Source organism: Canis aureus, chromosome 25 (assembly GCF_053574225.1).
Source record: "Canis aureus isolate CA01 chromosome 25, VMU_Caureus_v.1.0, whole genome shotgun sequence".
NCBI classification, from domain to species: domain Eukaryota; kingdom Metazoa; phylum Chordata; class Mammalia; order Carnivora; family Canidae; genus Canis; species Canis aureus.
In genome coordinates this window covers 41,819,445-41,891,533 of record NC_135635.1, presented here as the reverse complement: position 1 = coordinate 41,891,533, position 72,089 = coordinate 41,819,445, and the positions used below count along the sequence as shown (strand labels likewise).

The window sequence follows — 72,089 nt, the reverse complement described above, 5'->3', positions numbered from 1 at the left end:
TTATATAGTTTAATAGTGTGAATAGCAGAGCCAGAATGTACTTTGGGATGAATCAGTTTAAAGCTGGTTTTGCAGATGGGGACACCAAAGCCCAGGGAGAATAAACAGTGTTCCCCACACGTTACATGAACTACACAGATCTTGTTTGCAAGTCTTTTCTAACACACTTCCTCCAGTTTGCTCATTTGTTCTTTTCATTTTCCTCCCTCCTTGGCTTTGTTCCCTAGCTAAGTGTTGGGGAACATTCTCAAAGAAATCCAGTAGAGCACCTTTGGTATTAAGCCACACAGGATTTGGAGTATCAGCAGTGGCCTTGCCACTCACTCTTCCTTTTCCCCAGGTGAAAAACCAAAACAAACCAAAGGACTACCACCAACCAAAAATCCCATCCAGAATATGGTTCATGCTTCTGGTCTCAAGGCAAAGGTCTAATGGAGCTCTCTGTATTACTCCTGGCCCTAAGTGAAACATAAGAAACCTCACTGCCCCATTCCTGCCTCTGTGGCCTCCCAATGCTCATTTCTGTTTCCACTGGCAATCTCCACATAGACATTTACCTGGCAAGTGTGCCTTCAAGTCTATGTGCCCTGCTCCTCTAAGTGTTTGAGCTCCGTCTGCTCAAACGTCCGTCAAAGAGGGGAATGTGGAGAAGGCCAGCCATGCCATGGTTCTCACCTGGCCTCCTCAGGCCAATGGGGGAAACATGCATTGGGGGAATTTTGGAAACTCTACCATCCTGGTTGTGTGGAATACTGAAGAAAAGATACTTTTCTCTTAAATCGGAGCGTGTGTGCATGTATTTACTATACTCTATAAAAAGGTCTGATTAGCATTTCTTTTTTAGTTGCTCCTTCTCCATCCCAGCTGCACCAATTGTGGTCAGTAAAACAGAATTGGGTGCAACAGTAATTCAGGAAAGCAGCTGAAAGGAAAGGGAATGAGTTTGCTTAGAGCTTGAAGAAACCACTCCAATTTAAAAGATAGAGAAGGGATGAAATGAGAAATTTGGAGGGAAGGAACAAAAAAATTCCAAAGACATAGGAACTGAAGCAAATGGGGGAAAAGGGAGAGAGAGAGAGAGAGAGAGATATCTCAAACTACTCACACTGAGAAACAGAGAACCCCTTTCTATAGAAAAATGCAAAAAAACAAATTTCTTTTTTCAAAACAACAAATGGGATAGAAAAGTCTGGATTTTTAAAAATGAAAACATAGAAGATGCCTAGGTGGCTCAGTCAGTTAAGTGTCCAGCTGTTGATCTCAGCCCAGATCTTGATCTCAGGGCCACACATTCAAGTCCTACATTGGGCTCCACACTGGACATGGAGCTTACTTTAAAAAAGAAGAAAGAAAGAAAAGAAAAGAAAAGAAAAGAAAAGAAAAGAAAAGAAAAGAAAAGAAAAGAAAAGAAAAGAAAAGAAAAGAAAAGAAGGAAGGAAGGAAGGAAGGAAAGAAGGAAGGAAGGAAGGAAGGAAGGAAGAAAGAAAGAAAGAAAGAAAGAAAGAAAGAAAGAAAGAAAGAAAGAAAGAAAGAAAAGGTAGAGATGGAAGTTGCTTATTTCCTTCCTTTGATCTTTCTTTTTTATTAGTGCTTCTTTTCATGTATTTTTTTCTAATAGAGGAAAATAAAATTGTCTGGTCTTCAGCCACAGAAGAGATAGGTGCAGAAGAGATGTGACCTCTTGCCTTTGAATGACTTATGCAGTGGAGTTAGAATTGATCTAACCACGGGCACTGAGGGGGGCACTTGACGGGATGAGCACTCGGTGTTATTCTGTATGTTGGCAAATTGAACACCAGTAAAAAATAAATTTATTATTAAAAAAATGAATTGATCTAACATCTTTTCTTGGGGACTGGATCTAGATTCTTCTGCTAAGTCTCCTCCTTGATCTTAAGCATACCTCCTCCTGCTAAGTCACCTTCTCCTTCCTTTTATCATCATTGGGATGTTGGGGGACTTCATGAGTTTATGTTAGACAAATATTTGGAACTCAACAGAGTAAAGGCACTAGAGAAAGTGTGACCAGCATTCATAATGATGATTCTTGGAATCCTTTATAAAGATTGCATGCAAATCACTGCTGTGACTGCTCACTTTTATAGGCTTATAACTTACCCCTCAAAATTACCTAATTGGGACTGAAATATCTCCAGCTGGCTCTCAGCCCCAAGGAGTTTATTCTTGGAAAGTGTGACCTCCTATTGTCTATTTTCAAGCTTGTAAGTAATGCAAGAGGATCTGTACTTTATTGGGAAGTATCAGTGCTGAAATCCACACTGAGTGGAAGCTACCAACAGTTAGGGAGGGACTTGGAGTGTCAGACAGGCCATTCCCTTCTCATTTTCATGAACCAAAGCAAATGAAGTGTTTGTGGGATCTCACAATGGTCCCAAGCCTTGTTTTCTTTTAGGGTCCAGGTCATCTAGCACAGCACATCAGTAGTGAAGAGTTTAAGACCTTGAGTCAACACAGACCTGTGTTTAAATCTCAGCTCCCCTACTTACTAGCCAAGCAAACTTGAGCATGCTTCTGACTTCTCTGAATTGCTTCATTTTAAACTTGGAGTTTGTTATTTGCTATGGAGAATTACTGAGATGATTGTTAAAAAGCATGTAAAGTATGTACCACATACTTTATATAATGTACTAGGAGTTGGGAAATCCAGTGTTGAGATACATAGGAGTTAAAAAACTGGCCCTGTCACTTCCTGGCTGTGTGAGCCAGGACAAGTTAATTAACCTATCAGTGCCTTGGTTTCCTCACCCATAATGTGTAACTAAAATATCTACCTCCATTAGGTAGACTAAATTAGATAATCTGTAAGAAAGAGTACGACACATATTGGGCAGATAACACATGGTGATGATAATTCTTGGGTTTATTTCCCAGACTCCAGTGTTATTCCTGCCATCAACTATGATTGTGACCTAATTAGGTTACCTAATTTTCAAAGACTCCCATTTCCCTATCTATAAAATAGAGGCAGAACTGGATCTCTATTGTTCAAAGTCACATGGTGATTATATAGACTTGGGCTTCAGAGCATGGGCTCCAAATTCAGACCTCATGATGGGCTTAAATTCTCGCTCGATCCCTTACACCATTCTGGTTTTGAGCAAATTCTTTCACCATTGAATGAATCTAGGTTTCCCCATCTACTAGATCGGGCTTAAGAAAAATGGAATTATTCTTGTGAGGATTAAATGAGATGGCCCATGCAAGGTGCTCAGCACAGTGGCAGGCATTTCCTGAGCCCCCACAACATTAGCCAGTACTATTATCGATATTGGTACTATTATTAATATAGCTAACTGAAAAAAACCTCACAGAAGAAATATGTAGAGAACTAGATTTTGAAGGTAAGGATGCAGAGTCTGATAATAGGAGGAGGAGTCATCCATGTGAATGTCTTGTGGAGGGATCCAACATTTGCAGATTTTGAAAGCTTTCCAGGTATTTCTGACTCAAAGCCAGGGCTGATATGAGAACAAGGCAGTCACAGGCAGGATTCATTAAGTGGGGACCAGGGTCAGGCATTGAGATGCCTAGCTTCTGCCTCTGCCTCTGCCCCTAACTAGCTGCCTGGCCCTGGCAATTTACTTCACCTCATTGGATTTCAATTCTTTCATTTGTAAAAGGAGGAAGGTTGATCTACCCTGAGTGATCTCTAACTCTCCTTCTAGCTCTGATGTTCAAGGATCTTAACTGGCTTTTCTTGACTGGATGAGCACCCATGTTCAGGCATCATTACTCATCCTTCCTTTCCGTTTTATCTCTTGGAAAATTTTCTCAAGCTGGCAGGCTCTTGAGTGAGCCCTCTGGGTCTTCTCACCACACCTCTATGAGGTCGCCACATGGATTAAACTAGTTTACTGCCCAGTCTGACTTGGTCTCTACCTGGCACCAAGGAAAGAGGCCAAATAGAAAGGCGGTGAGACTTTGGTGACAATCCAGAGACTCGCTCACTGCGTGACTTGGAAATTTGTAATTGTGTAACTTGTGGCTTTTGATAATAGGAATTGCTCACATTTCTTGAACATTTATGACTTGTCAAGCACTGCACTAAGAGCTTTAAGTCTATTATCTGGTTTAATCCTCACAATAGCACTGTGACGTCTGAATGATTATTCCCATTTTATAGCTGTAGATGGAGAATCTGAGGTTTAAGGAGATTAAGTAACTTGCCCAAGATCACACAACTGGTATGTGGTGCAGGCAGGGCCCACACCCCAGTCTGCTGAGCTCCAGTATCAGGGCTCTCCAGTATCATACCATATTACCTCTCAGAAAACCACATCACAGTGATTGATTGGTACCAAAGAGCAGATCACACAAGAGGGGTTCAGGCTTGTCTCATATATGAGGGCCTACATTTGTTATGTCAGTTCAAAAGGGGTTTCTAGAAGCCATTGACTACTTCACTTGCCTTTAGAGACCTTTCCCAAACTGCCCCCAGTGTATTTTTCCAGTCCTATCCTGGTCAGTCACCTACAGTGGAAACATTGCCTTGCAGTTTAAAGCACAGCCTGTGGTTTGGCATTGCATTGTCTAATATAGTATCCACTGGTCTCATGTGGCTATTAAGCACTTGAAATGTCCAAATTGAAGTGTGCTGTAAGTGCAGATCACACCAGATTTCAAAGACTTTTTAAAAAGATTTATTATTTTTTATTATTTATTTGAGAGAGAGAGAGGGCAAGCACGATTAGGGGAAGGATCAGAGGGAAAGAATCTCAAACAGACTCCCCGCTGAGTGGGGAGCCTGACTCAGGGCTCAATCCCATGACCCTGAGATCACAACCTGAGCCAAAATCAAGAGTCAGAGGGTTAACCAACTGAGCCATCCAGGGACCCCCAGATTTCAAAGATTTAGTGTGAAAAAAAATATTAATAATTTTTCTGTTGATTACATAATTGAAATAATCATATTTTGGAAATATGAGTTCAAGAAAACATTAATAAAATCAATTTCACCTCTTACTGCTTTCTATTTCTATTTTTTTAAAGATTTATTTACTTATTTTAGAGAGAGAAAGAAAGAGTGCAAGCAGGGGAAGGGCAGACAGAGAGAAAGAATCCACAAGCAGACTCCCCACTGATCATGGAGCCTGACATGATCTCAGTCCCAGGACCCTGAGATCATGACCTGAGGTGAAACCAAGAGTCACTACTCTACTGACTGGGCCACTCAGACACCCCACTGCTTTCTATTTCTAATGTGGCTACTCAGTCCTGCTACCTCCTATCTGTGTGATGTTGGGCAAGTTAATTAATCCCTGTGTGCTTCAGTTTCCCCATCTGTAAAATGGGGAGAATAATAGGACTGACTTTATAAGGTTGTTGTGAGCATTAATGACTTAAATTTCCCAAACAGTGCTTGGCTGATTTTTTTGTTACTTATTATTACTCACTGATGCCAGAGCGGTCCAGGCTCATTTCTTGCCACACTATGCTTTGTTTCTTTCTTGGAAGACTCTCCACTTTCTCTACACTCCTTTGGGTTCTGCATCCTCCAAAACAGCATGGCTTTTACAACTCCTGTGACTTTATTTCTTTTCTTTTCTTTTTTTTTGTTTTTTGTTTTCTCCAATTAAAAATTTATTATTGAAGTACAATTAACATACATTACTCAGTACCACAACAAGTGTACTCACCATCTGCTGTGACTTTCTTCATACTGTCATTGACTTTCTTGTCTTATTAGTTGTCACATTAGTGTGCATGCCTGAAGCATAGCTGGAAGTAGACTGTGAGTTCCTTAAAATAGAACCTGTGTCTTATTTATCTTTGTATTTTCCCTCCTGTCCAGTCGTCCATGGACCTAGCAGAGGTCCTGGTCAAATGGTGTTGCATAAATGCTTGTTAATTGAGTAATTAATTAATATACCTCCCTTGCCCCCTTACCAGGAATATGAAAGTTTTCCTCATTCTTTTATTATTTTTTTAATTTTTTAAATATTTTATTTACTTATTCATAGAGACACATACAGAGAGAGAGGCAGAGACACAGGCAGGGGGGAGAAGCAGGCTGCATGCAGAGAGCCCGATGTGGGACTCGATTCCAGGTCTCCAAGGATCATGCCCTGGACCGAACGTGGCACTAAACCGCTCAGCCACCCGGGCTGCCCTCCTCATTCTTTTAGACTCTTGAAAGGAAGTGGTCACTTTTCCTCTGGTCATTCTCAAGCCACCCTGATCTCCCCAGTATAGAATGGCTCCATCTCTTTCATTCCTATTGTTCTGCTGCCTCTCTCATGCTTTCAGAGTGGATGATGGTTGGATTTTTGTTGTTGTTGGTTTATTTGTTTGTTTTGTTTTTTTAGTACATGAATATTGAGATCAGCTATAATTCAAAGCCTTGAAAGAAGTGATCTGGTTCGTTAAATTCTAATTGCACTGATGGTAAGGCAAGATAGTTGCTTTAATTAAAGAAGGCCTCCCTCAGCTATGGTGGTCATGATGGTGGTAGGGAGCAGTGCTGTTGTTGCTGCTGAGAAGGAGAAGGATTTCTGTGGTGTGTTCAGAAGCACCAGTGCACACCCTCCGGCGGCCCAACCTTCACGTCTGCCAAGCATATAAAGTCTGTCATTACCCTTCTTTGGAACTTACCCAGAAGGGGAAACTTTCACCAGCTTTGGACTCTGCTCAAAGTTCAGGAAACATGTCTTCAGGGCAAATAAAATCCCCCAAAACAACTCACTTTGGAGGGGAAGGGTTTTGATTTCTTTTTAGCAAACTGGTTTTTAATAGGCCTTTGCAAAGACCCTTTCTAACACTGATATGGAAATTGCACCTCTAATGGTACTTTCTTTTGAATTAAACATGGTGTCTCTGAGTACTGATTTTGAAATACTGCTTGACATATAGGGGATGGCACCATAATGAGTTCTGAACCCTTAGTATGGATTCATGCTGAGATACTGGGGCTCCAGGATGCTGAAAGGAGAGGATATAAAGGATGCTGGGAAGCAACGTGAAGGGCACCATGGGAAAATTCTGACAACTCTGCCAGTTTCCCCAAAGACAGCCCTGAGAGCAAGATCCAGGTGAGCTCTGCAGTGTCTCATCAGTATTGTTGTGTTGCATGCCCAGATCTCCTTTCAGGAGGGAAGGATTTGTTTCTCTCATCTGCTAGGAATGTGGCTGGCTTATGGCACTCAGCTGGAATTGTCCTTGCTGAGGAGAGATGCCCCATCCATGGACATGCCTCTTCCCACAGGCAGCTGGTGTCCAATGATTGAGCATGCATAGATATAAATGCTTGGCCTCATGACTCAATCTGGGGCAATTTGAAAGGGCCATATCAGTTGTAAGAGATGGGTAGGCTGAGGCCTTGTGACTGCATTGTGGCCCTCTGCTCCTACCTGCTTCCTGCCCTTGTGCCATAGTGGTTGATACTCAAGAGCACTTTCCATGAAGTTTCCTTCACCCTAATCTTCATTTCAGAATCTGCTTCCTGGAAATCTGGCCTGCAACAGTGGTTCCCCCTTTTGGTAACCTGGCACGATTCTATATTGGCTTTTCTACAGTTCACTGCCAGACAGCTTTCAGGATCTGCTTCCCCTCTCTTCAACTGTTGCTCTTCATTCCCTGCATGGGCCACTCTGGCACAATTTCTGCAGCTTCACACTCTGTGAGTTCTGTTTGTGTCTGCTTGTACCTAGTGAGTGCCTCTCACTTCACTCTCAGGTTGGACCTTCCTCATTTTCTTACCAAATCTTCCCAACATGCTTAATTTCAGGAACATTCTTTTTAGGGGTAATAATTTTTTTTTAAAGATTTTATTTATTTGTTCATGAGAGACACAGAGAAAGGCAGAGACATAGGCAGAGGGAGAAGCAGGCTCCCCTTGGAGAGCCCAATGGGTGACTCAATCCCAGGACCCCGGGATCATGACCTGAGGCAGATGCTCAAGCACTGAGCCACCTAGATGCCTCCTTTTGGGGTAATAATTAGTGCTGCTTCTTAAGGCTGGCTTCCAGAACTTTCTTGAACTTAATGATCCTATACAGCCGGTCATCAGGGAAGAATGGCAGAAACTGGGGGTGTCAGTGGGGACTCTGAAGTTTGTCAATCCTCTTCTCACTCTATAGGAAGCCTCCTCAACATCCCTGATGGGTAGCTGCACTTTGGTTGACTTGTTAAACAGGAACACTCACAATGTCTTCCAGTCTCCCTAGTCCTAAACCAACCACAAGCCCAACACCTTAGTTATCTGGTATTAATTCTGTACAAAGCAGCCTAGAGAGGTTAAATCAACTGATGAGAGCACTCAGGAAGCCACATGGTAGGAACACATTTTAAGAAAAAGCCAAACATAATGGAGTTTACTTATTTAAGAACAAGCGGGTAAGCTGAAAAATGCACATGTGCATCACAGGTAGCCTTGCAAATGAGGAACGATCCTCCAAAGGCCAGCTACAGCATCTTTTGCTTAAATCATAGGAGACCAGCAGCATATATGCTTATTCTTTAGACTTTAAGAGTTTCTTCAGACTCCCTGGCCACCTCTCCTAGTGTCTTTCCTCCCAGACAGGTAGGAAATTCCTTTAGCTGTCCAATCAAAATCCTCTTGGTTCCTCCAACATCTGTCCTGAGTGAAGGGCAGGGAAGAGCTTGTCCTTCATTCCTCACAGACTTGCCTGAACTCGAACTGCCAGTCCTTCCTGGGAAAATGGCTTCTCTGGTGTGGTGCGTAAGTGTCCATAGCACCATTCCCCATGGCCAAGTGCCAAGTGACGAGAGTGTCGGGGCTTTTGAAATTGTCAGAGAAACTGATTTCCTTGTCAAGTCTTGTCCTGTACAGTTGGAGGGCCAAATTCTACTTTCGTGTTAGCTGCCACGCAGATCAAAGGCTGCTGACAAGGAGCTAAAGAGTTTGTGCCTGGTCTGCTTCAACCTTTCCTCAGTCCAGCATGGGGAATGCTCCTGGCTTTCGGCTTTCTTGAACTCTCTTATCGATCCTCCTTTGTGGACCAACAGATGAAGGGCCTGGGAAATAATTCCAAGGGCCATAACTCAGAGAGAGCATTCTTAAATTTGCAGCAGAAGGGAGGCCAGAGAAAAGGGAAGGCAAGGGCAGGGATGCACAGAGTCATCTGCTGCCTCAGAAAATGCAAGCATATTAAAAGTCCATGATTTGGAGGCTGAGCTTTATTAGTAATGTCAGAGTAGGAACAGCGTGAGAAAGGATCTCACTGAAGAAGAGCTAGTCTTTCCATTACTCGTTTTTGGGTATTGTATGAAGGTAAGTCACAAAAGGTGATAACTTCTGAAACTCCTTCCTTTATCATGTTCATAAGATCATGAGGTGAGTGAGTGATGGAAAAGTTCAGGATATTAATAACCCCAGATATAGCAGAAGTCAAAGTTGGTTCCAAGAGGGAAGGGGGTTGGGCATGAGTGGGGGAAAAAAAATGGATAAAAAGAGTCAATTGTATGGTGATGGATGGTAACTAGCTTTTGGTGGTGTCGAATTATAATGTTGTCCACCTGACACTTACATGTTATATACCAATTTTACCTCTATTTAAAAAAAATGCCTTAAAACAAAAGGATTTAAGTAAAAAAAAAGTCAAGGGTAAGTTGGGATGGGAGAGCATTGGAGCTTGTAAAAACCATCCAAGTGCCCCAGGAAGGAGCCACAGCAATAAACTGAGTGCGGAGCATGGAGAACGTGGTTTTGGAGTCAAGAGGATTTGTTGGCTTTTCATTTCTAGTGTTCTTTTTGGCCTTTTGGACAATGCTCAGTACTATTTATGGTTGCCCTCTCCTCTATATCTACTTTTCCTCTCTAATACTCCCAATTTTTCTGACCAGAAGAAACCCCCCACATGCACTCCTCTATCCACAGGCAATCTGCCCTCCTCAGCAGAACCAGACAATGTAGATTCTCAGCCTTTACTTTGGAACTACATTTAGGCACCACTGGAGACACAAAAGTCTCAAATGGAAACAGAAAACGTCTCTAGCAGAGACTGAGTACTGATGTATTAGCCCAGAAAGCTTCCTTTTAATGTGGCCAGACTGTTGACAGCTCCAAGATTCCAAGGCCAGAGTCCTTCACTTCTCTAGATGGCCAGTTCTTCCTGTTCATTCTCAACTAATTCCTCTTTATAGCACTTATAGTAGCGAGCAACCATGGTCAATTTGGTTCTTGAGCTAGAGCAAGAGGTTGGATAGTAAATTTGCAAAGAGGGTGCCCTCACATGATCTACTTGGTTTCTACCTTTTAGGTAGCAAGGAATGAGAATCCAAATAGCAAGGTATTATCAAAAAATTTATCTGAGGGGCACCCGGGTGTCTGCCTTCCGCTCAAATCATGATCCTAGGGTTCTGTGATTAAGCCCTCCATTGGGCTCCCTGCTCAAGGGAAGAGCCTGCTTCTCCCTCTCCCTTCTGCCTGCAGCATCCCCTGCTTGTTCTCTCTCTTTTTCTCTCTCTTAGAAATGAATGAATGAATTTTTTTAAAAAAATTTATCTGAAACTATTAAGTTCCCAAGTTTAGGTAGCAAGGTTTACTCATACTTTTATTTATTTCCATAAAAGTGTGTCTCTGTTTATAGTCGGTTTCCTGAGGACAAATACCTTGTTTTTCTTTATTTCTGCCTGGCACAAAATATATGTCTAAATACTTGATAAATAAATCAAATTCTATTAAAGGGGTAGAAAACACTGTTTAGACATTGGGGTTGATTAGATAAGCTTGAACTCTGAAGTATGAAAAGTACACACACACAAAAATATGACACAAAGTTCTCAATCCTGGCTGTTTGAATCATCCAGAGAAAACACACTGGTGTTCAGGCCCCACCCTAAACCAACTAAATCAAAATGGAGCTTTTGAAAGCTCCGAGATGATTCCAACAGGAATCCAAAGTTGAGAACTACTGATCTGCATAATTTACTGTCCTATTGGAAAGTCCCATGGTGTGCATGTCCCACCGGTGGTAAATTGAGCCTCTACCAGTTGACACATGTTTGAATCTTCCCACTCACAGACATTTGCTTATGTACATGGAGCCAGATAGGCAACACACAGGTTTGGTGAACCATGTGGGCCATTGAGAATGTCAATATAACTCGATTACTGTCTTCATTTCACAAGGATTTACTAAACCCAATAGAACGTTTATGAAGGGACCTAAGGCAAGATGCCTTGTTTCAGGAGAGAAACAAGCTAAGGCAGTACATGTGAATCTTTATGATGCAGTGCATAGCACTTACATGCCAAAGTGCATGGTAAGGTTAACAATGGTGGTAGGAATGCAGAGGAAGGGACGTGTTACACAAGGAGGTCGGTCTTGAGCTGGACTTCTGAGGATGAGTAGGATTTGAAGAGGTAGAAGGCAAGGAAGAGAACACTTCTCATTCCAGGTACTAGTAGCATAGAGCTTGATAGTGATGGATTTTTCTGACACCCCCAGCCTTTGAGGGGTATCTAGTTCTCAGATCTTCTTGGTGCCAGGTGAGCGTCTGACAGGGATGGCAACATCTCTCAGATTTCCTTCCCCTGGTCCTCTTATCAGCTCCCCCTACTCTCACTCTGGGTTTTTCCACATCTGGTTCAGAAACAGCCTTTTGACCCGCCCCAGTTCCCTTGATTAGTGATAGAGCTGGACTCCTAGGCCTTATGGTCTGCTTGGTTCTTCCCTCTCTTGTCTTTCCTCTCAGCATTTCTGAGAGTGTTAAGTGAAGGACATTCTCTATCATGTGTGGCTCCTAGACCTCTCTCTAGCTGGGATAGGTAACCCTGCTCTTCCCTGGATCAGTATACTCCAGATTCTAAAGTGTTGTTTCAGAGCAATGAAGAAGGTGGTAGTTGTCTGATCTTATAAGAGAGCCTGCCAACCTTCTTCACATCATGGAACAAATAAGAAAGATAATAATATTCACATAGTAAATGGAGTTACCTGCTGTCTGCTGTCTTGCAGAGGTGACCAGACCTGAGGCCTGAGGGGATCAATATCTACCCAGAACTGAGCTTCTTCATGCCATAGGGAAAGCTCTGCCCCCAAAGAACTGTGGTCGGCTTATGCTCCAACCTCTGCCAACCTTCAGACCAGTGGAACTGTTCTCATTATTTCCCCAAACTTGAAAAAAAAAAAAAAAGAGGGAGATTTGATTTTATTTTTTAAAGCTATTATTTATTTATTTGAGAGAGAGAGCATGAGCATGGGGCAGAGGGAGAAGCAGGCAGGTGGAGCTAGATCCTAGGACCCTGGAATCATGACCTGACCCAAAGGCAGAGGTTTAACCAACTGAACCTCCCAAGCTCCCTGAAAAAAAAAAAGAGCGAAATGTTAAAAAAGACTTTAAAGCTAAAGATGAGATGTTTTGGCTTTAAAAACTAGGTTCTGATTACTTGGTAGGACACAGAGAACTGGTTTGGACTTGAGCAAAAATGTATCTTTTGTCACAGTTCTTGGAAAAGATAAAAATCCTAAAGGTACTAACCAGTGTTGCTTCTCCCAGTTGAGGCAGGGCTCTCTTCTTGCCATTTGATATGTTTCTTGGTCATTTTCAGCTGGACTCTCATCAGCCGTGTGGAACTGTGATCTAGAAGCAGATTTCCAAACTTTAATGGGATCTTATCAGCTCCCAGTCCCAATGCTTCAAGCAGCAGCATTGGAGGCAAGGTCCCAATGCTGCTGCTTGAAGGTTCCATCAGAAGGGAAAACAATGTTCAGGGGTACGTAAGGAAGTCTACAGGGATTCAAGCAGGAATCTAGTATAAGTGCCCAAGATAAAATGGTAAAATGTCTCAACAGGTGGACAGAATGTACCAATAGGTGAGGGAGAAAGGCAGAAAACAAGTTTAGAAATTTGATGTCCAGACAGAAGGGTGGGTAATCGGCACTGTCAGACTCCTGAGTCTCTAAGGCTAAAAATTAGGAGGGGCTGGATACCAGAACTACCTCTTCTCTCCAACACTGCTGCTATGCTGGGCAGGACATGGTAGGTAGGGATTCCCAAGCCAAACTGGAGAATCAGATCACCAGGAAGTGTGGATGGACCAAGCCAGGGAGAGAAAGACAAGGCTAGAGTTGGAGAGGAGAAGAACTAATGCCAGTGAATGGCCAAAAGTAATATGTACCCTTCAAAGTCAGGGATTGTGTCCTGTTTATCTCTGTGTTCCTATACCTAACACAAGGCTGCCTAGCACAAGGTTGAATTATTATTCCTTTAAATGAATGAATGAACATAGGGCTGAACCAAAAGTCATAAAGATCAAATGGCTCAAGCTAGAGCCTAGGGCTGGAGGGGCTGAGGAATCAAATCAGGCTGGCTTACTGTCTTCAATGTCCATGAAGTTATCTGGAAACACACCAGGCTAGTGACAAGCAGAGCATTACAGTCTAGAAAGAGCCAAGGCATGGGGGCAAATGACAGCAACAACAATACCGCCTTACAGTTCTGTAGTGTGTTCAGGTTCACAAAGGGTACTCACATACCTTATTGGGTGCATCTGATCTGTGCAACAACCTCCTGAGGATATCTAAGAATGGTGTGCTCCCTGTCCTCAGACCACACTTTTCTTCCTTGAGTGCCAATCAGATGGAGTGGAAGCCAGTGCGCGGTTTACACATGCGGAGAGGGGAATCAGCCAACAGATGAAACCTTGGTTCCATTCAAAGTCAGCTGTTCAAGGAGCCCTGGTGGAAGACGGACCAGGAAGCCAGAATAAATATTAAACTGTCATGTTGAAACCCTGTGTTGGTGTGGCTGTTGCCATTGTGGTGGGCAGCTGTGAGAGCTAAATATTTACAATTTCTAATTGTTCCCACTAAACTGCCGGATGCCCTCATTCTACTGTAAGTTAGATATTTATTTGTTTGTTCCTTTGTTTATGCACTCGTTCTTTGATTTACTTACTTTCTTATTTCTAAAATGTATTCATTAGTGTGGAAAAGGGGTTGGGGGAGGGGAGAAGGCAAACAGAAGTTGAGTGAAGATTCTCTTCCATCTCAGAGAAAGGAAATAAAACCACAGATGGAAAGTAAAGGTAGAGAAAGTGCTGACTGACTTCTAGATCTTTTACTCACAGTTATATTTTTTTAAACCTTCTATATTTTGGAATCATTTTAGATTTACCAAAACATTGCAAAGATATTCGAGAGAGTTCCCGTATATCAACCACCCAGCTTCCCCTAATGTTAGCATCTTACTTACCTACCTATGACACATTTGTCAAAACTAAGAAACTAACGTTGGCACAACACTATTAACTAAACTCCACAGTTTAGGTAGTGTCACCAACTTCTGCACTACCGTCCTTTTTCTGTTTCAGGATCCAACCCGCGACCCCACATTACATTAATCATCTGATCTTCGTTTCCTTTAATCTGTGTCAGTTTCTTAGTCTTTTCTTATTTTTTTATGACCTTGACAGTTTTAAAGAGTGATATTTTGTAGAATGTCTCTCAATTTGTGTTTATCTGATATTTTCTCATGATTAGACTGAGGTTATGGCTTGGGGGAAGATACCATGAAAGTGAAGTACCCTTTCACTGCATCATACTGGGGGATATGTGCTATCAATATGACTTATTACTAGTGATATTAACCTTGATCAGAGATTAAGGGAGTGTCTTCCTAGGGAGTTAGTAATTTTTTTTCTGTAGGGTTATTGTTTTTCTCTTCCTATGTTTTCTTCTTTGGAAGCAAGTCACCCAGTCTAGCCAAAGCTCACAGGGAGAGGAATTAAGCTCTGCCTGAGACATGGATTCTACACATATTCTCTTCTAAGGAGATGTGTCCCTTCTCTCCCCTTATTTATTCCATGATTTACTTATATCAGTGTGCTAGTTTCTTGGGATTGCCTTCACAAATCACCATAAACAAGGAGGCTTTAACAAATAGAAATTTGTTCTTTCACAATGTGGAACAGAAGTCTGAAACCAAGGTGTCCGTGGTATTGATGGCTTCTGGAAGCTCTGGGGGAAAGCGGAATTCCATTATTCTCTCCTGGCTTCTGGTGGTTGCTGGCAATGCTTGGTGTTTCTTGGCTTGTAGTGGTATTGCTCCAGTCTCTGCTTCCATGTTCATATCATCTTCTTCTCTTTGTCATTTCCTCTTCTTATAAGGACAGCAGTCACTAGATTTAAGGCCCATGCTAAATTCAGAATCAATAGTGAAAGGGGAAAGGAGAGAAAATGAGTGGGAAATATCAGTGAGGGAGACAGAACATGAGAGACTCCTAACTCTGGGAAATGAACAAGGGGTAGTGGAAAGGGAGGTAGGCGGGGGGTTGGGGTGACTGGGTGATGGGCACTGAGGGAGGAACTTGACGGGATGAGCACTGGGTGATATGCCATATGTTGGCAAATCAAACTCCAATAAAAATAATAATAATAAAATAAAATAACAAAAAAAATCAGAATGATTTTTTAATAAAGTTCTATAACTAATTACATCCGCAAAGATCTTTCCAAATAAATTCATATTGCAAGATTCTGGCAGATGTGAATTTTGAGGGGACACAATTCAACCCAGTACAGTCAGTATGGACTCATGGATATTTACCTTATTCTTTATATTAGAATCTATTTTTTCACTTCTCTGTGTAATTATTTGTTTATTTCCTCAAATTGTTCTAGCTGTGGCCACTGAGAGCTCCTTTGGTTAGCATCAGTATCTTCTTGACATATCTGCATCTTTCTTTTTCTTTCCTTCTCTTTTTTCTCAATCTCTGTCTATCTCTGTCCCTTTCTCTCTGTGTGTGTTTTGGTGCTTCCTTACTTCCCGATACTAAAGGTTGCACCAGGCTCATCTCGTATTTTCCCTGTTCCAGGCATAAAATCACCCATTTTCCAAGAAAGCCCTGATTTCTTTTATTGGAGAATATTATTTAGAAATAAGAATCCAAGTGCTAGGTGTTTTTGGTGCTACCAGAGTGTCACTGCTTCTGGGCTCTCTCTGCATACAGTTAGGAAATGTATGCATGTGTGCTCGCCTGTGTATACACACATATCTATTTCTGTGCCTGTAGATCTATATACATATTAAAATAAATGAGTTCTTACTGATACCTGACTCATCAACTCTAATCAGCACCCTGTACCCTAGCCTTCTCTCCAGCCAGCTTGTAACTTCTGTCTTGAACAGTGAGAAATTTGACTCCCATTATCCATAATTTATACTTATTTTGTTCAACCCTAATATATACATAAAGTAGTTTCAGAATTGCTAACCACTACCTCTGTGAGAAACAAAATTTCCAACAAGAATATAGTGGTTGGTTTTTTTTTTTTTTTATAGTTCCTTTTGTCTCTAGCCTTTTAGTTTCCACTTAAAACACCATTTCCAAAGTTACTTAGGTCAGCTTCCTTTTCCCCTACTCCCCTTCAGTGAGGTTATGTCAATACATTCATAATACAGGTAGATTCGTTTTTCAAATTCTGCATTCCATTCTAGGATCCCCCAACAATATGCTTGGGTTTTTTTTTTTTTTATATAGACTTTGTTTTTTAGAGCAGTTTCAGGTTCACAGCAAAATCAAGTAGAAGATATGAGATTTCCCATAAACTCCCTTCCCCCTGTGTGCATAGCCTCCCCACTATCAACATCCCCTACCAGAGTTGTACAGTTGTTATAATTGATGAATCTACATTGATCCATTAAAACCACCCAAAGTCCAAAGTTTACATTTGGGTTCACTTTTGGTATTCTACATTCTATGGGTTAGGACAAATGCATAGACATTTATTCATTGTTATAGTATCATACAGAGTATTTTCACTGCCCTAAAATCCCTCCGTGTTCTATTCATCCCATCTTCCCCTTCCTTAGCACCTTGCAACCACTGATCTTTTTACTATTTCTGTAGTTTTGCCTTTTCCAGAACTCCATAGTTGGAATCATACAATACTTTGCCTTTTCAAATCGGCCAAGTTTCCTTCATGTCTTTTCATGGCTTGATAGTTCATTTCTTCTTAGTGCTTGAGTAATAGTCCATTGTCTAGATAGACCACCATTTCTTTATCCCTTTATCTACTGAAGGACATCTTGGTTGCTCTCAAGTTTTAGCAATTAGGAATAAAGCTGCTATAAACATTGTGTACAGTATTTTGTGTGGATATGAGTTTTCAAGTCCTTTGCGTAATGACAAATTGTGTGATTGCTGGATTGTATCATAGAAAAACTGTGTTTAAAAAACTATGTTTAATTTTTTAAGAAAATTTTTAAGCTGCCTTCCAAAGTGGCTATACCATTTTGCATTTTCACCAGCAATGAATGAGAGATTCCTATTGCTCAATCCTCTCATCAGAATTTGATGTTGCGGGGATCCCTGGGTGGCTCAGCGGTTTCGCACCTGCCTTTGGCCCAGGGCATGATCCTGGAGTCCTGGGATCGAGTCCCACGTCGGGCTCCTTGCATGGAGCCTGCTTCTCCCTCTGCCTGTGTCTCTGTCTGTCTCTCTCTCTCTCTTTCTATGTCTATCATAAATAAACAAAAATAAATCGTTAAAAAAATTAAAAAAAAAAAAGAATTTGATGTTGCCAGTGTTTGGGATTTGGGCCAGTGTTTAGGTATATAATGATATCTCGCTGTTTAGGTATATAATGATATCTCGCTGGGCCAGTGTTTAGGTATATAATGATATCTCGGATTTAGATTACTCTGATGACACATGATGTAGAACGGATTTTCATGTACTTATTTGTCATCTGAAAGCCCTCTTTAGTGGGGTATCTGTTAAATCTTTGGCCCATTTTTAAAATTTATTTATGGCCCATTTTTTTTCTTATTGTGGAGTTTTAAGGGTTTTTTCTTTAATATTTTAGATAATTGTCTTTTATCCTATGTGTCTTTGTAAATATTTTCTCCCAGTCTGTGGCTTGTCTTTTCATTCTCTCATCTCACAGAACAAAAACTTTTCATTTTAATGAAGTCTAGCTTATTAGTCGATTGTTTTGCAGATGATGCCTGTGATGGTGTATCTAAAAATAAATCACCAAACCCAAGGTAATCTAGATTCTCTCCTATTTAACCTTCTAGGAGTTTTATAGTTTTGCATTTTATATTTAGTTTTGTGATCCATTTTGAGTTAACTACTATGAAAAATGTAAGGTCTGGGTCTAGATTTGTTTTCGCATGTGGATGTCCCATTGCTCTAGCACCATTTGTTGAAAAGACTATCTTTTCTCCATTTAATTGCCTTTGCTCCTTTGTCAAATATTGGTTGACTATATTTATGTGGGTCTATTTCTGGGCTCTCTATTTTCTTTCATTGATCTATTTTCCTATTCGTTTGCTAATACCATACTGTCTTGATTACTGTAGCTTTATAATAAGTCTTGAAGTTGGGTAATGTTTGTCCTTCAACTCTATTTTTCTACTTCAATATTGTGTTTGCTATTCTGAATTTTAGCCTCTCCATATAGACTTTAGAATCAGTTTGTTGATGTCCACAAGGTAATTGCTGGGATTTTGATTGATATTGCATTGAATCAATAGGTCAAGTTGGGAAAAATTGACATTTTGGCAATATTGAATCTTCCTATTTCTGAACATGGAATATCTCCATTTAGCTCTTTGATTTCTTTTATCAAATCTTAGTAGTTTTCTTCACAGAGATCTTCTACATATTTTATTAGAATTATACCTAAGTATTGTAAATGGTATGCTGTTTTTAATTTCAAATTCCACTTTTCATTGCTGCTGTATAGGAAAGTGATGGACTTTTGTATATTAACCTGTAATCTATAATACTGTTCTAGTGGCTTATTAGTTCTAGGATTTTTTTGTAGATTATTTTCTACATTTTCTACATAGATGATCATGTTACCTGGAAACAAAGGTAGTTTTATTTCTTTCCTCCCAATCTGTATACCTTTTATTTCCTTTTCTTGTTTTATTGCATTGCCTAAGACTTCCAGTATGATGTTGAAAAGCAGTGGTGAGAGGGATGTCCTTGCCTTGTTCTCAGTCTTCGTGGGAAAACTTTGAGTTTCTCATCATTAAGTATGATGTTATTTGTAGTTTTTTTTGTAGATATTCTTTTAAAGTTAAGGAAGTTCCCCTCTACACCCAATTTACTGAGTTTTTTTTTTTCTTTATCATCAATGAGTGTTGAATTCTGTCAATGTGTTTTCTGTATTTACTGATATGATCAAGTTAATTTTCTTCCTTAGCCTGTTGATGTAATGGATTACATTACTGATTATCAAGTGTTAAACTGACCTTGCATACCTAAAGTAGATCCCACATGGTCATAGTGTACAAATCTTTTCATACATCCTTAGATTTGATTTGCCAATATTTTGTTGACAGCCTTTGCATCTGTGTTTATGAGAAATACTAGTCTTCAGTTTTCTTGTAATAGCTATGTCTGGATTTGGATTGGGGTAATGCTGGCCTCATAAAATTAGTTAGAAAGTACTCCCTCTGCATCTATCTTCTGAAGGAAATTTTTTTTTTTTCCTTCTGAAGGAAATTATGGACAATTGGTATAATTTCTTCCTTCAATGTTTGATAGAATTCACCAGTGACTCCATCTGGGCCATGTTTTCTATTTTGGAAAATTATTAGTTATTGATTCAATTTCTTTAATAGACATTAAGCTATTCATATTGTCCTTTACTTCTTATTGTGAGTTTTGGCAGAGTGAGTCTTTCAAGAAATTGGTCCATTTCATCTAGGTCATCAGGTTTGTGGGCATAATTTTTAATATTATTCCTTTATTATCCTTTTAATGAGACCTGTAGTGATGTCTCCTTTTCTACTTCTGATATTAATCATTTGAGTCTTCTCTATTTTTTTTTTTTTAGTTAGCCAGGCTGGAAGCTTATCAATTTTATTGATCTCAAAACACCAACTTTTGGTTTTGTTAGTTTTCTCTATTGATTTCTTGTTTTCAATTTCATCGATTTCTGCTTTAGTTTTTTTTTTTTTTTCTTCTGCTTACTTAGGATTTAATTCACTTGTCTTTTCCTAATTTCCTAAGGTGGAAGTTTAGATGATTGATTTTAGGTATCTCTCCTTTTCAAATATTTGTATTTAATCCTATAAATTTCCTTCTAAGCACTGTTTTTGTTGCATCCAAAAATTTCAGTATATTGTGTTTTCATTTTTATGTTGTTCAAAATATTTTTAACTTTCTCTTGAGATATCTCCTTTGATTCATGTTATCTAAAAATGTGTTGTTTAATCTCCATGTATTTGGAGATTCTCCACTTATCCTTCTATTGTTTCTTTCTAGTTCAATTCATTATGCTATGAGAGGAAATCTGTGTGGTTTCTATTCTTTTAAATTTATTGAGGTGTGTTTTATGGATAAGAATATGGTCTATCATGGTGAGTGTTCCATGTGAGCTTGAGAATGTGTATTCAGTTATTGTTGAATGAGATATTCTGTAGAGGTCCATTGTATCCAGTTGATTAACAGTGCTGTTGGATTCAACTATATTCTTACTGATTTTCTGTCCTCTAGATCTGCCCATTTCTGAGAGAGAGGTGCTCAAGTCTCCAACTCTGATAGTAAACTTATCTATTTCTCCTTACAATCTATGAGTTTTTTGGCTTCAGGTATTTTAATGCTCTATTGTTAGGTAATTTTAGGAATTGTTATGTATTCTTAGAAAATTGACCCCTTTCTCATTATGTAATTTTCCTCCCTATTGCTGATAACTTTCCTTGCTCTGAAATCTGCTCTGTCTGAAATTAATATAGCTACTCCTGCTTTCTTTTGGTTAGTGTTAGCAAGGTATATCTTTCTCCCTCTATTTACTTTTAATCTATATGCGTCTTTAAGATGGGTTTCTTGTAGACAATGTATATTTGAGTCTTGCTTTTTTATCCATCCTGACAATCTCTTTTAATTGGTGTGTTTTGCCCACTGACATTCAACATAATTATTGATATAGTAGGATTGTTATCTACCATAGTTATTACTGTTTTCTATTTGTTATCCTTGTTCTTTGTCCCTGTTTTTGTTTTCCACTCTTTTTCTGCTTGTGTGATTTAAATTGAGCATTTTATGTAATTCCATTTTATCTCTATTCTTAGCATATGCTTTGGCGCTGTTTATTTTTATTTTTTATTTAAATTTCAGTTAGTTAACATACAATGTAATATTAGTTTCAGGTGTACAATTTGGTGATTCAAGACTTACATACATCACCTGGTGCTCATCACCTATTTAACCCATCCCTATTTAACCCATCCCTCGACCCACCTCCCCTTTGGTTAACCATCATTTTGTTTTCTATGGTTAAGAGTCTATTTTTTGGTTTTCCTCTCTCTTTTTTCCCACTATGTTTTTTTGTTTTGTTTCTTAAATTATACATATTAGTAAAATCATATGGTTTGTCTTTCTCCAACTTATTTTCCTTAGCATAATACTTTCTAGCTCCAATCATCTCCTAGTATATGCTTTCTAAACTTTTTTTAGTGGTTGCCCTAGATTTTGCATATACATTTACAACTAATTCAAGCTTGTTTTTAGATAACACTATACCACTTCACAGGCAACGTGAGTATCTTATAACAACAAAATAATTCTAATTCCTAGATCTCTTTTCTGGTATATTTTCTATCATTCGTTTTACTTATACATAAGCATAGATATGCATAAGTATACATAAGCAAATACATTGTTACTATTATTTTGTTGTTATTATAATTTTATTTTTTAAGATTTTATTTATTTATTTGAGAGAGAGAGAGATAGCAAGAGAGAGCAGAGCAGGGTGAGAGGCAGAGGGAAAAAGGAAAAGCAGGCTCCCCACTGAGCAGAAAGCCCCACACAGGGATCAACCCAGGACCCAGGATCACTGGTGCCCCTGTTATTATAATTTTAAGTAAACTTTTATCTTAGATAAATTAAGAATAAGAAAAATACAATTTTTAATTTTATCTGCACTAATTCTTTCTCTAATGCTCTTCCTTTCTTTATGTAGATCTGAGTTTCTAACCTATATCATTTCCCTTCTCTCTGAAGAACTTCTAACATTTCTTACAAGGCAGATGAACTTACAAACATTTCTTCTACTAGTACCAAGTCCCCTCAATTCTTGTTTCTCTGAGGAAGTCTTTCTTTTTCTTTCAGTTTCCTTCAGGATAATTTTGCAAGGTACAGAATTGTAGGTTGTTGTTTTTTTCTCTCAACATTTTAAATATCTAATTCCACTCTCTACTTGCTTGCATTCTTTTTTATCTTTGATCCTCCATGGATCAGGTGTTTGTTGTTTATTTTTTTTCTGACTTCCTCCAGTGCTTCCTCCCCACCCCCTTATCTATAATTTTCTGTAGTTTGCATTTGATATGCCTGGGTTTAGTTACTTTGGCATTTATCCTGGTTGATGTCCTCTGAGCTTTCTGGATCTGTTGTTTGATTTCTGATATTACTTTGGGGGAATTCTCAGTCATTACTGTTTCAAATATTTCTTCTCTTTCTCTTTCTTCTCCTTCTGGTATTCCCCTTACACACATTCTACACCATTTGTAGCTGTCTCACAGGTCTTTGTTTTTTGGTTTTTGTTTTCAGTCTTTTTTTCTGTGCTTTTCAGCCTGGGAGATTTATATTTAAATATTTTTAAGCTCAGAGATTCTTTCCTTAGCCATGTCCAGTCTACCAATAAGCCCATGAAAGGTATTCTTATTTCTATTACAGGTTTTTTACTTCTAGCATTTATTTTTAGTTTTTTTTTTTAGAATTTCCATCTTTCTGCTTATATTGCCCATCTGTTCTTGCATGTTATCTCTTTTATACATCAGAATCCTTTGTATATTAATCACAATTATTTTAATTCTTGGTGTAATAATTCCAACATCCCTGCCATATCTGAGTCTAGTTGTGATGCTTGCTTTTTCTCTTCAAATTGTATTTTTTTTTTTTGCCCTTTAGTAATTACATTTTTGTCTTGATTGCCAGAATAATGTACTAGGTGAAAGGAATTACAGTAAATAGGCCTTTAGTAATGTGGTAGTTAGTTGTAAGGGCAGGGGAAATCCTATGATTAGGACTCCATGTTTTAGTGAACTCTTGCCTCTGGACCAAACTTCTTAAGAGTTTCTCCGGTCTCCCCCTGCCCCCCTTTAAAGGGGACAGGATGGCTAAAGTGGGCTGATGTCCAGGCATTTCTCTCCCCCACTGGAATCTCTGATAAAACTCCTGCAAATTCTGGTTAAATAGTTTTACCTGAGGGTAGACCTTGTTAAGAAGAGAATACTTTGGTATATTTCCAAATGGTTCCCTTTACCCTTCCCCTGCCAGAGCAATAAGGAGCTTTTTCTCCCTCAAAGCTGATAGAGTTCTTGAAGGTAAAACTCACAAAAATGTGACCCCAGTGATTGGGTTCCCTTGGGATTTTTATCTTTCAGATTTGTTCACATGAGTCTCCAGCAATTTATCGGTTACAGTTCAGGCTTCCTTCCTTAGGCACTGGTTCCCACAGAGGTTTCTACTTGTGGATTTCTACTAAATTATGATTCTCTGTACTTACCTTTATTTCCAGTTTGAGGTGTATCAATTTGCCCTGTGACCTCATTTCTCTAATGAATATAAGAAGAGTTATTGATTTTTCAATTTTTCTGGCTTTTTACTCTTGTTAGGACAGAATGGTGACTTCCAAACTTTTTTGCACTGGAACAGAAACTGTAAATCTTGATTTTTTAAAAATTTGTATACAGTAAAATTCACTCTTTATGGTGTATAGGTCTAGGGATTTTGACAAGTGCACAGTTAGCCACCATCTCTACATCATAGAAAACAGTTTGATCACCCAATACATTCTCTGAGCACAATCATATTTAGTCAATGACCTGCACTTATTATTTCTTAAAGATCCTACTCTAGGTAGGTGCCTGCACAGACAGCAGTTTCCTACCCACTACTTAGAACCTTAATTGCTATGAGGTACCCAATCTTTTTGCTATGAGGTACCCAATCTTTTCACTGTTTACAATACAGCACATGGGGTGGCACTTCAAGAGGACGCAGAAAAGAAATGGAGTTGTAGGAAGCTGAACATTTTATGACAAAATCAAGCTTTCTGAAAGCCATTTGTAACTCTAATGATTTATTGGTTTAATGTAGCAATAAACAATGAGTTACTGAAGTCTCATATACTCATCTGTGCTAGGCAATTTGAAAAAGTCAGGAAACACCCTAGGCTGAGAAAGGTGGGGTTAATAGGAGGCACTTCTGGTTGAAAGTGGTGGATTGAACACATCAATATTTATGTCCATTTCTCTCCTGACACTCACTTCCATAGTAGAGCAGAATAGCAAGATACACCATACAAGGACAACAAGAAGTTGTCCTTCTTCTTGTCTGAAGACAGACAAAAGTCTTCAACTAAAAGGGACTATCCCTAGACAGTCTAATGGCTAACTCCCTCCTTCTTTCAGTTTTTTTCTCAAATGTCACCTTTTCAATGTAGCCTACCCTGTTCACCCTATTTTATTTTTTTTAAGATTTTATTTATTTATTCATGATAGTCACACAGAGAGAGACAGAGAGGCAGAGACACAGGCAGAGGGAGAAGCAGGCTCCATGCAGGGAGCCTGACGTGGGATTCGATCCCGGGTCTCCAGGATCGCGCCCCGGGCCAAAGGCAGGCACCAAACCGCTGCGCCACCCAGGGATCCCTGTTCACCCTATTTCAAATTGACCTGACACCTCCCCATCCCATACACACATTTCTGATTACCTTTTCTTGCTCTAAAAATATCATACATAACATAACTATTTATTATGCCTACTTCTTGTTCACTGATATGGACCTAGAATAGTATTAATCACATCACAGATAATAAATTCTTTGTCAAATGAATAAATGATGATTGTAGTCAGTGGAAAGTTATTGGGTGGATACGCACTGACTTAACGGAGCAGAGAAATCCATAAATGCCTGTGGTAGAAGGACTAACAGGAAAACTGTCCAGCAAATCCCAGAATTTGGGAGCACCAGGTATCTCTGAAGGTCTGGCTATAAGCTGGAGGTTGTTAACAGATTGATTATATGAGGATCCTTTTCCCACGCAGACAGCCAGAAACATCTTTCTCACCCTTTTTCCCACTCTAGCAGAGGATCAGAGAAGATCCCCCTCTTGGGAAATTGACTGACCCAAGGTAAAGACTCACAGACATCAACATTTGAGGATCAATGAGCAATGTCCAAAAGTGAAAAAAATCAAGAAATAGCAGAATAACTGTTATGAATTGTATAGTACTGCCTGACTTTTAAAATCATGTACCTGGGTGGCTCCATGGTTGAGCATCTGCCTTTGGCTCAGGGTGTGATCCTGGAATCCCAGGATCAAGTCCACATTGGGCTCCCTCCATGGAGCCTGCTTCTCCTCCCTCTGCCTGTGTCTTTGCCTCTCTCTCTCTCTCTCTCTCTCTATATATATATATATATATATATATATATATATATATATATATATCGTGAATAAATAAATAAAATCTTTTTTAAAAAATCATGCACACATATTACCTTCACTGAAGTGAAATAGACTAAAAATAAGACAATCTAAAGACACTCATTTTGTTTGATATTATCAAACAATTAAATTGATTTCCCAGATAACTGAAGGTTTTCTCTGCAAGCCACTTTTTTTTTTTTTAAGATTTTATTTATTTATTCATGAGAGGCACAGAGACAGAGAGAGAGGCAGAGACACAGGTAGAGGGAGAAGCAAGCTCCATGCAGGGAGCCCCATGTGAGACTTGATCCTGGGTCTCCAGGATCACGCCCTGGACTGAAGGCGGCGCTAAACCGCTGAGCCATCCAGGCTGCCCTGCAAGCCATTTTTTTAAAACTTTTTATTATGTAAATATTTAAATGTACATAAAAGGAAAGAGAAGAGTGTAGAGAACCCCACGTATCCATGATCTAGTTTTGCGTTTATGTTTTTAATTCCAATATTGTTTCCTTTAAAATTCTTTATCTATTTATTTATCTTACTAGAGAATTTTATTTTTTTAAGATATCATTTATTCATGAGAGACACAGAAAGAGAGGCAGAGACATAAGAAGAGGGAGAAGCAGGCTCCCTGAAGGGAGCCCAATGCAGGACTTGATCCCAGGACCCTGGTACCATGACCTGAGCCAAAGGCCACTCAGGTACCCTTATTAGAGAATTTTAAAATAGATTCCAGACATCATACAATTTCTCCCAAAAATATTTTGTATATATTTTAACAAGTAAAAAAATTAGATCACTTGTCTTACAAAGTTTCTCTAACTTCATATTTGGTTGATTCTTTTCTTGTTCTGTTATTCTTTTTATTTGCTGTAAATTGTAGAGCTAGGGTCCCAAGCAGTTTTTTTTTTTTTTTTAAAGATTTTATTTATTTATTCATGAGAGACACAGAGAGAAAGAGAGAAGCAGAGACACAGGCAGAGGGAGAAGCAGGCTCCATGCAGGGAGCCTGACGTGAGACTCGATCACAGGTCTCCAGGATCACACCCTGGGCCGAAGGCGGCGCTAAACCGCTGAGCCACCCAGGCTGCCCCCCAAGTAGATTTGAATTTATATTGTGTCACATCTAAAGGAACACCTTATCTGGTTGTCCCTGTCTTAGTGATGTAAAACTGGATCGGTGGGGTCAGTGATTGTCAGTCTGACCCATCCATTATGATGTTTCTCATCAGCCACTCAGTGATTTCAACATCCAACGATATCATATTATTTCATTAGACATTGCAAATTGCCATTCCTTCTACATGTGTGAATTAGTATTCTTCTATAAAATAGAACTTTTTCTCAACCATTTCCATATTCTGGGCAAAGCAGTATAAGTGCTTAATGTTTTCCATCAGTATTTAGAATAATGCATTGGTGTCCTAGCATTTTTCAAAAACATTTAATAAGAGTTGCTTGATGCTTTGTTTTGAAAAATCATTACAGACTTAAATTTTTTAAATCTTAGCTCTTAAAGCACCATTTACATAAAGTATACTGCACCCATTTTGACAAATTATAACCTACAAAGTATATAACCTACAAAGTATAACCTACTATGGAACTCACTGCTACAGGGGATCTCTGGGTGGCTCAGTGGTTTGGCACCTGCCTTTGGCCCAGGGCGTGATCCTGGAGCCCCGGGATCGAGTCCCACGTCAGGCTCCCGGCATGGAGCCTGCTTCTCCCTCCCTCTCCCTCCCTCTGCCTCTCTCTCTCTCTCTAGGTCTATCATAAATAAATAAATCTTAAAAAAAATATTTTTAAAAAAGGAACTCACCGGTACAATCAAAATACAGAACATTCCTATTATCCCCAAAGTTTTTTCGTGCCTTTTTGCAGTTATTCATCCCTTCCATTTCTCTTGGGTCAATATCTAGGAGTAGAATTGCTGAGTTGTATGGAAGGCGAATATTTAACTTTATAAGAAATTGCCGGGGGGATCCCTGGGTAGCTCAGTGGTTTAGCACCTGCCTTTGGCCCAGGGCATGATCCTGGAGTCCCAGGATTGAGTCCCACGTCGGGCCTCTTGCATGGAGCCTTCTTCTCCCTCTGTCTGTGTCTCTGCCTCTCTCTCTCTGTGTGTCTCTCACGAACAAATAAATAAAATCTTTAAAGAAAAAAAAAAAGAAATTGCCAAGCTGTTTTGCGAAGTGTACTCTTGCATTCCTACCAGTAATGTATGAGAGTTCCAGTTGTTCTACATCTTTAGCAACCCTTGGTTTTGTCAGTCTTTTTAATTTTAGCCATTCTAGAAGGTGTGAAAATGATATCTCATTGAGGTTTTAATTTGTATTTCCTAATGACGAAGTTTGGAGCATCCTTCCATGGACTTATTGAACGTTTATGTATCTTCTTTTGTGAAGTGTCTGTTCAAATCTCTTGCTCATTTTTTATTGGGCTGTTTTTCTTATTACTATTGAGTTATATACTCTGGATAAAAGTCCTTTGTCTGATATATGGATTGCAAATATGTTCTCTTAACTCAAAAGTTTTTATATATTTGATGTGTTTCAGTCCACTGCAGTTATTATTCTTTTTAATGTTCAAACTTCCCTATCTTTAAGGCAAAGCTTTTTTTTAAAAAAGAACACGTTTGAGCCACTTTGTATGGGGATATGTTAGAAATGCATCCCAATAGTTTTAAACAAAGCCCATTGAGCCTACGGTTTAATTTTTTTTTGATAAGTCATGAGTATCATTTTATAAATATTCATGATTCCCTTCGGGTCTGATGAGGGAGAGGATGCTGATCACTTCTTTAATAAATGATGCCCATCACCATGGGACATGACTAAAGAAATAAAATTAGTTTCATAACAACCATGGCAGAACTTCTTTTTTTTATTATTTATTTATTTTTTCATGGCAGAACTTCTTAAACAAAATGTGACTTGTTCTTTGTACAACTTAAGAGACTATCAGCCTATTCCAAAGAAGTTGGTTGAGGCAGCTCAGCACATTTTTGAATGCTTCTTCGGATGACCTTTAGGTTCCATTCAGGAGTCTCACAAGAAAATCAGCTTGTGCCCACCAACCATATCTATAAACTCTTTAAATGTGAGCTTTGACTCTGAGCCAGGCACAGGACTAGATGCTTATGCTTCACATCTATGGTCACACTTAATCCTACACAAATCCTGGGAGATGGGCATAATTAGCTCGATTCTACACATTCTGAAACTGACATTGATAAAGATTAAGTGGCATGTCTAAAGCCACATAGTGCCAAGTGGCAGAGAGTACACTTAAACCTGGTTCTCAGTACCCCGAGGCTATGCTCATCACAATGTAACATATCACCTCCCATCATATTCACTGGTTTCAGAAAAATAAAATGTACTTTAGATAGCAGAATATTTGTGTACTGTGGCTTTTAACATGCTGTGGACTCCAAGATGTGTTTAAATGATGTTTCAAAACCATTCTTAGCAATGCCCTAAGTCACCAGTTTCCCAGAGTGACTGCTTCAGAGAGGCCAAGGACAAGTGTTTTTCAGTTACTCCTTTTCATGATTTTCATACCCTCTTTTCCTTGTCCTTTCTTCCCTATTGCCTGTCAATTTTTCCTCCTGAAAATGTTCCCTGATGTTTATGATGCAATGTTTTGTCTCCATTTTGCTGAGAGAGGGCTTGAGCAGCTAGCTACACTAGGGTCTCTGTGATCCCTATTGACACTAAGAGACCTCCACGTCTGTGGTCTGATTTTAAAAGTGCTTCAGTTTGGGACTTTTCACTTTTTTGAAGTTAAACTTTTTATTTTGTGATAATTTTAGAGTCACATATAGTTGTAGGAAATACTCCTGAAAGATCCTATGTACCTTTGGCCTGGTTTCCCCCAATGGGTAACACCTTCCAACATCATTGTACGATACCATAACCAGGATATTGACAATAATACAGTAAAGATACAGAACATTTCACTCCCATAAGAATCCATGCTGTTCTTGTAGAGCCATGCCCATTGCCTTCACTTAACCACCCATTGGTAATCCCTGACAACTACTAATTTCTTCTTCACTTCAACAATTCTGTCATTTCAAAAATGTTATTGCAAGTAGAATTACACAGTATATAACCTTTTGGGATTGACATTTTTCATTCAACAGAATTTTCTAGAGATTGATCCAGGGGTGATTACATGAACAGTAGTTTATTCCTTTTTCTTTTTTTTTAAGATTTATTTATTTATTTATTTATTTATTTATTTATTTATTTATTCATGAGACACACAGAGAGAGAGAGGCAGAGACACAGGCAGAGGGAGAAAAAGGCTCCATGCAGGGAGCCCGACGTGGGATTCGATCCCAGGCCTCCAGGATCACACTCAGGGCTGAAGGCAGGTGCTAACCTGCTGAGCCACCCAGGGATCCTAGTTTATTCCTTTTTATTGCTTAGTGATATTCCATGGTGTGGATATACCTCTGTTTGTTTCACTATTCACACCATGGAGGATATCTCATTGTTGCCAGTTGAAGGTTATTACAAATAAAGCCTTTATAAATATTCCTGTATAGATTTTGATTTGAACATAAGTTTTCATTTCTCCAGGACAAATACCCAGGAATGCAGTTGCTGGCTCATATTGTAGTTGCATATTTAATTTTAAAAGAAACAGCCAGGGTGCCTGAGTGGCTCAGTCAATTAAGCGTCTGCCTTGGGCTCAGGTCATGATCCCAGAGTCCTGGAATCAAACACCCCATCAGGCTCCCTACTCAGTGAGGAGTCTGCTTCTCCCTCTCCCCTTCGCATCCCCTCCCCACGGTTCATGCATCTGCACTTTCTCTCAAATAAATAAATAATACCTTAAAAAAAAAAAAAAGAAACAGCCAAACTGTCTTCTAGAGTGGCTATACTATTTTACATTCCCACCAGCAATGGATGAGGGATCCAGATTCTCTGCATTTTCACCAGCAGTTGGTAGTATCACTTTTTTTTGACACATTATTTTGTCATAATCTTAAATTTAGAATTGGTTTCAGATAGAGAGAGTGTGAGTTCCAGGAAAGGAATCAAGAAATTTCCCCTCAGTTTCCATTCAGTTTTCCCTTCTGTTTCCATCTTACATCTGTATGGTCCCTTTGTCACAACTGAGTACTCAACATTGACACTTCACTTTTATCTAAATGCCACAGCTTACTTGGATTTCACTAGATTGTCTCAACTACTTCTGTTGAAAGGATTTCACCCAGGGAACCACCTGACTTATTAATCATGTCTCCTTAAACTTTTCTGGTCTGTGATAGTTTTTCAGACTGATGACCTTAAGAGTTTTGAGGCATGTTGGCCAGATATTTTACAGGATGTGCTTCAATTTGGGTTTGTTTTGTTTTTCTCATGGTTAGACTGAGGTCTTGGTTGGGGGTGGGGCGTAATTAATCACGAAGGTGAAGTGCCACTGCCATCACATCATATCAAAGGTACACACAATCAGCATGACTGGTCATGTCAACCTTGATCAGCTGGGTGAAGGAGTGTCTGCCAGGTTTCTCCACTGTCAACTTATCTTCCTTGTTCTCCTCCATATTTTTTACTCTTTGAAAGCAAATCCTTAACAGAGCCCATACTCAACGGGGTTGGGAGTTAAGGTCCATCTCTTTGACAAGGAAGCAGCTATATCAATTATTTGGGGTTCTTCTGTACTTTTATTTTTGCCATTCTGATAAATATGTAATAATATCTCATGATTTTAATTCATATTTCCCTAATGGCTAATGAGATTGAACATCTTCTCACATACTTAGTTCCCGTCTATAATCCTCTTCAGTAAAATGACTCTTGTCCATTTTCTGATTGGATTGTTGTTGTTTTTGGTTTATTTTACAGTTGAGTTCAGGGAGGTTATCATATCTTCTAGATACTAATATATTTTCAAATAGGAAGTTTGCAGATATTTTCTCCCAGTCTGTAGCTTGTCTTTTCAACCTCTTCACATGGTCTTTCATAGAGCAAAATTTTTAAATTTTTAATTACTCTAATTTATCGTTTTTCTCTTTTATGGATCATACTTTGGCACCAAATCTAAGAATTCATTGCTCAGCCCTGGATATAAAGATTTTCACCTATGTTTTCATCCAAAAGCTTTGTAAAAGATTTACATTTAAGCCTGTGATCTATCCTGAGTTCATGTTTTGTATGAGGTGTGAAACTCAAGACGAGGTACATTTTTATGTCTATTGATATCAAATTGTTTCGGCACCTTTGGTTAAAAAGACTACCTTTCCTCCAATTGACCTGCTTTTGAATCTTTGTCAAAGAGAAGTGGACTACTTTTGTGGGTCTGTTTCTTGGATCCCCATTCTGTTCTACTGACCTCTGTGTCTATCTGCCAATAACACACAATCTTGATTACTCTAGCTATAAGACTTAAAAATTGAACAGACTGATTTCTCCTGCTTTATTCTTCCTTTTCAGAATTGTTTGGCTATTCTATCCTCTGCTTTTCCATATAAGTTTTAGAACAAAAATGTAGGTATCCACCAAAAATCTGGCTGGGATTTTGATAGGAATTATATTAAATCTGTATATCAGTTTGGGAAGATCTTTACTGTGTGGAATCTTCCAATGAGAAAACATAGTATGTTTCTCCATTTATTTCAATCTTCTTTCATTTCCTTCATCAGCACTTTGTACTTCCCACATAGAACTCCATACATGTTTTGTGAGACTTATACCTAAGCATTTATTTTGTTTAGTAAATGTAAATGGTATTGTATTACTAATTCTGGTATCCGTGTGTTCACTGCTAGTAGGTAGAAATATGACTGAGCTCCATGTGTTTATTTTGTATCCTGCAATTTTACTGAACTTAATGAATTTAGAAAACTTTTTGTCCATTACTTGGGATTTTCTCTGTAGGAAAACAATCACATCATCTGCAAATATTTCTTTCTTTGTGATCCATAAGCTCTAGGTTTCCTTTTCTTGCTTCTGTGCACTGACTAGAACTTCCTCTGCTATGCAGAAAGACAATAGTAAGTAAGAGTGAAGACAATAGAGTGAACATCCTCACCATGTTCCTGATCTGGAGGGAAAGCATTGAATCTTTCATCATTAAGTATGATGTTAATTTTAAGTTTCTTGTAGATGCTTTTTATCAAGCTGAAGAGTTCCATATTTTTTCTGATAGTTTTTTTTTTAACATGAATAGGTATTGAATTTTGTCCAGTTCCTTTCTACCTCATTTAATAGGATCATGTGATATTTTACTTCTTTTTCCTGTCAGTTTGGTAGATGGGCTTTCAAATATTGAACCAGTGTTGCATCTCTAGAATAAACCCCACTTGGTTATGGAATATGTTTCATTTACATACTGCTGAATTCTTTCTGCTAATACTTTGTTAAGGATTATATGTTGAAATATCAGTCCACAGGTTTTTTTGGTTGGAGGTTGAGGGTTTGTAGTGTGTTTGGTTTTCTGATCAGAGTACAACTAAGTTCATAGGATACATTGGGAAAAGTTTCTTCCTCTTTTATTTTCTGGAAGAGATTGTGTAGAATTAGTGTTAATTCTTTAAATGTTTTTGTAGAATTCTCCAGTAAAACCATCTGGCTCTGAAGATTTCTTTTCTTTGGAGTATTAAAATTACAAATTCAAGTATCTTCATAGTTACAGGGCTATTTAAATTTTGAATTTCATATTGAGTGGGTTGTGGTGGTTTTTGTATTTTCCAGGAAGCTGTCCATTTCATCTGCATTTTCAAATTTACATGTGTAGAGCCCTTTGCAGTATTCCATTATTATCTTTATGGTGTTAGTAGGATCTGTAGTGATATCCTGTTTCCTTCCTGATGCCTTATTGCATCCCCAGGAAAGAACAGGAGTCTAGGGATGCTTGGGTGGCTCAGTGGTTGAGTGTCTGCCTTCGGCTCAGGTCGTGATCCTGGTGTCCTGCCATGGAGTCCTGCATTGGGCTCCCACAGGGAGCCTGCTTCTCCCTCTGCCTATGTCTCTGCCTCTCTCTGTGTGTCTCTCACAAATAAATAAATAAATATTTTTAAAAAATGGGAGTCTGGGTTTTCTATTCAGCCTTTGCTGCTCTGGGTGGAGAGAAAGCCACAGTTTTTTTTTTTGTTTGTTTGTTTGTTTGTTTTTCTGTGGTTTTGGCTAAAGTAGTGCAGCTATGGTCTAAATGTCTTCTGTACTGTAAGACTGCCCCTTTGGCTCAAAAGAGAGTAGGTTTTGTAGGCTTTGTCTGTGTCTGTTGGTGTTTCCAGGTTGTTAGCTTTTTTTTTTTTAGGTTTTATTTATTTATTCATGAGAGACAGAAGAAGAGACACAGGTAGTCCCTGCAAAGAGCCTGATGAAGGACTCAATTCCGGGACTCTGGGATCATGCCCTGAGCTGAAGACAGGTGCTCAACCACTGAGCCACCCAGGCATCATCAGGTCCTTAGCTTCTAACTTCAGTTGCAAGTCTGGGATTGATGAAGCAAATCACCACCACCACCACCACAGCTCAGGTAGCTCACCATTGTGCTATTTCTTGGGGCCAGGATCCCTAGCAGGTCTGTCTTCTTCTCTCTCCCTTTCAGAGTTTACTTATGTTTGTTTGATATATAATGTCCAGGGCTTTTCATTATATTTAGTGGGAAAAGTAGGAAAAGGTACATCTCCATCTTTCTGGAGGTAGAATTCAAGACTTCTCACTCTTAAGTAACCTGATTGATGTTTCATAGGATCTCTTAAATTCAAGAAGTTTACAAAATTAACACACATGAACTAGAGATCAGTATGAGAAAACATTTAATTTAGGGTTTGCTTATACTTCATGTTCAAACAGCAGGACAGTAAGGATTCACAGAAGAAAGGGAACAGAAGGAAGACAGGGCAAACAACTATATGTTCCTATATATTGTAAGATATTTTGTTTGGATAGACAAAAGAGTACTCTTGCTTCAACACCTGGAGGTTTGAAAATTAACTGATAGTGGTATGAGCTATTTCGTTTTTTAAATTTGCATACACAGACATATTTCCATGCTATCACTACAGGTCCTCAGCTCTGTCAATTCATTTAGTACGTTGTCAGAGATTCAAATCACAGTGATTATATTACATAAATGATTGCACTATCCTGTATCCCCACGTGGACAGACCTCTATTTCAAGAAAGGGAAATTCACCAGTCTTCCAGGTGTTTTCAAAGAAATACTTGATCTGCTCTGGGCATAGACAGAGATCTAGATGTTTCCGTTTGTATTCAGGTGTGCTGGCATGGTGCAAAATACGGTTTCAGTCTCACGGAGCTCTGAGGGATGAAGGGATGTGTGCACTGTTGGTGTAATGTGCGGTGTGGCTTTAATCAGAGCGTGTGAAAGGGTGTGGGTTTGGCAGCTGTGCTCCTCTGGGGCTCCTTGGCTTTGTTCTTGCCTTTCTGCTGCCTCCCTCCCCACTCTTACTCTCTCAGCCACTTGATGAAAGGGCAGGACTTTTGAAGACCTTTGGATCATCAAGTCTTTCTCTGATTGTGTTCTTCATTGTAAAAGTGACAAAATAAGGACACCTGAGTGGCTCAGTGGCTGAGCATCTGCCTTTCGCTCAGGTTGTGATCCCTGGGTCCTGGGATCGAGCCCTGCATCGGGATCCCTGCAGAGAACCTGCTTCTCCCTCTACCTGTGTCTCTGTCTCTCTCTCTCTGTATGAATAAATAAATAAAATATTTTTTTAAGTGGCAAAATAGTATTTGAGAAATTTAGCCTGTTTGATTTACTGTTTCAAACTGCAAAATGGTCTCTGTAATGCCTTATAGTCTTCCCTCGGTCAAAAAATTATCCTAGGGAGATTTAGAAAGATAGTTATTTTGGCTGATGAGTCTATAGCTGACCCAGAAGTTAAAACAGGCATTCTCCTGATTTTTTTCAACTAATCGTATTCTTTAGGACTCGGCTTACCTATTAGTAAATGTTATGTTCTAGGAACTCTTTCAGGAATGAGAGGTTATTATTGGTAAGGTAATAATCATGTGGGTCTACCGTATAAAGATAATAGTATGGATAAAAATTGTATACAGTTAGGAATTGCACTCAGTTATAACAGAAACCTTAGGGTGGGGAAAAAAGCAGGTTAAATAAATAGGTTTATTTTTCCTCACATACAAGAGGTCCAGAGGTAGTGGGCTAAGGTCAGAACTGTGGTTCAGTAATGTCATTAATACACCAAAGTCTTGGGGCCCCTGGGTGGCTCAGTGGTTGAGTGTCTGCCTTCGGCTCAGGGCATGATCCTGAGGTCCTGGGATCGAGTCCCGCATTGGGCTCCCTGCTTCTCCCTCTACCTGTGTCTCTGCTTCTCTCTCTGTGTCTCTCTTGAATAAATAAATAAAATCTTAAAAAAACAGAAAACTCTTCTGTTATTCTGCTTCATGATCCTTAATATATCACTGCTACCTTCAGGCAGCGCCATGATCACAGAATGGCTATTGGAACGCCAGCTACCATGTCTACATTCCAAGAGGGAAGAGAAAAAAGCAAAAGGCTGGTACCAGTTCATTTAGTAGCTGCTTTGGAAGAGCCTCCCAAAGCCTCACAAAGGGCTTCTACTTACAGGTCAGGGGCCCAAAGTCAGCCCTAGGGTTCCTCTACTCTTAGCTCAGGGGGTAGAAAATGGCATTGATTTTTGCCTGAGCACATTGCCACCCCCACACTCAAACAGGGTTGTTTGAGAGGAAGAAAGTAGAGAGGGCTATTTGGCAAACAATCACTGCCTCTGCAACAAAAATGCTACAAATTAACTTGTGCCTTCTTTTCTACAATTAAGGATGTAGGATAGTCACACATTTGAAAGTAAGTGGTCATATCCAGGGTCAAATTATTTCATTCACAGCAAGAGCCATTTGGGCCACCTGGAGGCTCAGTGAGAACAGCATGTGACTCTTGATCTTGGGGTCCTGAGTTTGAGCCCCACGTTGGATGTAGAGGTGACTTTAAAGTAAATAAATTAAATTAAACAAACAAACAAACAAACAAATAAACAAACAAACAAACAAAAACAAAAAGCAAGAGCCTTCTCAAGTTGCCAGGCCACCAGGAAAGTCCAGGGATTCCATTAATGGGCAGAAAATATTGGTGCTTCTTCATAAGTTCCCACTTGTCCTCTCAGCTGGTTTGGCCCTAAATTCCTAACAGAATTAACACATATGCTTTATATAGCAGTTTTCCATACAAAGCACCTTTGTGGTCATGACCCATTTGCTCCTCTTCATACCCAAGTTGGGGGGCGGGTGAATGGTTTTACCCCCTTTCTGGATGAAGAAGATCAGACTCAGATTTGCCCATGGTCATGCTGCAGTAGGGCTGGGATCCTAGATCTGCCTCTAACCCTGAGTTCCTTCCTTTACATCATCTAATAACCAGGGCTCCACTAGCAGTCTGGGAGGGTGGGGGGTGCGGGTTGTCTCTCTACCCTTCCTGCTTCCTCTGCCTGCCCAGCAAGCTCTGAGCCCCCTCACGCTCCCCAGTAGACCCCTGGGTGCCCCCAGCAGCCTCAAAGTAAATCATGTGAAGGAGGAAAAAAAATGTTCCTGAGGGATTGCCCTGAGAAATGTTTTCTTTTCCCAGAAGATATATTTGCTACCAGATAAAGGGGCTGTGTGGAAAACAAACTTTCCAATGTTGTGCTTGGTGCTACTGCTTGCTTTTCCCCTCTCTGCCCCCCTCTTTCTCTCACACACGCATTCATGCATTTGAAGACACTACACTGTAAAACTAATTCCCTTCCATGGGGATTTGCTTTCTGGAAACTATTTCTCTCTGGGACCACCGTCTTGGTTACCTTCTTGATTCGTTATCCCCAGGCCCCACTGCCCCCCACCCATTGCACAAATGCCTCAAACCTTGTTCACAATTCTTTCCAAGGAAGGACATATCTCAAGATAAGCTTGCTTTGGAGACTTCTTGGTAATAGTGACCCAGATGCCTGAGAACTTGGTAAAAAGTCCTTAACTTCTGGCCCAATAGCCACCAGTGCCAATGGCAGCAGATTCAGTTTGCTCAACCTCCTCTACCCTGGTGGAAAGAGCTCACCTAGCAGGCAGGCCACCTGGGCCCCCAGGATTCCAGCAAAGATTGAGCATCTGTTCTGTCCCTTCCCACCCTAAAGATGTGTGCCTGTCAGAAGATAACTAGTTTCTAGAAGAGTTCAACATGATATATGTTTCGCTGGATCACTAAAGAGCCCCCTTGAATTGTCTGTGGCAAATAGGACAAGAAAATCCATTTCTGCTTCTTCCAAGAAGCCCTCCCTGATCTGCTCAGTTCATGGTGAACTCTCCTCTCAAAATCTGGAATGCTCATTCGCTGTACCACTCATACATGAGCTGCTTTGTTTTGTTACTTCGGGTCTCCTTGGTATGTTAGTCAAGCCTTCCCAGTCTTCCCACGCCTTCACAACCGTCCCACAAGCTCCTTGGGCCATGAGGCTCACCTCGACCTCTGGGTGTTCTCCAGAGTGCCTAGCACTGTGTGCTGGCATCCTGGGCCTTGGGACATTTGCTCGTTGAGATCTATCATCATAGTTCAACAAACTACCATTTGCCAGGTGACGTGCTGGGTATTTGGTATATATCTTTTAATTTTCATATTCCCAACATTTCAAGAAAGAGGCATTTTATCCCCACTTGGAAGATGAGCAAAGTGAAGTTTCATGATAATTAGGTAACTTCCCAACATCACCAAGAAGCAAAATTTGAACCCTAGTGATGGAAGCTTTGTGGGAAACCACCCCTAGAGCAGACGACCTACCGCCAGTCACTGCTTGTTGCACAGTGTCATGACAGGCTTGCAGAGGCTTCAGGGACCCCTCTCTTCCCCCGTCTCGGTGGTCCTTCTGCTAGGTCTGTGGCACAGGCATGGAATGACTTTCTTGGTCTGCGATCCTTTTTTTTTTTTATAGACTTTTTTTTTTTTAAGATTTTACTTATTTATTCATGAGAGACAGAGAGAGAGAGAGAGAGAGAGAGGCAGAGACACAGGCAGAGGGAGAAGCAGGCTCCATGCAGGGAGCCCGACGTGGGACTCGATCCCGGGTCTCCAAGATCACGCCCCAGGCTGCAGGCGGCGCTAAACCGCTGAGTCACCGCGGCTGCCTTTGGTCTGCGATTCTTGCCATAAGGGGAGCGCCCAGCCGGGAGTGTGATTAGCAAAGGGCTCCATCCTTGCTCTGCCGGCAAGCTCCATCTTCGTTCTGCCCCTTTCTCCACTTCCTCCAGGCAGCCTTCCACCGCCACCCTGGGACAGCCGGTAAAATGCAACTTCCTTCACCCAATGCAAAGGGCCTCAGTTGATTCCTCGCAGAAACTCAGAATGGTTGGTCATCCAAGAGAACTTACAAAACACTCTTTGGATCCCTTATGTGCTGAGAAATCCAAACCAGCTGGATGACATTTTCTTCCCAATGCTCGTAAAGCTACAACAATTAAGAGAAAAGGGCTTGGCACCCCGCGGTTGGGGTGGAGTTCAGCTCCCAGCTCTGGAGACGCTGCCCAAGGCCCCGGGTGACCCCCCCGCGGCCCGTGCCCCCTCGCCCCGGCTGCCTCTCCGGCTTCCAGCGCGGTGCCAAAATGCTGCGGGTCAGTGGTCAGGGCCCTGGCTGGTTTCAGTTTCTTTTCCTTCAATCTTGCAAAGGAGGCAACAGCACTAGATGGGAAAGCTGGAGATCCAGAGACGCAGATTTAAGCCGGAGGCGAGTGAGTGGCTTCACCAATTTCGGAGGCTGCCACTGCCTCAATTTCCCAATCTGTCCCACAGGGAACCAAGCCCAGCATCTCTGCCCTCGCAGCATGTTATGGGGCAAAGTGAATGACAGAGTCATGGCAATACTTCCTTGATCGTCCCCTGAGCCCTTGAAAGTCAGCATGTAAATCATTCATAACAGCCCCAGTGCAACAGGCTCCTGGGCTTCCTCCCCACTCCGCCAGTGGGAGTGTGCTGAGGAAATGGAATTATAAAGCTGCCCTGAGTAAACTGTAATTAGGAAGATAAATCTGCTGTGAAGACACATGTCCTAGAATTTCAGTGCTGAAAGAAATCTTAAGGTTCATTTATTATAATGACACCAAAACTAAATAGAAACCATGTTTAGGGCATCTCTCGTTTGGGGTTTTCTGTTCCTGTAGCGTTGATGAGGATGTGGCATCATCCTCTCCCCAAAGACCACCATTTACTTACTACCTAAGGAGCATCGTATTGTCCCACCAAGATCCCTGCAGAGTACAAGGAAGGCAGAGATTGTTATCTTAATTTTGGCAGACATGGAAACTGGGGCGCAAAGATGTTGGACAGCCAGCTTTGGCACCGTTGCCTGGTAAATTGAAAGCAGAACCCAAATACAATTCAGGTCTCTTTATCCCTAACGTGGGGCCACTCGAGTCAATTCCAGGAAGGCAGAGTTCTAACAGTCCCCATCATTAAATAAAATATGGGAGCGCCTTGTTGCAAAGCAGGATTAGAACCAGAAAGGCCACAAAAATTAAATCCTGAGATTTTATAGGAAATAGTGAAAAAAACATGAAAAGTTATGCGACAGCTTATGAACATAGGCGCTGAAGAAAATAAACTGTGGGTTAGAATTGCTACTGTATGCAAAATCGTAGCATAAATCATTAAAAAGATTGATTTGTGTGGGCAGGACTTTTCTTGCCCAATTTTATAGTGACTTTGTTCAATTAATTTTTGCCTTTCTTTTTTTTTTTAAAAAGATTTTATTTATTCATGAAAGACACAGAGAGAGAGGGGCAGAGACATAGGCAGAGGGAGAAGCAAGCTCCTTGATGGGAGCCCGATGTGGAACTGGATCCCAGGACCCCAGGATCATGCCCTGAGCTGAAGGCAGACGCTCAACCATCGAGCCACCCAGGCGTTCCCAATTTTTGCCTTTCAAAGTGTAATTGTACAGAGTCCTTCAACAGTTACGTTCCTTAACCCTTTGATATGAAAAGCTTTCTCTCTGGAGGCCCAACACCCTCTTTGCAGGCCTCTCTGCACCCATTCACCAGCCACTTCAGCCAGGTACTCCCTAGTAGGCTCCACCTGTGATCTGCATCGTCCTCTGACACCACTTTGGGCCACCTGAGCAGATTTGTTATCTGTTGCAAGGTTTGCAATTTTATTTTGTGAAGATACACTTGGATTAAGAAGGAATATTTGTGTTTTGGGAGTTTTTTTCAAAGATTTTATTCATTCATTTGACAGAGAGAGAGAGAGCACAAGCAGGGGGAGTGGAAAAGGGAGAGGGAAAAGCAGACCTCCTGCCAAGCAGGGAACCTGATATGGGCTTGATCCCAGGACCCCGAGATCATGACCTGAGCAGAAGGCAGATGCTTAACCTGAGGCATCCAGGTGCCCCTATAGGAGGAATATTTGGAAGAAAAAAAAAAAAAGGAATACTTAAGGGTGAACTAATCTTAAGAGACCAGTTAATGAGTATTTTTTTGCATCAGAATAACATTTCTCCCCCTGGTTTATCTCATAACTCAAGGGAGGGGATAGTGCATTTTTAGATGACAAGGGTTGTTCCTCCACATGCCTCCTTATTCCTAGCCAACCCCGGAGGTTGGGTTAGGTTGCATTATTTCCTAAATGAGGTGTCTGAGCTTGCACCTACAGTTCTCATCCACACCGATCCTCTTTAGAACTAGAATAGTCGAGGTGGACTCTGCTGGAGCAGAGGGTCTCAGAATCCCAACTTCTTTGCCTAGGACATTGTTTTCAGACTGAAAGTCTCCATTCCCTTGGTGCCATGGATATTTTCACCAGCCTTCCCCTTTGGGCTATTAGGCTAGGCTAGGACCAGTGTTGCACAGCTAAAGAGAGGAAAGGTAGAGTCTGGTAATTCCCAGGCCAGTTGAGAATGCTTCCTCCCCATTCATTCATTCATTCATTCATTCAGAGAATAGGGATCAAGTGACCTGGAAGGAAGCAGTTTCCCTCACAGGTCAACTGGCACTTGATCCACGCATCCACTCATTTATTCAAGTAGTCATCTACCTGAGAGAGATTTGTTGAATAGCTAATAAGTGATAGGCATAATTCTAAGGGTAGAAATGGGCATAACACAGACATTCTCCCCAAAGAACTTAGCAGGTAGTTGAAGAGATAAGATGTACCAAAAAAAAAAAAAAAAAAAGATGTACCCATGAGATATTAATTAATCATTATTATTAGAAGTTTTAAATAGTTGGGGCATCTGAGTGGCACAGTCGGTTGAGCATCCAACTCTTGGTTCCCACTTGAGTCATGATCTCGGGGTCCTGGGATCGAGGCCCACTTCAATCTCCACACTTGGCAGGGAGTCTCCTTGAGATTCTCTCCTTCTGCCCCTCCCACTCATGCTCTCTCTCTCTCTCTTTCAAATAAATAAATAAATCTTTAAAAAAATTTTTAAATAGTATATTTGAAAAAAAATATATATTTGAAAAAAAATTTTTAAATAGTATATTGAAAAATAAATTATTATTTATAAGTATGTCACCTGTTAGCTCCCAGTCATTCTGCAAGGTGCCAGGGGTTACCATTTAATTTGCAGAAGAGAAAACTGAGGTGCAGAGTAATTAGCTGCTACTTGGAAGAGTCAGTTTCCTCCTGATTGAATCCAGTACTCTCCAGAATATCCGTTTGCTAACCTTTATTAAAATACCAGAGTTATTATTCAGCCATAAAAAAGAATGAAGTATTGATACATGCTACAACGTGCATGAGTCTCAAAAACATTATGCTGATTGAAAGAAGCCAGACACAAAAGGTCACATATTGTATGACTCCATGTGTGTGGAGTATCCAGCATAGGCAACTCCATAGAAACAGAGGGCAGATTGGTGGTTGTCAGGGGCTGGAGCCAGGGAGGAATAGGGGATCGCTGCTTAGTGGTATGGGGTTTTCTTTGGGGGTGGGGATGAAATGTTTTGGAGGTAGATAGAGGTGGTGGTTGCACAATAGCAGGAATGTCCCAAATGCCTGAATTTTCACTTGAAAATGGTTTCATTTTGCTTTGTGAATTTCACTTCAAAAAAAAAAAAAAGAATTCAAAAGATACCAGAGTTGAAGAACTGTAGAGATTGACAGGAGCCCAAGAATGATTAGGGCCAAAGGCCAAGTGCAAGACACGGCCCATAAAGGTCGCACTAACCCTGCTTTAATAACTGGCTTCCAGGGGCGCCTGGGTGGCTCAGAGGTTGAGCATCTCCCTTTGGCTCAGGTCTTGATCCCAGGTCAAGTCCCACATTGGGCTCCTAATAAGGAGCATCTTCTTCTGCCTGTGTCTCTGCCCCTTTCTCTCTGTGTCTGTCATGGATAAATAAATAAAAATTAAAAAAAAATAAAATAACTGGCTTCCAGGATGCTTGGGTGGCTCAGTGGTTGAGCGTCTGCCTTTGGCTCAGGGGGTGAGACCAGAGTCCTGGGAGGTTCCCCACGAGGACCCTGCTCTGCCGTTCTCTCTCTCTGTCTCTCGTGAATAAATAAAATTGTTTTAAAAAAACAGTCACTGAGGACTTGGGAGAGGCCAGGCAGCCATGTTGCCTCTTTAGCAGCTCTTGTTGCCTCCTGCTTCTCCTTTGCAACCGTCCAGGCAGTGGGATGTCCCTCTTCCCCATTAATCTCTAAGGTTCCTGAGAGCCAGCCCATCTTTTTTTACCACCCACCCCACAGGGCCTGGTACTGGGCAAGGGACTCAGTAAATTAAAACCGCTCTGGTTCATTGTCGGTGGTACTGCGAGAGCGCCTCTGGTGACAGATAAGGCCATGCTTGTGAGCGTAGAACACGGTAGAGACTTGCCCAATCATGATGTCCTACACCCGAAACTAACGCCATGTAGTGTGTGCACTATACCTCAATTAAAAAAATAGTAATAAAAATCCGATAACCAGCACAACAACAACAAAAAACCCAGCTCTGGCTCTACTCCTCTCTCACCCCTTCACTGCTGTGGTTTTGAGGCTCCCTGGGCCTCCGTCCCTGGTCGTCTCCCTCCGCTCTGCAGACTCCGCGCGGGCGACAGCCCTTGCTCAGACTCCTGGTCCTGAGCTCTGCTTGAACGTCGCTGCCCTAACAGCAATGCCTCTGGGTGTTTCATCACGGCCACGGCCTCCATCTGTTCTGGGCGAATGACACCGGTACATGACTTTAGTAGAACCCGTGGGAATTTTTTTTTTCTCTTGGGGAAAAAAATTGGCCACCTCTCCTTGCATTGTATAAGGAAAGAGGGAAGAGTGAGGACACACTACTTATTCTGACCAGCTCTAGAAGATTTTTTAAACTTCATCAAAGAGCTGACAATGGAACGCTGTCAGGCCTTTTACATACAGGCCCCTTTCCTGGGCACAGAGCTTGTTTCCATTTTGTATTAGGATTTAATCCCAGAACAGCCAGAGAGTAACAACCTCTCATTTTGTAGATTGGAAAACCGGGGCCCAAGACTAATGGCTCGTTCAGGACCCACAGTGGGCCAGTGATGAGGCCAAGAGGAGACGCAAGTTCTCGCTGGGCCCTCCTCTGGAATGAGTTGCTGAATCAGGCTGCGAGGGTCTCTGCTGGCGGTCTCCAGCAGACAGGGACAACTGCCATCTGGAACGGGTTAGTCTCACTCCTGCCTGGAGGCTAGAGGATGGACCCAATGACCCTTGCAGGTCCCTTTCTTCCCTAGGCCTCTCCAATTACCTTCTCTAATTTCCAGGGAACATGCTTTCTCTAGGGAAAAATGAATCCGGGGCTCCAGCTTCCCTTGGGAGTCTGCAAACGATTTCACTTTCCAGTTTGGGGAATATGAGCACCATGAGAGAAAATGCACAGCGGACTGTCAGAAGAAAACATTTCAACAACAACACACTATACATTTAGATTCTTCCCAGCAACTAATGCTCCTAGTGGGTGCAGCACAAACTGGGAGGCTTACCCGAGTCTTCTTCCTGGACCCCCAGCCCTCTCCTAGGGCTCTTAATTGGCTCCTTTCTCTGCTTGATCCCTGGGCGGGGCCTCATCTCAGAACACTGCCCCTTCCTACCTTAGCCAGGGTGCTGGAGGTTAATGAGGCCGCCTGCAGGAGTCACAGCTTCATCCTTGGGGTGTTCCAACCCTCGTGCAGCCCTGAGAGTATGGGCTACTTGTGGCACGTTTTTTCCTGGTTCTTATCTTACTTCTCCGAATTTCTATTTTCTGAACCCAAGCTAGGATGCACCGCCTGACAAAGGATTTCTCTGATGCTCTGGGTTTAAGGTTAACGATGACAGTAGCTTCTGTTTAAGCTATTGACTAAATGTCTATTTTGCTAAGCACCTTATATGCATGTTTCATTTGCTCCCACAGGAACCACATAAGGAAATGAGGTTCAGAGACATTTATCGAGTTGTCTAAAGTCACGCAGCCAGTAAGTGACAGAGCTACAATTGCCATCTTGTCCTGACTTCAGCACTCGCACTCTCTGCCATAAAACTAAACTCAGAGGTGTAATTATGGGCTTTGCCAACAGTCACGTATCATTTTGATGCCAAAACATTGGCATTTCCCAGATCTTTTTTTTTTTTGAAGTTTTTTACACTGAAAGTTTTTAATCATACAGAAAAACCACAGAATCGGAAATGAGCTCCCATCCCCCTGGTCCAACAATTACCAACATTTTGCCATACTTACTCCATCTAACCATTTCTTCTTCTTCTTTTTTTTTTCTATAGTACTTTAAAGAAAATTCCTGACATTGTGTCTTTTTCCCCTAAATACTTCCATATGTAGCTCAAAGGGGGAAGGAGAGTGGAAGGAGCGATTTCATACAGAATCACAAAACCAAACACCTCACACAGATAAACATTTCTTCGTGTCACCTAATACCCAGTTCAGCTCTAATTTTTCCTTCTGTGTCATCAATGCCTCTTCACATTGGCTTGTTTGACTCAGGATACAAACGAGATGCATGTACTGCATTTGGTTTCAAGTTTTCTAAGCTTCTTAATTTACATTTTTATCCTCTCTTTTCCCTTTCCATTTCATTGATTATTAAAGAAACTGTGTCCATTTTCTGGACGAATGCTTCACAATCCTGATTTGCTGGATTGCTTCTGTGGAGTGTGTTTGACTTGTTCTTCTATCTCCCGTATTCCCTGCAAACGTATAGCTGGAAAAGCTTGATGAGGTTCATTTCATTAGCAAGAACACCACATAGATGGTACAGTGCACTTGGTACCTGATTGTCTATTTTTATTTTATTTTATTTTTATTTTTTTCAAGTAATCCCTATACCTAACGTGGGGTTCAAACTCATGACCCTGAGACAAGAGTCGCATGCTCCATGTACTGAGCCAGCCAGGTGCTCCTCTAATTGTCAATTATAGTGCAGAGAAATATTAATGTGTTTGGACGGCTCCCAGATACTGTGATGGCTGATAGACACAAAAGATTAAATTCCAAAAGACACAAAATTTAAATTCCATATAGTCTTGGATTATCTGACTTTGCACTATATTCTCTTGAGTGGTACGTTTAAAGACTAATCTGCATCACATGCGAAAGCCACAGTATTTCAGCTTCAGTAGGGCTCACTCGGCCTTTGAGGTCCAAAGGCCTCCTTTGTGTAGGGGAGAAGAGTCACCTCCAAGGTGCTTGGAAGAGTTGCCTGTTGTTAGGTGTAGGCAATCTTTCCCTTGAATGCTATCTTGTGGGTGTGGACCGCATTAATGAATTAATAACGACTCAGGAATTAGAAAGTGCCTGGCTGACTCTGGAAGATAGGAAGTATGAACTGAATCAAGAAACAGCCAGGCACAGACCCTGTGTGCTGAGGGAGGCAGCTGGAGGAAATAGCTGGAGCATAAAATGTGGAGAACTATTGATACTCTCAGAGAAAGTAAGCAGGGGGAGACAATAAATTGGTGGGACTTGGACTAAGGAAGAGCCAAATTTTTAAAGACAAGGCAATGAATATAATTCAGAGTGAGAAACTCTAGCAAATATTAAGGTGTGCTTGGAACTTGGGGACTGTATATAGGGCCAGCCAGAAGAGACTTAGAATCACAGAGTCCTCAGACTGAAGGGTCCCATAAATCTCCAATCCAACCTCCTACTTTTGCAGATAGAGACATTGGGACTTAAAAAAGGGGAGCCACTTACTTAAGGTGACACAAAATTACAGCTAGGACAAGAATCTAGTCCTAGGTCCTCCCACCTCACTGTTCTGCATTGTGCTTCTTCAAGGAGCAGTGGCTGCTCTGGAAGAAGTCAAGCTGGCCTGGGGTGGAAAAGGTCTGCACGGAGAAGCCAGACTTCTTTTGTTGGTAAGCCAGTTTAAGCCAAACTTCTGTGATTAAGCCATTTGACCATAATTTGCTTAAGTCTTTTTTTTTTTTAAGATTTATTTATTTATTTGAGAGAGAGAGAGAGAGCAAGAGAGAGCGTGCATATGCATGGGGGAGGGGTAGAGGGACAGAGAATCTCCAGTAGACTAAATGCTGAGGGCGGAGCTGGACTCAGGACTCCGCCCTCAAAATCAAGAGTAGGAAGTAGGAAGCATAGCTCCAGCCAGGCACTCCTTTGTTTAAGTCTTGATAGCTTGTGTGCTGTTATTCTTCTCACTATGTGAACTACTTAGTACTGATAATGATGTGCTGTGCAGGAGGGTAACTATAGGAAGTGTGGAGTGGGCTATATATATAGTTCCATGGTCTAGGTTTAAAAAACAGTAGCCCTGGGGTGCCTGGCTGGCTCAGTTGGAGGAACTTGTGACTCTTGATCTTGGGGTCATGAGTTCGAGCCCCACGGTGGGTATAGAGATTACTTAAAAAATAAATAAACTTAAAAAAAAAAAAAAAAAAGCAACAGCCCTACAAATCCTCATCCATTGTCCCATAGCAGCAAGTAAGGCTGGAAGACAGGGCTAGACACAGACAACGGAACGGTGTTGTTACTGATCCTTCTTTGGTAAGTGATGATCTGCCTGAGGGCTGGGGCCTTGAATCAGTCACCTATACCTTCTTAGCACTTAGCAGAAGAAGTTGCATATAATAATAAGTGATACTTGGGATCCCTGGGTGGCGCAGCGGTTTGGCGCCTGCCTTTGGCCCAGGGCGCGATCCTGGAGACCCGGTATCGAATCCCACGTCGGGCTTCCGGTGCATGGAGCCTGCTTCTCCCTCTGCCTGTGTCTCTGCCTCTCTCTCTCTCTCTCACTGTGTGCCTATCATAAATAAATTTAAAAAAAAAAAATTAAAAAAAAAATAATAATAAGTGATACTTAATATGTCTAGTTGAACTACTGAATAAATACCCAACAAGGTAAACCATCTTAATCACATACTCCTCTTCATCCATGCCTCCTCACTGATCTAGTGTTGTGTTCCAGAGCAGTGGTCTTTAGTTGTCACTTGCTTACTTAACACCCTGGCCCTACCACACACATACAGAATTTTAAAAGTTATTTATTCTTTCTGTCATTTGTAAGTCAACATCTGAAAGTTTACATCAAAAGCTTAAATTTGTAGGCATGCCTGAGTGGTTCAGCCATTGGGGGTCTGCCTTCAGCTCAGGGCATGATCCTGGAGTCCTGGGGTGGAGTTCTACATCGGGCTCCCTGCATGGAGCCTGCTTCTCCCTCTGCTTGTGTCTCTGCCTCTCTCTCTCTGTGTCCCTCATGAATAAATAAAAAAAAATCTTTTAAAAAAAAGTTTAAATTTGTAAATAAGATGGATAATTTCCAGGGTATTATAAATATTGGCATTTGAAAATAAAATTCCAAAGTCACACTTTTACATGGATCCAATGGAAAATAGTTATGATAATTATTTGATATACAAAATCATCCATTTAAAAATTATGAATGAGTTCTTCTTTGTGGTTGAGAATTTTATATGGTTTTCTTTCTCCTTAAATTGCATTTCTACTATACCTATTGTAATTTTATTCAACAAAAATAAGTTCAAAAACATAATTTTTCAAAATACCTGTAACTGTTATGTTTTGTTTTGTTTTTTGAGAGAGAGCTTGAGGGAGGTGGCCTGGAGAGGGGCAGAGAGAGATTCCTAAGCAGGCTCATGCCCAGCATGGATCTCACAACCCTGAGATCATGACCTGAGCTAAAATCAAGAGTCAGATGCCTAAACAACTGAGCCACACAGAAGCTCCTGTAACTGTTATGTTCTAGTTGTCAAAATTATTGTTTTATGTTATGTTATAATAACAACTATTAGTAGTACATAATTGATCAAGAAAATATAAAATATTATACATTTCAGTAAGAAGAGAAACTTTTAATAAAAAGTAGCAACACATACCATATCCTGGTCATAAAACAAACCTCAAAAAATTTAAAAGAATTGAAATAATATAGACTGTGTCCTCCAACCAAGTGAAATCAAACTAGAAATCAATAACAGAAAGATAACAGGAAAATATCAAAACACTTTTACAAAATCCATGAGAAGAGAGGAAGTCTCAAGGGAAATCCAAAAATACATTGAACTGAAAGGAAATGAAATACAGCATATCAAAAGTTGTGGGACACAGCTAAGCAATGCTGAGAGGAAAGTATGTAGCACTAAATGCTTACTTTAGAAAAGAGGGAAGTCTCATATCAATAAACCAAATCTCCACCTCAACAATCTAGAAAATGAAGAGCAAATGAACCCCAGGGCAAGCAGAAGGACCGAAAATTATAAAGGTAAGAAGAGAAATCAATGAAGTTTAAAAACAGAAAAGCAATAAAGAAAATTTGTGATATAAAGAGCAGGTTCTCTAGGAAGAATAAAATTTACAAACCCTCAGCAAGACTGACAAAGAAAAAATAATAAGAGAGAGAAAATATATAAATGACCAATATCAGGAATGGAAGTGTGGATATCACTACAGAGTCTGAAGACATCAAAATAATAATAAAATTCTATGAACAACTCTACTCTCATAAACTTGACAATTTAGATGAAATAGATTAATATCTCAAAAAACAACCTTTCAAATAATTATAAAAATTATAACTCACCCAGGATGAAAAAAGACAATCTGGAAAACCATATGACAATTAAGAATTCATAATTTTAAAACTCCTGCCCAAAGGAATCTCCAGACCCAGATGGTTTCAGTGGAAAAAGTTACCAAATATTTAAAGAAAAATTAACACCAATTCTACACAATCTCTTCCAGAAAATAGAAGAGGAAATACATTCTAGTTCATTTTATGAGGCTATAATTATCAAGATCCAAAACTAACCAAAGATGGAAGAAAGAAAATAGGAAAGAAAGAGACAGAGGGAGGAAGGAAAAGGATAGGGAGGGAGGGAGGGAGGGAAGGAGGGAGGAAGGAAAGAAGGAAAGAAGGAAACTATAGACGAATAAACCTCATAAATATAGACAAAAGTTCTTAATAAAATAAGCAAATAGAATTCAACAACATATAAAAAGAATTAGACACCATTACTAAGTGGGGTTTATCCCAGAAATGTGAGGCTAGTTCAGTATTTTTAAATCATCAATGTAATCAGTCATATTAAAAACAGAAAATAAGAAAACATGTATGATCATATCCACCAATGCATAAAAAACATTTGACAAATTTCAATATCTATTCAACATAAAAATTTTTAGGAAAAAAGAACAGGAATAGAGAGGAACTTCCTCGGCTTGATGAAGAAAATCTACAAAACACCTCCATCTAACATCACAGTTAAAGGTAAAAAACTAAAATGCTTTCCTCCTAAGATTGGGAACAAGGCAATGATGTCTACTTTCACGGCTTTTATTCAGTATAGTGCTAGAAGTTCTTGCCAGGACAATAAGGCAAGAAAAAAAATAAAAATCATATAGATCAGAAAAAAGGAATAAAATTACCCATACTTGCAGATCACATGATTGTCCACGCAGAAAATTCCAAGGAATCTGCAAAAGACTACCTCGAACAAATAAATGAGTTTGGCAAGGTCACAGACTATGAGATATTCATACAAAAATCAATAAATTGATTCCCATAAACTGTATATAGGCAAATGGGCACCAAAAGAAAAAATATAATGCCATGTTACAATTGATCAAAAAGCCGAAATACTGATGTATAAATCTAACAAAACATGTACAGGACATGTATGCCTAAAATTATACAATGCTGATGAAAGAAATCAATAAGATCTAAATGGAGAGACATGCTGCGTGCATGTACTGTACGAATCAACACAGCAAATATGTCAATTCTCCCCAAATTGATATACAGGTACACATACTTCTTACCAAAATCCCAACAAGATTTTTGTCAAATAGTCACAAGATTATTCTAAAATTTGCATGGAAAGGCAAAGGAACTAGAACAGCCAGAACAATTTCAAAAAAGAGAAAGAAATTAGGAAAAACCATTTTCCCTGATTTCAAGATTTGCTTTATAGGTGCAATAAGTCAATTATCAAGACTGTGTGTTATTGGTGGAAGAATAGACATAGAGAGACTAGAACAGAACAGAAAACACAAAAATAGACCCACAACATGTGTCCAACTCCTTTTTGTCAAGGGTACAAAAGACACACAGTGGAGAAAAGATAGCCTTTTCAACAAATGGTGCTGGCACAAATGGACAGCCATAGATATATTAAAAACAAAACAAACAAAACAAAACAAAAAAACATCAACTTAAGTTTCACACCTTATACAAAAATTGACTCAAGATGGATCATAGATTTAACTGTAAATTATAAAACTATAAAATTTTTAGGAAAAAAAAAGAGAAAATCATGAGGATCTAGGACTAACCAAAGAGTTTTAAGACATAACACTAAAAGTGTGATCCATAAAAGGAAAAGCTGATAAATCAGAGTTTATCAAAATTTAAAATTTTTGCTCAGCAAAAGACCCTGTTAAGAGGATAAAAAGTCAAGCCAAAGATCGGAAGAAAATATTTGCAAACTGACAGAGTACTTAGTATCTAGAATGTATTAAAAAAACTCTCAGAGCTTAACAGTAAAAAACAAGTAAAACAAACAAAAACCAATCCAATTAGAAAATGGGTAGAACACATGAAAAGGCATTGTACCAAAAAGAATATATGGACAGCAAATAAGTACTTGAAAAGATATTCAATATCATTAGCCACAAAGAAAATGCAAGTAAAATCATGAGCTATCATTGCATACTCTTCAGGATAGTTAAAATAAGATACACTTGGATCCAAGAAAATAAATATATTCTCTCACCACTCCAATCCAACATCATACTAGAATTCCCAGATAATTTAATAAAAGAAGAAAGAAAGTAAAAGGTATACATATTCTGAAGGAAGAAATATAACTTTCTTTGTTTGCAGATGATATGATTATCTATGTAGAAAATCCCAAAGAATTAACAAAATAAAGCTTTCTGGAACTAATAAGTGTTTATAAAGAGGTTGCAGGATACAACATTAGTATACAAAAGTCAATTGCTTTCCTATATACCAGCGATGAATATTTGGAATTTAAAAATTAAAAACCCACTACCATTTATATTAGCATGCCTCAAAATGAAATACTTATATATAAATCTAAGAAAATGTAAAAGAGATCTATATGAGGAAAAAAAACCTCTGAGGAAAGTAATCAAAGACATAAAAACATAAAGAAATATTCCATATTCATAAATAGGAAGACTTAATATTGTTCAAGTATTAAAGTTCCTCCCAAATGGTCTATAGAGCCAACACAATCCCATTCAAAATCCCAGCAACTAATTTTGAGAATATCAGCAAACTGATTCTAAGTTTACATGAAAAGACAAAAAAGCCAGGATAGCCAACACAATATTGAAGAACAAAGGCAGAAGATAGACACTACCCGACTTCATGACCTACCATAAAACTACAGTAATCAAGACAGTGTGGCGTTGGTGAAAGTATACACAAATAGATCAGTGGAACAAAACAAAGAGACCTATACAAATATGCTCAACCGATCTTAGGTAAAGGATGAATGGAAAGTCAATGGAAAAAAGACAGTATTTTCAATGAATATTACTGAGAACAATTGGACATCTACATGCAAAAAAAAAAATGTAATCTACATGTAAAAAAACACACCTTACGACTTCCACAAAAATTAACTCCAAGTGGATCATTAAACCTACATGTAAAAGGCAGAACTATAAAACGTCTACAAGATAACCTGAGGAAAATCTACATGAGATAATATTTGGCCATGACTTTCAAATATAACACAAAAAACATAGTCTGTGAACGAAAAAATCTGATAGGTTGGACTTCATTTAAATTGAGAACTTCTATTTTATGAAAGACACTTTCAAGAGAATGAAAAGCCAAGTCAAAGACTGGGAGAAAATCTTTGCCAACACACATCTGATAGAGGACTATTATCTAAAATACACCCCCAAAAAACCTCTTAAAACCCAACAATAGGAAAACAAACAATACAACTACAAAGTGGGCAAGAGATCTGACACCTCACCAAAAAAGATATATAATTGCAAATAAACATAAAAATATGTTCAACATAATACATCATTAGGGAAATGTACATTTAAAAAACAGGCACTACATATCTATTAGAATGGTTAAAACCCCAAACACTGATAACACCAAATGCCATAAAGGAGATCGAACAATAGGAATTCTCATTCATTGCTGGTAGGAATACAAAATGGTACAGCTACTTTGTAAGACATGCTGGCATATTCTTACAAAGCTAAAGGTAGTCTTGCCATACAATCCAGTAATTGCATTCCTTGCTATTTACCCACATAAATAAAAACTTGTGTCCACACAAAACTGTGTGCACAAATGTTTCTAGCAGCCTTATTCATAATTACCAAATAATGAGTATCTTTCGGTGGGTAATTGACTAAACAAGTGGTGGTACAACCGTACAATGGATTATTATTCAGTAATAAGAAAAAATGAGCTATCAAGACATGAAAAGACATGGAGAAACCTTAAAATCATATTGCTAAGTGAAAGAAATCAATCTGAAAAGACTACACGCTCTATGATTCCAAATACATGACATTCTAAAAAGGCAAAACTATGGAGACAATTAAAAAATCATTGGTTAAAATTTAAAAAAAATAAAAATAAAAATAAAAAATCATTGGTTGTAAGGGATTTGCAAGGTGAGAGGGAGGGTGTACAGGAATTTTTAGGGCAATGAAACTATTTTGTACACTGTATTTTAATACTCTAATGGGCAATATGTAACATTATACATTTATTAAAACCCAAAGAATTATAAAAGAGTAAATCCTAATGTGAAATATGAGTTTTGGTTAATAACAATGTATCAGTAATTGTTTACCAATTATAACATGCACCACCTTAATGGAATATGTTAATAATAGGAGAAATTATATGCTGGGGAGGGGAGAGAAGGAGGAAAGAGAATATGTCTATGGAAACTTTCTGTATTCTCAATTTTTCTGAAACCTTAAAAATGCTCTAACAAATAATGTCTAGTAATTTTTTTTTAAGTGCAATCTCCCATAAAGAAGAATTCCAGAGAATTTATGCAGGAACCCCTCCCTCAAAGAGGTAGAGATTAACACCTAACCCCATGAGGGTGGTCTGCCGTTGGTAACCTGCTTTTAAAGAGAAAAAAAAAAATTACAGAAAGGGAGAAACAGAGTAACTCAACAGTGGAGAAACCTGACAGACTCTCCCTCGCCCGGTGATCAAGGTTGACATCATAAGTCATGATCGCAAGCACCCTTGGTATGATGTGATGACAATGGCACCTCTTCTTTGTGGTAATCCTCCCCGAACCCACGACCTCAGGCTAACCTTGAGGAAAACAAAACAAACCCGAATTGAAGGATATTCTATAAACTACCCGGCCGGCCGGTGCACTTCAAAATTGTTAGGGTCTTTAAAAACAAGGGAAATCTGAGAAACTGTTACAGAGATAAGACAAAAGAGATGCGACAGATAAAAGTAATGTGGTCCCCTGGTGGAATCCCCTAACAGAAGAAGGACACTAGGAACAAACTAGTGAAACCTAAATAAACTGCGACATTTAGTTAAAAGTGATGTGTCGATGTTGATTCCTTAGTTGTGACAATGGGACCAGACAGATGTAACATGTTAACAGTAAGGGAAATTGAGTGAGGGCTGCATGGACCTCTCTTCTATCTTTGCAACTTTTCTACCTATCTAAACGGATCCTAAAATTTAAAGTCTATTACAAAACCACACGTTTAAAAAAGGAAGATCACTGACTGCCAGTGAAGATGCAGAGAAACTGGATCCCTCATACGTTGCTAGTGGAAACGAAAAAGGGTAAGAGTCACTCAGGAAGACCCTTCGGCGCTTTTTAAAAATTAAACATGCAACCTCTATGTGATCCCACAATTGGACTCCTGGATATTTATGCCAGGGAACTTCTGTGAAAACTTAGTCACATAAAAACCTGTGTATGAGTATTTATAGAGGCTTTTCCTGTAATAGCTCCCAACTGAAAACAACCCAGATGTCCTTCGCTGTGTGAGTGGTTAAACAGATTGTACGTAGGACATCCATACCATGGCGTATCACTCAACAGTAAGAAGGAACAGACTATTGGTACACACAACAGCCTGAATAAACCTCCAGGGAACGTTGCTGAGTGAAAGGAGCCAAGCCCAAAAGGTTGCGTAGTTGATAATTCTATCCTAAAACATTCTTGAAATGACAAAATAACAGAAATGAAGACCAAATTAGTGGTTAAGAAGGGGCAAGATGGAGGAAAGCTAGGTGTGTTTATAAAAGGTCAACCTGAAGAATCCTGGTGGTAATGGAAATATTCTGTATCTTGACTATATTGTTATCAATGTCCTGGTTATAATATTGTGCTAGAGTGTTGCAAGATGTTACCGTTGGATAAAAGCTACCCAGGATATCTGTGCATTATTTCTTACAACTACACGTGAATCTATTTCCTCTAAATGAGAAGTTCAATTAAGAATTTTTTACTGGAAAATTATTTCTTAATGAAATGATTAAGGCTTTAATTTTAATTGCTTTATGTAGCCATGCATGATATTACTTGCTATTAGAATTAGACAGGCATCAGTATCTATTTTATTCCTGCTTTTCATTTTTATAGAAGTAGTGCTGGGAAACTTTGTTCACATAAATAAGTTTGGAAGGAGTTTTATTATAGCAATATGATTTAACTCTCTGAACTCTTTCCAAGTTCTATGCCAAAAATAACATAACATACAGCTCTATCATCAAGAATTATTTTTAATAATCTATCAGCTGACAACTCGATTAGGTCCTCCTCTGATATCTTTGAAAGCAAAGAATTGGAAAACATCTGACTTACAAATACCTAGTGTTCAGTCTTTGCAGTCATTAGCTTTCTCTGCTTCTGAAGAGTCACTAAAATGCTTTACCTGGACTCATCAAAAGATTTAGTATCCTTACTATTCTTTTTCTTGGTGGCACCTTCTAATTTGATACACTTAGAAAGAGTAAGATAAATTGAATAGTGTTAATTTCAGCACACATATGCCAACAACTTTTATAAAATTATTTTACATGATCATATTCTTAATTTTATTATTGTCAAACTTTTCAAAATGTAGATTTTTTAAATGTAAGCTTCAGATTTAACAAAGTTTATGAATAACTTCCACAATCATTTACAAATACTCACAAATCATAGCCTAATCATTGAAAGTAATTATCATTGTAAAAGTAATCACCCAGGGTAGATTTATTCTCTATCCAAACAAAAAAGAAAACCATCACACTTAGTTTTAATCTTGTAATCCAAATCAGTGTGTTAATATATGTCCTCACAGCAAACAGTCTACATTCTAAGATGATAGACAGATAGATACAGAGAGGAGAGAGAGAGAGAGAGAGCTTGAACTCTTACCATGAATTTATCATATATCACCTGGATGAAGTAATGTACCACCACCTTGCCTATTTCCTGTCTTCACTCACTGTATTTTTATGGGATTTGCATGATTGCAGTATTTTGTTTGACAATCACTGGGATATGGATGAGAAGATTCATTAAACAAAAAATATCACGTTTCCTAGCTCATTGTGCAATATATCTGAATTCAAAATATCTTCCAAATGGGGCAAAGTACCCCATTTCTAATGCCATGCTTTGCCCTTAACAGAAATCTGTATATGACAAGGAAAGACACAAAGCTTCGAGTTTTATGTTGTCTTCCTTAATATTCCCAGTTACCCCTTGATGCCATCAAGGTTTTTATACTTGCCTTAATGCACCATAATAAGTTTGGGGATGAATAAAAGTTAATGAATTTTTTCTTTTTTATAAAATGAGCAAAGAGCTATTGAGAAAGAATAGGCAAGAACAGAGAACCAGCCAATGCGGGTGTGTTGTCAAGCAGATCAACTTCAGGGAAGGGTAGAAATGGAATTAAGGATCTAGAAACCGATTCCCTTAAATCAACTCATGCCTGAATATCCCTTGGTAAGTCTTCATGTCTCCTCAGGCACACTCACACTCCAGCTGGTAAACATTATTTTCCCTTCTTGCCACCCACACACACAGAAGCAGGTGTATCTAGAATGTTATCTGAACTTAAAGACCTTCTTGTCCATCATTTCAGTACTGTTTGAGCCCTAACCAATGAACGTACCTAGTTGGGTAAGCAGCAGTGTTGAATTTATACTTAGTGCAATGGTGAGGTATTAAGAAAGAGAAGTCAAATGTCTTCAGGAAGCAATAGCCCATGACAAGAAGCCAGGGAGACATACATGAAACAAACACACCACACATGAAAGGTGCATAAGAATATGGCAAAAATATTTACACTTCTTACTGAAAGGGAGGTAGGAGACTGCTAGAGGGGTTGAAGGAACTGGAAATAAGGGATCTCGAAGATTGGGGAGATTTCAGGAGGAGTTGCATTTGTTTCAGAGATTCAGAAATAGGCACAAATGAATTTTGTTAGGGTAAGTAAGGCCAATGGACTTAGACCTTTTAAAAATGTCCACAGTTATCTCTTGGTAAATAAAAATGTTTGCCCTTCTTTCCTATTCATAGGTAATATTTTGTTCTTTAAAAAAAAGATTTTATTTATTTATTCACGATAGACATAGAGAGAGAGAGGCAGAGACACAGGCAGAGGGAGAAGCAGGCTCCATGCCAGGAGCCTGATGTGGGACTCGATCCCGGGATTCCAGGATTGTGCCCCGGGCCAAAGGCAGGCACCAAACTGCTGAGCCACCCAGGGATCCCTAATATTTTGTTCTTGAGCCAGACTTCTATATTCAATGATAAGACAGAGAAACGGGAGAGATAGAGGGAGAGAGAGAGATGGAAGGAATGAGAGAAAAGAAAAGAGGCATGGAGGAATGAAAGGAGGAAGGAAGACAACCAGTTTCCATCCCCTTAGAATTTCAGCTCAATTTCTGGACTGGTGGTAGTCGGATGTATTAATTTATACTAAAGTGTTAATGGCTTACAACATGTATACCCTTCAGCTCCAAGATCCCTTTCAGTTCAAAGGCTCTGTGACATGTTATGTATCTTAAGGAATCAAAGTACAATAAAAGAATAAGACAAAAGGAAGTTTAGAGTAAAAGAATGGGGGGACACTCCCTGTCTTCCTCATTCAGGCATTCCAATCAGGGAACTCCATGCAGCAGCTATAACTTACTGAGCACACCAATAGGTCCATTAGTGACCATCAGCCAGTAGATGGCGGTCTTCATATTAACTGACTTCACTGGATTGGCCCTCCTTTCTACAAGATCGTATTTGTGGGGTTGGTTAGCTTAACGCATAGGAGCAGTAGGAAGCTACCTACACATTGTGAATTGGACAGCCCTAGGTTAGGTCTCCACCTGCTCAAAATTAACTTCCTCATTGACCCTGCAATTTATTCTAAAATTCAAATTTATCCAATTCTTGGGGGCAGGGGGTGGGGATGCCAAGCAGGAAGGGGAACTGAGGTTAGTCATTAACACTTTAGCAGGAACTAATATGGTATTTTAACTCATGAGAGAAAAGATCTTGAAACGTATTTTAAAAGACTGGTAAGTTCCTAAAAGAGGATCTGCACAGGTTTGGTGGTTGTTTAGGCAAGACATTCTATATTGTAAGCTGGAGTAGCATGTAGGCACCTAAGTTATATCCTTAAAAAAAGAAAAAGGTAAAAAAGAAAGAAAGAAAGAAAGAAAGAAAGAAAGAAAGAAAGAAAGAAAGAAAGAAAGAAAGAAAGAAAGAAAGAAAGAAAGAAAGAAAGAAAAAGGTAGGAAGAAAACAAATGGTGGATTGGAGTAGATCAATTTTGCTTGAGATCAGACCGGGTCTCCCCACATTGCTTCCTTCAGTTCCCATCTCACAGTAACAGACTCAGAACCCGAAGGTTTGTTAAAAAGTCCATAAAGCTTCTCACACCTTGGCTGTGTCCAGTGACTACATAATTCCTTGTCACTCTATTCTGTTGCCCATGGTCCCGGATCTGTTTGGGCCAGCCCCTTTTTCATCTCTAGGATGGCCGGAGAAGTGAGGGAACATAGACAAAAAGGGATTATTCAAAGGGGGGCAAAGACAGTGAGAAGACTGTAACTGGTACAATACCTGCCCCATGGTACACTGGAGAAGACAGGACCCAGTCAACAAGATACTGTCTTCAAAGACTTTAGGGCAGCCCCGGTGGCTCAGCGGTTTAGCGCCACCTTCAGCCCAAGGCCTGATCCTGGAGACCAGGGATTGAGTCTTGCATCGGGCTTCCTGCATGGAGCCTGCTTCTCCCTCTGCCTGTGTCTCTGCCTCTCCCTCTGTGTCTATCGTGAATAAATAAAATAAATCTTTAAAAATAAAACAAAACAGTGTGACATAAAGAAAATTTCACCTTCTGGGATGATGATTATATAATAATAGTAATAATAATAATAACTCACATTTGTTGAACCATCATGGTGAAAAACTGTATTTCACATACCTGATCTCAGTTAATAATTACAACATTTCTGTGAAGTGGGTGTTATTATAACCGCCATTTATGGATGGGGAAACAAAGGTAGAGAGGAGTTAAGGAACATAGTAAGGCTGAACATTTAACCACTTGTTGGTCCCCTCTTAGATTGATCAGCTGCCCTGAGAGGCAAGTCGCCCCCTACAGTGGCATTGAAGCAGACATGGGATACATTGGGCAGGAGTGCTGTCAAGGAGACACATTGGATTCAATTATCTTAAAAGATTATTTATTTATTCATGAGAGATACAGAGAGAGGCAGAGACACAGGCAGGGGGAGAAGCAGGCTCCAAGCAGGGAGCCCAATGTGGGACTCGATCCGAGTCTCCAGGACCACACCCTGGGCTGAAGGCGGCGCTGAACCGCTGAGCCACTAGGGCTGCCCTAGATTTAAAGATCTTAAAAGTTTTCCCAACCCTTCAGGCAAGTGGGTTGTTCAGTCACTCAACAGACGTGTGGAGTGCCAGGCAGTGTCCTAGGCACTATGACAGATCATGTTACTAAAAGGAAGAAGGGAAGAAGCAAAGAGAGGGAAGGGGCAGAGGAGAACCTTCTAAGGGGTTAAAAGATTAGCTTTTTTTTTTTTTTTTTTAGTACAATTGTGACAGCTACTATCTCATAGAAGTGAAGAAATGCTATATAAAGGGGAATATAATCTAGTCTAAGGAATCAAGGAAGGTGACATTTAAGCTGTGACCTGGAAGCTGAGTAAGAGGTACTTTGTCCTTAGATAAGGGGGCAAGGAGCAGGGTGGGGGACTCATGGGGTTTTGAGCAGGGGAGAAAAGTAGAGTTCTGTGTCTTCAAAGCCTACTATAATTGCTTTGTGGATGTTGGAATGGAAAGAATGGAGAGAAGACGTTAGGAGACCAGTGAGGAGATTAGCATAGGAATAGGAAATGGCCCTCTTTCCACATGGTTCACAAGGCACTGCCCACCCACATCCACTGGGGTGCATCTTCCTGAAGGGGAAGGAAACCCAGGAGGGGAAGATGGAAGATAGGCCTGGGACCTACAGTAGGTCTCCACCAGCCCAACCGCCAGCAGCTGTCCCAGCTGGTCAATGCACTTGGTGAGGTTTTCAAGTCCGAATTCAGCAAACAGGGTGGAGCAGGGTGTGCCTGGGGGCTCTTGTGCACCCTTCCATAATTAAGGACAGCTGTCCTGAGCTGTAGCCCCAAGTGTCTACCTCCCACACTGCCCATCATTACTGGTTCCTTCTCCACCATCCAGAAGTGTGGGAAGTTGGGGCCGAAGACAAAAAATTCCAGGCAGCAGCTAGGGAGTCAAAGAGAAGGAAAGTTTATTCTGCAAAGAAGTCTCAAGTCAGATAATTATTCTAAATGCACAAAAGAATTAAGAATGGATGCATATTTCATGCAACTTTGGCAAATGAGAGTCCTGATAAGCCCGGAAGTGGGAAGAACAAAGGGCTCTGAATGAGGTCTAATGCTGATTTTCCCCCCAACTTACTGGGCGGCCTTGGATAAGACTTTTGACCTTTCTCTCTCTGCTTCCTCACTCTCAAAAACAGAGATAATCGTATTTATCACTTTTATCTTTCAAGGATGCTGTAAACCTCAAGCTTACAAGAAAAGTGTTCTGAAAGTTAAAATCTTGATACAGAAGTGAGGCAGTGGTTCGTTAGGACTGAAAATCAGATGGCAGGCTTGGGAAAGAGCCAGGCTTTGCTCCAGCTGCCCATGATGTCATTCAATGCTTTTCACTGGAAATCAAGACTTCATGTTCTAGTAGGTCTTTAGAGTGTACAGTGCCCCTGCCATAAGCTCCTTTACACCACTTGCCCGGCACTTGCCCCTGCTCCCACAAGCCCCAGATTCTTAAGACTTTGCAGCTGAGACCCTGCCGAAGTATCTTCAATCAAGTTACAGAGCAGCTTTCCCTCTTCTCTGCCAAAGTCTTAAGAAATCCTTCCAATACAGTCAGTGGCCGTTATAAGCCAATGTTCCAGGGATGTTTAAGTGGGAGAGGTCTTGAACAATATGACTGTGAGTGCAGTACAACTTTTCATTTTGCCTTTTTGCTTTTTTTTTAATTTAAATTCAATTAGCCAACATACAGTACATCATTAGTTTCAGATATAGTGTTCAATAATTCATCAGTTGCGTATAAGACCCAGCGCTCATCACATCACATACAAGTTTTCATTTTGATTTGACTTCTCTAGAAATAATTGAAACTTGACCTCCTTGCTTAAAGCAGCACCCTGTTCCCTGCTCTTTCACCAAAGGTACAGGCCCCTATTGCATTTTCTTCAAACATCTACCATGTCTAAACTTTTTCATCCATTTGCTCATTGTCTGTCTCTCCACCAAAAAGAAAGCTCCGTAAGTTGAGAAGCCAAGTCTGTTGTATTCAATCCTCTATCTCTGATACCTAAAACTATGTCTGGCACATAGTAAGATTTTTGATTGACTGAATGAATAGATGTTATTGGGCTTTTTAAAATTTGTATATTGTCTGTTATCTGTCTTCATCCACTAGAATAGGTCTGCCAGGAGATCCTCAACACCTAGAACCCCAAGCACTTGAAAAGCATTTGCTGAATGAATGAATGAATGAATGAATGAGTTTGTGAGTGAGTGCTAGAAATGAATATAGGCTGAAGAGTCCAGAAAAAATTCCTGGAGGAAGGGGAATCTGAGCTGGTCTTAAAAGAGTTAGTCGAGTTTGGATGTCATCATCATTTTAATCTCATTATTCTGCGAGATCTGACATTAACAACAGTGAGCTAACATTATCATCAGAGGGCTTGCTATGTATGAGGCATTATTTGGGGGCACTTTATCACCATGTTTCATATCTCAGAGAACATATTTGGGCCAGTTTATAAGCCAACCTGAAATAATTTTCTGCCTTAAAAAAAAATTGGGTTTGACACATTCTTGTTGTGGAAGTCAGCCATTGTTCAGTGATGCTCTGAACAGCTGCAGACCAGAGGAACCCAGAGGAAGCTCCTCCTGCCTGCTGTTTAAGCAGCTGGCAGGTTAACAGAGACCACCCCAGACCCTGCAGCTATCAGCAGCTGCTCGAGCGGATGGAAATTCTGTTGCCCACAGAGTCCAACAGATGAGAACAGAGGGAGTGGCCTTGGCCACTGGTAAGACCTGTGTATGTCAGCCCTAACGTGGAGGAAGTTTTTGAGTCCCTAAAGGTCAACTAGTTAGCATGGTTCAGATAAGAATACTTCAGAGTTCCAGCAAGAACGTCTGTGTGTCCCCGCAGTCAGGTACAGTGAGGGCCACCCCAACTGCTGGGGTGGGGAAGTCTATTGGTGTGGCTTCACTATAAACTTGTTTCCATACTTACTTCAGCCCCTTACAAGGCTACGTAGCCAAACTTCTAGATTTGTCAAGAATCAGAGGTGAAGGAAGTCAGAGAGATTATTTAGACTGAGCCCCGTGTCTGTGTCTAAGGGATGAGCCACTCATTTGATGGAGGGTCAAATCGTTTTAATTTTTCAATGGAGGGTCATCGTCCTGCCCCAGGCCACATAGCCAGCTGACAGCAGCTAAAGAGTCAAGCTTCTTAACCCAAAGGCCAGTGCTCTCATGTCAGTTTTGGACTAAATAGGTTTCTGCAGTATTATTATTAGTGATTCTATTGCTTTATCTTTTTTCAAACAGCAATCATCAGGGTGTTATTAACAAAACAATTATGAATCATATTATCAAGCAAGTCTATGTCAGACTTCATGCTAAGGGTTTTATTTAAAATTGACATTAACACTCATGATAATACGCTTTCATTTATTCAGAATGATGGAAGTTTCAAGGTGAAAGAATCTCTACCAAGTGAAATACCTTGTAGAAATTATAATCTCTCTGTAATTTAAAATGTAATTAATGACTCTCAACACAAAAAACAAACCAGACCCAGTTAAGTTTTTCTTGAGGGTACAATAGAACAGAAAATTCTCAGGCTTCTGAAGCAGATGACTTGTGTTCTAATTTAGATTCTAGATTCCACTGTCTTCTAAATGTGTGACCTCAGGCAAGTTGCTTAACCTCTCTGAGCTTTGGATCCCTCATCATTCAACTGAGGATAATCAGACTGATTCCACATGCTTCCTACCACGTGATGCTGCCGCCCTGGCCACAACTTGGATCACCAATGGCCTCTTGTGATCCTCTGTAGAATGCCAGCTGCCTGAAAGTAGGTTGTGAGCCTCACCAATGGGAATGTCTAGCTGGGATAGTTACTAAGCCATCAGAGCTTCTGACGGGACATTGGAATGGGAGATACTCTGAGAGGATCCAGAGAATGAGGTGGTCCAGAGCCTAGAGACAGAGAGAGGGATATGTGGAAGCCGGTAGTAAACAAAAACATCGTGACGGGGGAAAGAAGAGTGGGGAGAAGGTCAGTCTTGTGGTGGCAGCGCTCATGATAAATAGAGGCATTTGCAAAGAGAGGACAGTCATGGAGGCCCTGAGGCTGCAAGAGCCACCGATAGGCAGGCAGGCTACGAGGAAGATGGGAAGGGAATGATTTGAAGCTGAGAACAGCAGCGGGAGGGGTGGGAGTACAGGTGCAAGAGGAGCCTGGACAGAGGTACAAGTTCCCGGGCTGCTCTAGGGTCCCTCCAGCTGCTGTGGCCTCCACAGCCTCCTCAGACAGCTGGGTTGCCACCACCTCAGCATACTCTGGCAGCTGTTTTCTCAAACAAGCTCTGGGTATCTTGTAGAGACAGAGAAAAAAAATACAACGTGGCCTTTCCCCCCAGGGAGTGCTTCATCTCGTTCTCATAGAAGTAGAGCTAATACGGAACACACAAAATCAAGTGGTGGCGACACCCACACACTTCCTAACTGGGCAGACGTGGACTTCAGTCCTAGCTCTGCCATCTGCTGACCGTGGAAGCTGGGAAGAAGCTGGTGATCCCCGCGGGGCTCCTCGTGCTCCTGGGGGGCGCAGGTGCGCAGGGCCCACGGGCCTGGCCTGTCCCACAGCCACATCACACTCGTCCTAGTTTCCGGGCCTTCCCCCACTGTGCCCTGCTGGGATGCAGCCCCCTTTTGCTCTGGGAGACGAGACGAAAGCCGAGGGAGAGAGAAGACCAGAAACACACGTCGAGAAAGGCTGCCTCCAGTTATCCCGGCGAGGGGGCCCCAGGGCCCAACTTCCTTGACCGAGACTCGCACCAGTGCCTCCCGGGCCCGCTGGCACGAGGCCACCGTGAGCTGCGCGCCCGCCCGGCACCGGGCCTCTGCGAGCGGCCTCCGTGCTGGAGAGGGACCGAGGGACAAGGACGCTCCAGCTGCAGGCCAGTTCCTAGAAAGTCCGATGAAATGGATGTCATTCCTTTGCTGTGAGTAATCAGCCCAACAAAGCCCACTGGTATTTCCGAGTCCATTCCCAGTGCCCAGAGCCCAGCCCCGCGGCACAGCAGCTGCAGGGAGTGGAATGCAGCTCGCCAGCACTTTGTCCTGGATTTGGCCTTAGGAGAGCCTCTTGGCCCGGAAGTGGAGAGGCGCCCTGAAGGTCACTCGGCCGACCGCGGCGTTTGGGGACCCCCTTTCGCCCGTCCAAGCACGGGGACCAGGGGAACAAGGGTGGGCACAGGAAAACGATGTTCCTTATCTGCTCGATCTTCCACTGGAAGGGGCTACAGGAGAGAGCCAGACAGGGAAAGGGCAACTCGGCCTCCCGTGGGGTGTCTGCCCCCCCCACCTTTCTCCTTCCTCCTCCATCTTTGGAGCCCAGAACAGGCCATCCCTGCACTCCTCCCCTTCCAGCCCGCTCACCAGAAGTCTGGGGCAGCCACCATCCCGGTCGCGTGCGGCTGCAGAGCTGCTCCTTATTCCCTGAGGAGTGGCAGCAGGGGCTTCTCTAATCTGAGAGCCCATGGGCCTGGGTAGGTTGCACTGGGAAGCCCTGTCTTTTGCCTCGGCTCATTCAGTAGTCCCAGAGGCCCCACTGGGAGGTGTTAGGACCCATCCTTACCAATGAGGAAACTGAGGCACAGCAAAATTAAATGGCTTGCTCAAGACCCCGCAGCCCCTCTTTCCACTGCCTAGACAAACCCTCTGCAACCTCCAGGCCGATTTTAAAAAGACAGCAGCTTTGAGAGCTCCCTGTTCCTCAACCAACCTCCCACCAAAATGAAAGAATACCCCTGCAAGAGCCACCAGCCACAGCTAACTGCCCCACAGCCCCAAAAGGAAAACTCTAAAGTGCCCTCTTCCAAATGGGCTGCTCTCCCCCAGCATAATTTTCAGGCAGGCATTAAGGCTTCCGGGAGCCAGCTCCTGGGCGGGAGCATTTCTTTTGCATGCACTGCCTGTTGCAATTTCTGACCTTCCCCAGGGTGTAAGCAATAGTCTTGAGGTAGCTGGGGGTGGGGGTGAGGGTGGGGATCCAGGGGTCTGTGCCCCTCGAATCTGGCATCCTTGTAAACATCCTGATCATTCTGGATTTACCAGCTCAGAAAAGAAGATTCTTGTAAGCACACAGTTGCCTGTGGTCAGGGGGATGATCTCAAACCGCTTCTAGTTCCTGGGCCAGCAGCCAGCTGCCTTGGATGGTCAGAAGGTGAAATTTGAATGCTAGTGAATGGGAGAGCGGAAGTTCAGCAAGGCTGAGTTAAGCCCATTCATGAAAAAGATCTAGTCTCACTTCCTTATTGCCAGGAGTCGTGTGTGGAGGGTGTGCTGCGCGCTGCTGTCTCACTTTTTCACCCGACCCCTCCCCTCTTTCCTTCCTTCCTTCCTTCCTACCTTCCTTCCTTTTCTCTCTCTCTCTCTCTTTCTTTCTTTCTTTCTTTCTTTCTTTCTTTCTTTCTTTCTTTCTTTTCTTCTTCTTTCCTTTCTTTTTTTTTCTTTCTCTCTCTTTCCTCTCTCCACAAAAATCTAAAGTTCATCCTCAGGAAACTGCCAAAGAATGTGTAACTGGTCTGTGGTTTGCTGAAAAAAAGAAAGAAAGGAAGAAAGAAAAAGAAAGATTCATAGGAGGAAAATACCCTCCCTCCCTAAAACCTCTCTCTTATACACACACACATAAACACACACACACACACATGCACACACGTGCACATGGGCATTCAGTATCACTAGTGGGAAAGGTTAAGAGTCAGATTTGTCATCTGCCCTCTGGTTCCCGATGCAGTCCCCACCCCATCCCCACCCCCGCCCCGTCCCTGCTGTTCTCCCTCCCAGTCCCTGCGGCTTGAGATGGTAGTCAGCCCTGGATGGAAGGCCAGCACAGTCGTAAGGCTGACCCATACGAACTTTTCTGAGGTTTAACTCCAGACTTCTCCAGTGGAGAAATTCACTACCACTGAGTTGGGCGGGCGCCTTTGGCAGCCTGTGCCCACCTCTAGTGGCATGATTTCCAAGCTTTCAGAAGGCCACGTGGAGCTGCAAAACCCGAGGCCAGTTAATCTCCAGGAATGTCAGTCTCCTTGTCTGTAAAATGGGGCTGATAATAGTTGTGCCCTCCTCTTGGAACACTGGTGCAGGGGCTAAGGTAACACACACAGCCCGATGTGTGTGGAATGGGAAGTGCTGTGTTGTCCCCGAACACCCATGTGACAGGGAATTCACTAGACTGCAAGGCCGTCTGTTCATTTTCAGTCCCACTGTTAAGACAGCACTGACTTTGCTGGGCTTTTCTGCACCTTCAGAGAGATGGAGGCGCCTCCTTTACCTTTAGTAGTAGAAATTGGGGTGGCTACCAAGAAAATACACCCACCTGGCTCAGCTGGACCCACTCCTGATTCACCAGGGCCTCACAGCCCTTCGCATGAGAAAGAAGATGTATCTCAGGGAAGATGAAACCGAAGTGCCCAAAATGATTAATTGGTGCAGGAGATTTTAAGTGCCAGTTTTTCATTGTTTTTCTCCACCTCTAGCCAAGAAGTGCTTACTAGGCACCCACAATGATTTCGGAGTCACCCTGGGGGAGGCGCACCTGTCCCACCGCGGAGGCCACCTCCATGCGTGCAGCAGGTGGAAGAGCAGTAGGCACTTTCCCCGATGGTAAGCGCCGTCTCCTGCGCTGCTGGTGCCCCCTGAAATCCCATTCCTGCTGCTCCTGCACCCTGGTAAAGCGGTGTCGTGACAACTGCTATTCAGGAAGTCCTCCCTCAGGAGGAATAAAGTCATCTGGAGAGGTATTACCCCTCTCTCCGTGTTACAGAACAAGACACTGATGCCCAGAGAGATCGTGGCGATGGTTTGAAGCTGCCAGATTTCTCCAAGCTTCTGTCCCTGCCACAAAGGTGGTTTCTCCAACAGGTGCACATGACACAGGGCACTGTTTTTATTCCCCCTCCCCAGTCCATAGTTCTTCTTCACTGAGCTGGGCAGGAGCTTCCAACCAGCCTGCAAGTTCCCTCCCAGACACGGGCCACCGCACACCCCTGCTTCTGGTGTGCTCTGCCCCTGGATTTGGCCATGCAATGCACACACATTGAGTGCTTCCTAGAACCCCAGAGTGCAGACAGTCCAAGCCTGCAGACCCCAGGGTGGAGAAGGAGGGGCTCCCAACTAAGGGATCTCTCTCCGAGCCTTCACTTCCTTCCCCCTCCGTGGCCCTCCCCCATGTCCCCAAGCCATCCATTGATAGTGAAAGAGAGGAAACATCTGCTCTGGGTTCAGCTCCTCTGCCCTCGGGTCAGGGCGACTTATAGGAAGAGATGGTTGGAGGGATTGCAACCTTGAAATAAACCAACGGTTCAGTTGCAGTGCACCCCCACCCTGTATCTTTCCCCCCCACTGTCACTCTCCCAGCGACCCCTACCCCTGCCAGCACCCAGCAGACAGCTGCTGCCACCACTCCCAGAAACCAGAGAGTCCGTGACCAGAGTGGGGGCTCCAGGCGTCTCTGCCAGGACAATGAAGATACGGATGGATGTTCCCAGAGCCAAGGTGGGACATCACCAGACACTCTTCCAAAGCTCCCTAAATGTGATCTTCCTCCAAAAGTCTTTTTTGTTCCCTTCTCCCTCTCTAATCACACTGAACGATCTTCTGTGGATCATTCACTCTGTGCCAGGCACTTACACAAATTAGTTTATTTAATCATCGTAATGGCCCTTCTCACAGATGACGGGACGAAAGCATAGGAAGGTGAGGTCACTTTTTCCAATGTCACACAGCAGTGAAGTGGCCGAGTTCAGAGCCAAACCCCATCAGACTCCAAAGCTTATGTTTTCAGCCTCTACGCCAACCTGTCTCATGAGTGCCCCCAAGTCCTTTTCTCCCCCACACCAGACCCTCAGTATTCAGGCACCAACCACCATCTTATAGCAACTGGTATTATGCTGCCGTCCTCTGCCGACCTGTCAGGAATTCTTCACTTGCTCGTTTCATTCATGTTCTAAGTGAGGAGTCAAAATCTACCATGTGGTCAGCATGTGCTCCGTATTGAGGAAGAACAAAACACTTTACACACCATTCCTAACTTCTACGAGGTATGCGGCTGTTAGGGAGCAATGATAAATGGGGCGGCACAGAGGGTAAATGTTCCCAGACCTTCGGGGAGGGGGGCCTACCTGGTTAGCTCAGGCCTATTCTCTCCCTCCTATCTCCTGATTCTCTTTGTGGCTTTGAAAACTAAATACATGGTGAGCACCCAGGGTGAGTGGTTCAAAGACAGGTGAGGTCCCAGGGCTGATGGTGAGGTACGGCCAGGGCGCCGTGCTGAATGTCAGCAGGCCCCCAGGATCACGGCCAGTGACTATCTAGAGCCGAAAGGAGGACAGAGGCAAATGTCTGGTGCCAGTTAAAGAGGCCGTAAATCCAAGAGACACTGGGGAAGGCAGGCAGAGTGCCACAGAAGTTGCGGTTTATAAGCAAAGAAGAGATTACAAGGGGATGTTGGGCCTTGTTGGGGGAGGGTGCCTGAGTGACTGGTGAGGGACAAGCCTTGATCCAGCAGGGCATGGAGAGGCCACAACTCACACCGTGGGTCATGAGGTGGTATTTGGAACGGCAGAGGGAGGAGGGTGGTCTTCGTGGCTGTCTTGTAGCTGCAGCATTCCTGACAGCTGGTGTGCTCTTTCTGGGCATGATAGAAAGCAGTGCCGAAGAGCTTTGGGGTTGGGCAGACCTGGGTTTGAAGCCCAGCTTCACCGGTACTAGCAGTCTGAGCCCATGCAATTTGTTTTAACCCTCCAAACTGTGGTTCTGTTATCTAAAAAGTGGGTATAATAATACCCACTGCACAGTGTTGTGGTAAGAAGTCAATGGAGCATGTGTGAGAAGAATTTCACACAGTGCTTGACAGATGCGAACATCCTCCAGATTGCCAAACTATTATGTCCTCCTGTCTTGGTGTCTGGGTGATCACGCCAATTCATTCACTGGTTGGGAAGTATGAAAATGTGCTGTGCGCAGCCCGGGTGGCTCAGCGGTTTAGCACCGCCTTCAGCCCGGGGCGTGACCCTGGAGACCTGGGATGGAGTCCCACGTCAGGCCCCCTGTGCCTGCTTCTCCCTCTGCCTGTGTCTCTGCCTCTCTCTCTCTCTGTGTGTCTCATGAATAAATAAATAAAATCTTTAAAAAAGAAAATGTGCTGAGTTTTTGTAGATTATCCCTCTGTCCTTAAGACAGTGCCTGGGAAAATCCTCCCATCTTCAGCAATATCACAGGGACGGTGAGGTGGTCTCCACTCCAACAGAAAGGTCTCAAGCAGCATGATCGATAACCGGCATTGTGCTAGAAACCTGCATAATGCTACACACACACACACACACACACACACAGCCTCAATAAATAACTTATGTGATGAATGAATGAATCCCTTACATATGTGGGAAGAGAACATCTTTCAAGAGCATACTGAGTGGATGGTACATACAGTGAACACTGACATGCAGCCTTTTCCCACCTACTCTGTCCCCCCAGGAATTTGAAATTAGAAAAAAACTCTCAGAGAGGAAAACTGAAATGGACCTACAGTGCATCCAAGCAGAGCTTGTGATTACCTTAAAGAGAGAATGATTCTCTAGGCATCCAGCCTTCACTGGAACTTACTTGGAGGGCTACCTACAGAAAAGAAGGTCAGTCATAAGGGGGAGATGGGTCAGCAATAGAAGCAATAGGCAAAGGGGGCCCTAGAGAAAGTCCAGAGCGCGGGCCTGGAAAGTATCCTGGTCCTAGGGGCAGCTGTCTCTTTCTTGTAGAGATGGGCACATCCAATTATCATCACATGATATCCTTAAACATTTTAACTTTACAACTATCTTCTGTGTTTTTATTTTGTGCTCACCAAGCAGCCATATGACCATACCCTGACTTCCAGAGTACTTTATCCTCGAGAAGAAAATGGATGGTAGCCCGTCAGCAGTTCCATTTAAATGTCCACAGCTGTCCCAGTCAGGCTGAACCAGGCCCATCCACCCTGGCACCCTGCAAGATCCAGTGTTTGAGCAGGAGGCTGGAGAGCCAGATGCCCGCCAACATCACATCACCACTAGCTTGTCTTCCGGGAAAAACCCGCTGTCCCTGCCCCTTCCTACTGAGCTATTTCAAAATACATCAGAATACATCAAAACCCCACAAGGTAATTTTATGTCCATGTTTATAAGAGAGGAAGTAGGGACTCCAAAGAATTTGTTAATTTGCCCAAGGGCCCTCAACTTAGTAAAGCAGTCTGGATTCCAAATTCGTTCTGACTTTTAAGTTCATGTTCCTTCCATCACTCCATGCTATCCCTGCCTTTGAGGACTTTCTTCTCCAGCATGTCTTTAGGAAGAAATTATGGGGGTACCTGGCTGGCTTCAGTCATTAGAGCATGCGACTCTTGATGTGAGGGTCATGAGTTCAAGCCCTGTGTTAGGTGTAGAGCTTACTTTAAATAATTCTTTAAAAATAATTTTTAAAACATAAGAGATAGTGTATCGTGGGCAAGAGATCAGATAGTCCTCTGCCTGAGGCTCCCTCTGTGATGGGTTGCCTTCTTCCCTTCCAAGAGCAGGATGGGGAAGGAACTAGACAGATATCCAGCTCCTTCTGCAACTGCTCAGCAAGGACGCACAGAGGCGATGTGCAATGGCAGCCCCTTCCTTTTTGCCACCAGTTCACCCCTCAGTCACTCCCAATTCCCCTGAGCCCCTTCCAGGTGGATGAATGACTCCACCACAGAGATGACAAGATTAGTATTTTATCCCTTCCTCCCAAATAATATACTCCTGTTTTAACAATCCACTTCTATTCTATCTCATCTTAAGACACAGAACTCTTGTCAACCTTCGAAGTCACCTACATGTCTCTCCCAAATCCCTCTGCTCTCAAAAGTAACTTGCTTTTAAAAATAGCTTTCCCATTCGCAAATGGATGAGTCCCTAAGTAATATATTGTTTCTTTCTTTAAAAATCAGGATAAAGGTGCCTGGATGGCTCAGTCAATTAAGCATCTGCCTTTGAGGACAGAGGTCATGATCTCAGGGTCCTTGCTCGGCAAGGAGTCTGCTTCTCCCTCTCCCTCTGACCCTCCTCCAGCTCATTCTCTCTTTCTCTAGCTCTTTCTCAAATAAATAAATAAAATCTGAAAAAAAATTAGGATAGATGAGGTAAATTTTGCAAGCAGTAAATTCACCCTTTTTAGGTTTAGCATCCTATGAATTTTGATAAACCTCATTGTGTATCCATTACCACAAACCAAATGTAGACCACTTTTATCACCCCAAAAGTTCCTTGGGTCTCTTTATGGACAGTTCCCTAGCCATCACCTAGGTCTTGGCAACTGTTGATTTGTTTTCTAGTTCCATAATTTTGTCTTTCCTGGAATGTCATATAAAATGGAATCATGCAGGATATAAACTTTGACTCTGGCT

At 41.3% G+C, this 72,089-nt stretch overlaps 2 long non-coding RNA genes across 3 annotated transcripts in view; both read left to right on the top strand.

Moving 5' to 3' along the window:
• The window catches only part of LOC144297686 (uncharacterized), a 4,070-nt gene extending 2,746 nt beyond the window's left edge, over window positions 1-1,324 (top strand). The window contains exon 3 of the long non-coding RNA XR_013364620.1: window positions 228-1,324. This is a non-coding gene — a long non-coding RNA (uncharacterized LOC144297686). The remainder of the gene's footprint in view (window positions 1-227) is intronic.
• Window positions 1,325-44,708: 43,384 nt separating this feature from the next.
• Window positions 44,709-69,748, top strand: LOC144297396 (uncharacterized). 2 transcript variants are annotated; one of them, XR_013364427.1, is made up of 6 exons: window positions 44,709-44,770; window positions 46,588-46,667; window positions 47,242-47,310; window positions 63,268-63,467; window positions 64,036-64,620; window positions 67,162-69,748. It is a non-coding gene; the product is annotated as an uncharacterized LOC144297396 (long non-coding RNA). The 2 variants fall into 2 exon arrangements; XR_013364426.1 differs by having other exon boundaries at window positions 63,268-64,620.
• Window positions 69,749-72,089: the final 2,341 nt, after the last annotated feature.